The sequence below is a fragment of the Setaria viridis genome, chromosome 3 (genome assembly GCF_005286985.2).
Source record: "Setaria viridis chromosome 3, Setaria_viridis_v4.0, whole genome shotgun sequence".
NCBI classification, from domain to species: domain Eukaryota; kingdom Viridiplantae; phylum Streptophyta; class Magnoliopsida; order Poales; family Poaceae; genus Setaria; species Setaria viridis.
The window spans coordinates 17,518,616-17,573,350 of record NC_048265.2 but is presented as its reverse complement, the minus strand read 5'-3'; the positions used below and the strand labels follow the sequence as shown (position 1 = coordinate 17,573,350).

At 45.1% G+C, this 54,735-nt stretch overlaps 5 protein-coding genes, 1 long non-coding RNA gene and 1 pseudogene across 16 annotated transcripts in view; 4 read left to right on the top strand and 3 right to left on the bottom strand.

Moving 5' to 3' along the window:
• LOC117851043 (transcription factor TGAL5) overlaps positions 1-1,633 on the top strand; it is a 4,878-nt gene extending 3,245 nt beyond the window's left edge. For all 4 annotated transcript variants that reach the window (XM_034732941.2, XM_034732943.2, XM_072292762.1 and 1 more), the window contains 3 exons: positions 12-251; positions 1,189-1,331; positions 1,414-1,633. In XM_034732941.2, the coding sequence (XP_034588832.1) occupies positions 12-251; positions 1,189-1,331; positions 1,414-1,510 (480 nt within the window). In that variant the 3' untranslated portion in view covers positions 1,511-1,633. The remainder of the gene's footprint in view (positions 1-11; positions 252-1,188; positions 1,332-1,413) is intronic.
• A 7,635-nt stretch (positions 1,634-9,268) lies between these two features.
• Positions 9,269-11,874, bottom strand: LOC117847230 (zinc finger protein WIP4). The gene is made up of 2 exons (XM_034728398.2): positions 10,916-11,874; positions 9,269-10,203 (listed from the first exon to the last, which is right to left on the bottom strand). The coding sequence occupies exons 1-2, from the start codon at positions 11,600-11,602 to the stop codon at positions 9,718-9,720; spliced, it is 1,173 nt and encodes a 390-aa protein (XP_034584289.1). The 5' UTR covers positions 11,603-11,874; the 3' UTR covers positions 9,269-9,717.
• Positions 11,875-21,943: 10,069 nt separating this feature from the next.
• On the bottom strand, positions 21,944-24,001 carry LOC117847956 (uncharacterized). Of its 2 annotated transcripts, XR_004638746.2 has the most exons (4): positions 23,616-24,001; positions 23,139-23,422; positions 22,971-23,039; positions 21,944-22,195 (listed from the first exon to the last, which is right to left on the bottom strand). It is a non-coding gene; the product is annotated as an uncharacterized lncRNA (long non-coding RNA). The 2 variants fall into 2 exon arrangements; XR_004638745.2 differs by having other exon boundaries at positions 21,944-23,039.
• A 2,057-nt stretch (positions 24,002-26,058) lies between these two features.
• Positions 26,059-28,174, top strand: LOC140222178 (uncharacterized). Its single transcript, XM_072292380.1, has 5 exons — positions 26,059-26,091; positions 26,185-26,461; positions 26,885-26,894; positions 26,952-27,628; positions 27,699-28,174. Exons 1-5 carry the CDS (start codon positions 26,059-26,061, stop codon positions 28,172-28,174), a joined length of 1,473 nt encoding a protein of 490 aa, XP_072148481.1.
• A 2,379-nt stretch (positions 28,175-30,553) lies between these two features.
• Positions 30,554-33,643, top strand: LOC117849700 (uncharacterized). The gene is made up of 11 exons (XM_034731343.2): positions 30,554-30,892; positions 31,028-31,122; positions 31,205-31,262; positions 31,350-31,544; positions 31,920-31,999; positions 32,122-32,204; positions 32,551-32,602; positions 32,710-32,778; positions 33,006-33,092; positions 33,178-33,242; positions 33,341-33,643. The coding sequence occupies exons 1-11, from the start codon at positions 30,778-30,780 to the stop codon at positions 33,483-33,485; spliced, it is 1,044 nt and encodes a 347-aa protein (XP_034587234.1). The 5' UTR covers positions 30,554-30,777; the 3' UTR covers positions 33,486-33,643.
• Positions 33,644-36,192: 2,549 nt separating this feature from the next.
• LOC117848852 (pentatricopeptide repeat-containing protein At2g27610) lies at positions 36,193-45,234 on the bottom strand. Of its 7 annotated transcripts, XM_072292759.1 has the most exons (4): positions 41,502-45,234; positions 40,862-40,920; positions 37,281-40,619; positions 36,193-37,217 (listed from the first exon to the last, which is right to left on the bottom strand). In XM_072292759.1, exon 1 carries the CDS (start codon positions 44,931-44,933, stop codon positions 42,315-42,317), a length of 2,619 nt encoding a protein of 872 aa, XP_072148860.1. In that variant the 5' UTR covers positions 44,934-45,234; the 3' UTR covers positions 36,193-37,217; positions 37,281-40,619; positions 40,862-40,920; positions 41,502-42,314. The 7 variants fall into 7 exon arrangements, with proteins under 7 accessions (XP_072148860.1, XP_034586302.1, XP_072148859.1 ...); XM_034730411.2 differs by having other exon boundaries at positions 37,281-39,279; positions 40,307-45,234; XM_072292758.1 differs by having other exon boundaries at positions 40,862-45,234.
• On the top strand, positions 36,857-39,991 carry LOC117848853 (uncharacterized; annotated as a pseudogene).
• Positions 45,235-54,735: the final 9,501 nt, after the last annotated feature.

Sequence of the window (54,735 nt, the reverse complement as noted above, 5' to 3'; positions counted from 1 at the left end):
TTTGTGATCAGATGCTGATACCTCAGCTTGATCCACTTACGGAGCAGCAGCTACTAGGGATGTGCAACCTGCAACGGTCATCGGAGCAGACTGAGGAGGCGCTTGTGCAGGGGCTCCAGCAGCTGCACAAGTCGCTGGCGGATGCGGTGGGCGCTAGTCCTCTCAGTGATGGCGCAAATGTTGCCAACTACACTGCTCTCATGGCACTAGCACTTGACAGGCTCGACACCCTTGAGAGCTTTTATCGTCAGGTCAGTATTTACTCTCATGGTCGTGCAACTTTTTTTTTCTTTTTTGGAAACGTGGCCGTGCAACCTTAAATCCATGGAGCCTGACTAACCACGTTCGATAATATATGAATATATATCTAATGTTGTGCAGAAGAAACACAGCTAAACATATTGTTATTTGAAGATAAAATTTGATCATGAGCAACTAATATTTAAATGTGAACATCGATCTGGGCTCTCTCACTGTAAAATGTTGTTTATTGCTGGACAGCAGAAAGCTATATAATTTCCTAAGATGTAACGTGGCCAACTTTGTGTGCTTAACCCTCCAACTTCATATGCGGATAAACATCATTAGCATTTTCCAGCATTCACCATTAATCTGTACATGTGCACCTATCCATTCCTACGTTCGTGGTACCAGCTATTTGATGCTTTCTCGAGGAATTGGTATATGATAGGGTCCAGCAGAAACAGGGCTCTTTTCAATCAGATAAAAACAAATGTATACTCGTAAACATGACCACCTATCACTTTCTATTCAAAGCCAAAGTAGGAATATGATGGCCATCTTAAATTATTTGCTTCTTATAAAACAATGTATCTGCCTTGCTCCTCGTCTCCCTTGTATTTTGCTGGTAGTTCAACACTTCAACAGACGCGCACGAGCATATCATAAGGACTTGAGTTCAGAGGTGTTGGAAAACCATGATAGTGTCCATGATTAGAAGAGGTACTATGATAACACTGACAGTAGACATTTATGGAGTCCATGCAACAGCAGGAAGCTTTCAACCTGTCTATGTCTGTCGCAGCTGCCAATTATTGCGATTCATGAATGTGACGTTCAGAGATTGCTCCCGTCACTTTCCCTCTGAAATTGCCGGTTATCCATGCACGAATAGAAATTGCCGGTTATCCTAACACCTCGTTTTTCATGTGAGCGTCGCGAGTGCAGGCGGACAACCTGAGGCAGCAGACCTTGCACCACATGCGGCGGCTCCTGACCACTCGGCAGACGGCGCGGTGCTTCCTCTCCATCGGCGAGTATCACCGCCGCCTGCGCGCCCTCAGCTCCGTCTGGGCTTCCCGTCCTCTCGAGTAAGACCTGACTTTTCTCACCCATGAACTCAATTCATCACGTCACCCTTCGTTCTTGGCGTTGACTCTTGGCAATCGGCAGGAGCTTCGTCGCGGCAGCAGAGAATGTCAGCCCTACAGGGACGGCCGAGCAAGCCATCCACCATCCGTACCACCAAAGCCAGTTTTCCGGCTTCTGAAGGCTCGATGGTAGGGCACAGATTCTGCCGTCAGTGGTGGCGAGGGGACAGATTGTACTAAATACTAATGCCCTATGATCAACATATTCGTCGAGAATGGAACATCAACCCGTATTCAGTGCATCACTTTGGAAAGGGAGCAGAAAGGTTGTAGGCCAGAGGGGTAAGATCGAGGGAGTTGGGATATGGCTCATGGGCTCTCCATCTTCACTTGCTTTTGTTCTTATCCCCCTGGCTCTTGAACTGAACGAAAGGCTATCGCTTTTGAAAAATTCGGTGCAAAGCGAGAGGGGGAGATTAAGAAAAGCGAGAGCAGGTGTGGGACGTCGACATGCCGTGCTGAGCAGCTAGCGCTGATATGTTTTGCAGGCGGTTCCGTTCAGAGAGAATTAAACAATCCGAGAGCGTGACCAGGCCGCACCAACGAACCATTATCCAATTCGCGTAAGATCGGGGCAGGATTTGCCCAAACAGACGACGTTGTGGCCCTTTTTGATAGGTACAGTGACGATGCCACTAGTTTAGACTTTTTTCCGGTGTACCACGGTGCGCGACGTGTCGAAAGGAGCAGCCTGGTGCGGCCATAGTTTTATGTTGCACGCTTTGCACCTGATGATGGAGAAAGTGTGAGTGTGACCACCAAGAAACTCGCTAGCCTAGAACACAACAGGACGGAATGTGACCCAACGTTACTTTTTTTTTTGTTTACCTTCGGAGGGAAAATGTGACCCAGCCAAGTTTTTCTTTTTGAAAGGTGACCCAGCCAAGGTTGATGAAGGGCATGGAATGGAAGAAACTAAACAGTGTGTTGTGCGTGAATGGCGGTGAAAATATGCCACGGCCCACGTATCCTTCGTTCCGATATCTCTCTCTCTATCGGCTTGCTTCCAAAAAGGCCGAGAGGTCTGAACGGGCTCCGAGCTGGGCTGTCGATCCCAAGACCGCGATAGGCCGGGAGTTCCATCTAAACGAAACATGTAAAATTTACGGGCCTAATTGCAGAAAGTGGCAGCCCGTCCACCTTCTTCTGAGAGAGACAGAGAGACATTATAGGCCGCCAGCTTGTTTTTGTATGTGGCCCGCGTTAGGCCTGCTGGCTTGGTCCCCCATCAGTGGACCTTGTAGTCCATGGGTCAAAGAAAGGCCGAAATTAAATGATCTTTCTACGTCCAGCTTGCGGCCCAGGGCCAACTGTTTCTCAATTCCCCCTCAAAAAAAAAAACTGTTTCTCAATTGGCACAACTTTTCCAGAATCCAGACGATTCAATGCGACTATCAATATCAGAGGAGCATGCATGCATAATATTCCTGCGTCTGAATCTGGAAGTAAAGAGAGTTTCCAGCACGTGACGTTATCACCGGGGCAAACTGCAAGGTGGCTTCAAACATGCCCATCTCAGTAACGCTGCTCGTCCGCGCTGCAGTTCTTACCGACACAAAACAAGTTCCTACCTACCTCGTCTCTCTTTCAGTCTGCAGAATTTAGGCGGAACGGAACGATTGCAGTACACTGCTTTACCCGTTCCATTCCCATTGTAGATTCTACAAGCAGCTTTACAGATTCAGTCATTCAGAGATCGACGTCCATGTCGCTCCGTCAGATCAGGAAGCCCGACGGTCATGCGGCAGGACACGAGAGACTGCTGTCAGAACCCAACAGAGAGCCAGTTTTGTCCCACGCAGACTCGCGAGGCCCGGTTGCAGTCAAGCTGCGGTAGCCAGCCTATCGCACTCACAGTCACAGCAGCAGAGATACATGCACGCACCAACACCGCAAGCAATTCATGTTTCTCGAACTTGGGATACGCGCCTGCAGCAGCAATTCTTCGGTCAAGCCTGACGCGCGCCAAGGCTACACACTAGCCGGTGCGCATCTCATCGCAGCAACCGCCGAGACCCAAGAGCAGATGGCATGTGTTGTTCAATATGTTTTATCGCATACGACATGATGTGCTGAACACTCAACTGCGGCGAAAATGTTGAACGCTGAAAAACGCGGCGAATTGAACATGCATGTCGCGCGTGCACGTCAGCTACTAGCGCCGCTGGTCATTACATAATGCGAGGTCCTTGAACGTACAGGACGGAGCAAGGACATGCGTGTCAGTGCCAAAATAGATGACACGCATACACGGATGCACCTGCTCCCTTTTGTTAAGGTTTCGCACACATCAAGGCCGGATATGTGCGTATCTTGGCGAGACTATAGATGAGAACCGGACGTAGATGCAGTGTCCATTTCTGGACGGTCGTCAATGCACTCCCGGCGGCCCGTGGCATCAGCAGCTATCTCGATCGCTGCGGCGCCGTCCACACTGGATAAGCTCGGAGGTTAGCGGCCTAATCATGCAGTATCATTTGTGATCCGTGACGCGAGGGGGCTTGGACAGAATGATTAATTAGATAAGGGATTAATCATCTAACCCCGAGCGTGCAACGCTAAAATATATGCTACAACAGTAAGCCCGATGGATGTGATCGTCGCGTCTGTATAAGGCGGCGTCGGCGTCAGTCAGAGGGAGCACACCACACGCCTCGACTTCCCAAGAAATTGCTCGTCCCGGGCAGTCGCAATGATGGATCGAGATCGACGCTTATAAAACTCTGAATATATCTCTGCTGATGACGCACAGGGCCATATATATATATATTTTTCAGTTGCTTCTTTTTCCGCCCCGGTCGTGTGCTTACGTTCCCACCCGTGGACGGGACGAACGGCGGGGTTTTTTTTGTTTAATGTCACTGCCGAAATCACGTTTGCGTCCGATGATGGGGACACTGGCAATTTGGGCATTTGGCATGACATGGAGCGCATATGGACAGCAGGCAGTGGGAGAACGGAGGAGGAGAAGCTGATGACGCCCGACGGATCGCGAGAGGCGCGGAAGAGACAGCGAGGCGTGCGTGCCGCTCGCCCGGCGTCGTCCGTTGAATCTGCGGCCGGACCGGGACAAACAACGACCGGCCGCGGCCGCACGTCGTACGTGAGATGTCGTAGGATTTTGCCTTGACGATACTATATAGATAGATGCTTTCCTTTGCATCGGGGAGAAAGTTGTAGAGAAACAGACCGGCGGAATCTAGCTATCCGAGGAGTTTAATTTTTGAGGTCTCTGCTGTTCCGATCCTGTAGTGTGTGATCGATCTCTGGGAAAAGCTGGGCCGTCCATTGCTGGTGGCTTGCTTGCTTCAACCGCCGGTGTGAGCGCAGAATTGGGATTAATTGAAATTGCACGCACGGTGGTGATGGTAGTTGCTCATGACGACTCGGTGACTTGCCTTGTCTCGCTTTCTTTCCTTTGAGAGATTATTGATGATTTCAGTCTCTAGATAGCTTACCTTAAGCTTAATTATCTCATCTCCCTCGTTCCGTGTCCGACCTGGCTCAGTCTCTAGATAGCATTAATAATATACTGACATAACATAAGCACAGTGATTAGTGACGATGTGCATGCATGTGCGTTGATGCAAGTTGCTGCACATGAGGTTCAGGTCGGTCTGCGATCTCGAAATGCCACGACTGACGGGGAGCTGAAAATGGGAAACGGCCGCCGGGCGTGCCGGCCGACAAACGCAGGTGGCGCGCGGCGATGGCAATGACGCGTGCATATTCCCCCGCCCCGCGCCGCGCGCTTACCGCGAACCGCGGGCACATCGATCGCAAGCGTCGCGCTCGCTGGCGGGTGCTGTCTCGACAGGTCCCTCGCGCTCGCGGCGCGTGAATCGCCGGCCCGGCCGCCGCCTTTTTGACATTCCCCTCCGCTTGCATCGTCGCCCGGAGCGTTCAGACCCTCGCCAAAGTCTTCCACTAGCTTTCGATTCATTCCCTCTCGGCCGGCCGGCCGGCCGGCAGCGCGCATCTGCCTATCGCTTGCCTCTGGTTTGCTCTCACGCTGTCACGCACGCAGCCCGGCCGCGCGGATATTCTTGGGGCTCGGCGTACGTGTGCGGCGGCAGCAGCGAACACGTCGCGACACCGCACCACACCATGCGCTGTGCAAGGCCAGGCATGCATGCAAGATGGACGTCGTACCAACGTGCGCACAGATGATGACGTGGTGGCAGCATGCAGGATTTATATACTCCCTGCGTTCTCTTTTGATACACCTATTTCACCTTTTTTGATACACCTATTTCACCTTAGCATAATGATCAAGAAAAATGAATCATACTTATCATCTTATGAATCATGTCATTATGTACTCCTCGTTATCATGCGTATACATGCACCTTGGTATCGATGAAATCATATACATGCACCAATTATTTTTCGAGAGGAGTTACTCTGCACGGGAATCCAACCGTCATCTATGTTAAAATCGAGATGGCAACTCAAATAGAACTATCAAAAAAGAAAAATTTAGTTTTGCTAGCCCTATCAAAAGAGTACCCGCGGTCAAAAGAGTACCCGCGGTGTGTATGTGCAAGAAGCTACTGTAGTTCTTTTGATACACACCGCGGGTACTCTTTTGAAAGTTCACCTGGCCAGGCCAATTCAAGCCCACCAATTTACATTATCTCCGTTCGAGTCTCTCGATCAAACTTTAATTTCTCTCTCCATTTGTATGTGCTTTCTACCACCCCACTTATTAGATGCACACTACGTCAAGGTTTTGGAACAGATCAAGGCGTGTGATCGATCCGTTTCACAGCCGTCCAATCCCAGGAGCCCTAAAGTTGGACTTGGTCGAAAAAGTTCTTAGCATATGGCGTATCCAGCTGCACACGACTTTGAGGGCAAAAAAAAGGCACGCCATCCTGCCCGAGTAACTAATTTCCCTTGCACAAAAACTGCAAGCTCTGTGTTCTATCTGTAGATGATCGATCAAGCGAGCAAAGTCCTTTGTGTGGATTATCCTTTGATTAATATATGCACACCTGTCTAATCCCGAGCGTGCAATGCATTCTGTCGTTTTCTTGACTGGCTTTGCGTCGTCATGCTTGCTTGCGACACATGTGCCTTTGCCAACGTTGAAAAACTTGCAACTAGTTTATTCGTTAATATACAAGCGTGCGCGCCAACGGGAAGGGAGAGGGAAAATAAAGTAGCTGCTAGTAGATACATTCCCTCCTGCACCTAGCCAATTAGCCCAGGGTCCTACTACATGTATAAACTTACTTAAACAAACAAGTTAAGATTCTACACAACCACCCCTGATCTGCAGTTTCCATTCAGATTTTGTGCGTTTTTTTTTATGATGCTATTCTAATAGCGGTTGTGGAGCAGCTAGCAACTAATCAGTTGATTGTGCTTAGTATTAATTAAGCAACAAGCTGTAGGTATGCTAACCCTACTCATGTTAGTACGGTCTCTGTTCACACATGCATGTCATAAAAAAAGCCTAACTGAATGTAGCAACTGCAAATCTTGCATAGTCCGTAGTTATCTTCTTAACCACCGTTCAATCTAGATCAAACAGGCATCGGTGAGTGGGTTTATGAATATAGACGATTCTAATTACATTTACCTACCCCCCCTCCCCAGCCACCCACCCACCCACACGCACACACAAACAACATAGACATCTTTATTGGAAAGTATAAAAATTATAAAGGCAAATGCAACCATATCATCTCCTCCATCGTTCATTGCCTCAACCTCAACCCGCGATAGATTAATGAAGCATATCAGATTATCATCAAAATCGACTATTATAAGACACATGAGACTCGTAACAAACATAGTTCCTTGCCAAAAGAAGTAAATAATCAAATTTGGCATTACCTTCCATAAATGTATTGGATCTAGTATAAACATCAGTGGCAAATGACAATGAAACCATCGGTGACTTCGAACAACAACCCACAAAAGGGGATGATGAAGTTCTCTAACCCTGCATAACCTTCCATGCACTTCATTGGAATCGCCACACCGTGATGAAGCCATTGCCGGGGAAACGGTGGGTGAACAAAATCTGACAGGCCACAGTGGGGAACCCTGGCAAACTATATCTTTATTGGAGGGTAAATGAATTCTACTAGTAGATCTACAAGAAATGTGATCTTGCTCCTCCATATTGTTGGTGAGTCGCCAAGGATAGAAAAAAGAGGGCGAAGGGCTGGTAGTGGCTAAGGCTCATGTATAATCATCCTAGTATATCATGAAATATAGGATAAACTAGCGGGAGGCCTATACAAGTGGTACACAATTCAACCCTAGTACCATAGTACCCCCCCCCCCCCCCCCCCAAACGCGCGCACACACACTCACTTTACTCTTGTTTTCCTTATTACTCTTTAAATTAATGACCCGATTAATGTTCCTTATCGCTAGAGATAGAAGTTCTCCGATGCTAGCAATCTGCAAGCTACGTCTTGCTATACCACCTAGCTAATGCCAAGAACTCAAGCTGTAGGGTTTGATGCTGATGCAACATCCCATATGTATCCTTTGGCACCATTTCGTTCCCATGTCGTCCTACTCTTCAATTCAATGGCTCAATTGCCATTCCTTGTTGCTGTAGGATGATGCAATCCCACCATTAGCATGCACTGCTGGGGAATGCGTCTTTAGTACCGGTTCCAAACCCTCCTTTAATACCGGTTGTGCAACCGTTGCTATATCGGTACTAAATGGGGTCCTTTAGTACCGGGTGAAATAACAGGTACTAAAGGGGAGCCTTTAGTACCGATTGGTCCCCAACCGGTACTAAATTGTCTGCCACATCACGCGTGGCCGAGGCCTTTTTTATTTTCCTTTTCTTTTCTGTTCATTTTCCTTTTCTGCCACGTCACACGCCGTTCCACCGCCGTGCCATGCCCGACCGCCGCGCCTCCAGGCCACCACACCTCCAGGCCTCCGAGCGCCCCGGCTCGATCCCCGGTAGGGGTAGAGACAACGGCCCCTCACGCGAGCAGCCTGGTGGCGACTCCTCGCCAAAGGCGGGGGCGTGCGGGCCTTCGGAGTGGAGGCTGTCGGCGTGCGCCCAGCGTCTTGAAGGCTGGGGGAGCACGGCCAGGGGCATGGAGAGCGACGGCGCGTGGCCAACGACGACCTGGAGGCCGGCGGCACGTGGCTCCAGCACGGCCAGGAGAGGCGCAGTGGCAGCCCTGAGAGGCGGTGGCAGTGAGAGGAGAGGAAGAAGAGAGGTAGGAGAGATAGTGCTGGCCGGGGGGGGGGGGAGATAGTGCGTGGTCGGTAGGGAGAGGGAGGTGGGAGATAAGGATAAGGCGTAGGGTGGGGAGATAAGGGAGAGCGATGAGGAGTCGGAGAGAGCCTTTTAGTACCGGGTGGAGGTTTCACCCAGTACTAAAGGCCCTCAGGCACATTAGTACCACCCGATACTAATGGGTGACCTTTAGAACCAGTTGGAGCCCCCAACCAGTACTAAAGGGGGTCACGGGGGCTCCTGGGAAACTAGCCGTTAGACCCGGTACTAATGCTCACATTAGTACCAGGCCAAAAAGTAACCGGTGCTAAGGGCTAGGACCAATGCTCAGTTTTCCAGTAGTGATGTCTTACTTCGTCCATCTAACATGTTCTGAACAGAGGAGACTGAAAAAATGAATCTGCGATTCTCTTCATGGTCTAATTACATATTTATACATGGTGAAAAGACATGCCCAATGGGCTAGATGTCCCTTCAGGAGGTGGCCCCTTCAATGGGTTAGCCCCTTCACGAAGGGTCACAATTATCTAGCTAATTGATCACTAATTAAAATGTTTCACGACACTTTTCCTGGCCAATTATGTAATATACTTTTATTTTTTGCTATTAAATTGATGATAATTTTAGTTGTCCAAGGTATTGATGATGGTAAGGTAAATTGTGCATGAGAAATTCATGTATAATCAAGTCCAATACAGGATAAGTTTGCCAATGAGTTACACCACTGAATATTCAACCCATGAGATGTTAAACTAATTAATTAACATGTGTGCTAAATTTCATAAAATTAAATCATGCATGCATGATATGTGTTGGTACATGGTTGCCTACATATCGGCATGTGAAGCTGAGAAATTTTCTCCCTTGCAAATTGAGCTAGCTAGAGACATTAACCGTATATACCAGTCTCTGAAGCTCTCGCATCTCCTTCGGAAGAAAATTCATCTACTTCACAGCCTCCAAAGCAACCTCGATCGATCTCCAGAGTAGTCTTATTGTCTATGTACGCCGCCTCTGAGTAGTATGATGCATAACCCTGTTCCAATTGATGTAACTCTACTCCTCTACGTATACGTGCTGTTAAATAACCTGCAGTAGTCATGCATGGGCGGCGTGGGCTCCATTCCATGGCGCCACAACCGCCTGATCGAAGCGTATGATCCGCTCCTTGTGCTTGAGCAGCGGCGGAACGGCCGCCGCCTGGTCGGGCGCGACAGGGAGGTGGCCGCCGCCGAAGGAGCGGACGTGGTCGTTGAGGGAGCGCTTGTGCTTGAAGTCGGAGCCGCAGGCGCAGAACCAGCGCTTGCCGCAGTTCTTCTCGTGCGTGCGCCAGTCGCCCTTGACGGCGAAGGGCTTCCCGCAGCGGCGGCAGCCGAAGTGCTTGTCCCCGTGCTTGCGCTTGTAGTGGGTCTGCAGCGTGCGGAAGTCCTTGAGCGGGCGGGCGCGCGGGTGCGCCACGTTGTTGCGGCACCCGGGCGCGCAGCAGTAGCACGGCAGCTTGAGGAGCGCCAGCGTCGCCGCCTGGGTGCCCTTGAGCGACTCCGGGCCCTTGCGGTACTCGCGGCCGTGGCCCCACATGTGCATCTGCACGTACGTACGCAAAATGAGAGAGAATTAACATGCATGCATGCATGTATCAACCAACATCATCGGCGTTGAGATTCCGTATACAGAAAAGAAATTAACAACGTAAAAGGTGTTAAAAGAATTCGACGTGAAGTGTAAACAAGGAATATGTTCTTGCGCGACATTAGCTAGAACGTGTTTGTCCTTGTCATCATGTTGGAGAAGACGAAGGGGAAATGCGTGTGAACTGAAGCTTAGCATGTCGGCACAGCGTTATTGTGGCCTTGTGGGGTTAAATCAGTTAATTCCATCGTCCCTTTCCATTTGATTCCTTGCGGGTACACATGAAACACTTGGTAGCTAGCAAAGCATGTGCATGCAAGAGGCCGAGTTAGAGGTGCTTGGACATTTGTGTATGCCATGCCTGCTGGACTAATGCGACTTCTGTTCAGTTCACACTTTACAAGGCACCAATCAAATAACAAGCCGTATGTCCACCTCGCATGTTCTAAGTTTTTTAGAGTGCTAACTGACGGAATGATTAATTTAAACGAAGTCAAGTAGTAGCACGCGTACTTGAAAAGCATCCCCAGCAATTTAAAACACAGAAATTGATTCTGAATTCTGATTGCGCGGAAGAGGAAATAGCTAGGGAAGAGAGAAAGCAATGAAAGCCGTGCCTCCAAATTTATACGAGATCGGTCAGATGAGACAAAGATCGATGGGTCACCTGCATGTTGTTGTATCTGTTGAATGTCTTGCTGCAGACGTGGCAGATGAACTGCACCGGGCCGACGAGTATCTGCGCCGGCGTCGGGATCCAGTACCGCCGGCCGCGGCTGCCGACGAAGCCCTTGATGCCCTCCTCCCCGCCCACACGCAGGTAGTCCGACTCCGATCCCTCGACGGACTCCACCGCCATCTCACTGTTCGCTTGCTCTCCCGCTTCCTCCTCCTTGCACTTGTCGTGCGTCCTTGTCTTCTCCCCTTCCTCCTCAAAATCCTCCTCCTCATCATCGTCTTCCTCGTCCATGGGCGCCTCTTCGGAGCTATAGCCACCGATCGCCGGCAGACCGATGTTCAGATCAACACCGGGGGCCCCTCCCCGCGTGCCGGTGGTAGAGATATTGCTCATCAGCTCCTCTTTGATAGGGTTTTGGCCACGATCAGGAGTCGTTGCCCTCCCTTCTAGCCTGCCAAGAAGCGGCAGGCACATCATGGCATCGCGCCCATGGTCATCATCGGCGGCGGACCGATCGACCGATGGCGTTGAGAGCGTCGAGGACGTCGACGAGGAGGACGACGGCGACGGCGGCAGCGGGGGCGACGACGACCGCGGCTTGAGCCACTCGTAGTACGGCACGCTGAAACTACCCGCCGCCGCGCCCTCCATTATCGCGCAAGCGCTCAACACCATAGATCAAGAACGGTATGCCGCCTCTCGGCCAGAAGTGCGCGCTAGCTAGCTGCTTTATATCTTTGCGGGGAGGAGTCTATGTGTGACGGGGTTTGGTGTGGTGTGTGTAGAGAAGAAGAAACGAGAGGGCTCGCTGGAGTCGTCTATGTCAAGGCGTGCATGTCACGGCCGGAATGAGAAGAAACGAGGGAGCTTTTGCCGGGAGAGGGGGAGATGGAGAGGTTTGGTGCGCCGTTGGTGTTGCTCTCCTTATATGATGCCCTTTTCGGGCGTGCGGCGCGCGGCCCTTTGGAGGTTGGAAGGGCTCAGCTTGTCGACGCACGCACGAGGTGAGCAGCAAGCCCCCAGGCCGCCAGGCGGAGCGCGTGGCCGCGTGTGAACGGCGGGAGCAGCAAAATCTGGGCATCCGCTGTTGATGCCTAGAGCACGACAGCACCGGCGGTGGTTGCTCACTACTGCTGCGGGCTGTGGGGCATGGTTGGCTTGCCGCAAGGGGGGAAGTACTAGGTTTTGGGAATGTGGCGATTTTTAGAGTCAAATCGAGTGCGGCTTAGCTGGCTAGCTGCGAGAAAATTTAACGTGTGCCTTGCCAGAAACCGGCCGGTTGGGCGAGAATTTGGTAAAACCTCACTTTTGTACATCACATAAACGCGCACTCTAGGCCCTCAACGTAGATTTCTGGTTACGATCATTGACATTATGGGTCCACAAGCTAAGATCTCTTTACGCGGATGTATCTTACTATTATTAATTGGAGGATCCTTTTGAAATAGAGAAATTCTAAAAATTCTTAAAAAAATAAAACATCAAGCCATCTTTTCAGTAGACTCAAATTATCATAGCCACATGATATATTATATTTTCTATAAAATTACCCACCTCTACCATTATCAAAATAGCTTAAAGTAACCCCCTAAATTGCCAACCTCTACCATTATATAAAATAAACTAAAGTAACCCCCTAATTTTCGTCTAAATTACCCACTTATACCATTATAAAAAATAATTTAAAATAACCCTCCTAAATTTGCTTCCAAATTGCCCACCACTAACATTATAAAAAATAATTTAAAGTAACCCATTAAATTTGCATCTAAATTACTCACACATTTCATTATTAAAAATATACCCCAAGGCACACCAATATATAATTCTAATTATCTATTTCCTACACTCTTGGTATAGAAAATAATAGTTAGGTATATAAGCATGATGCATGTCACCATTTATAAATATATAGAATATAGCTCAAATTTAGGGTCTACTAAACATTAAGAGTATATCTACAATGTAAAGTGAAAAAAGATATTATAAATATGGATGAAAACATTATAGAGTAATTACTAACTAAAATCTATCATAATTGGATGAAGATAATAAGTATATATTTATATAAGTCTTGCGTTAGAATATTTAACAAATAAGAGAGGCAGAGAGAGAGAGAGTTAACAGTTTTGACTGTTAGCTATGTGCCCTTATTTTGTATTCAGTTGGAGACTTGCATTAATTCTCATGAGATGTGCTAGGAAAAAAGATAAATCCTAAAAATTCTCATAAAATTAGAAATATCCGGGCATCAATACTGTAGACTCTAATAATCATAGACATTAGTCTATTATATTTTCTAAAAAAATTATCCACCACCATTATAATAATATTCTAAAGTGATTCGAGAGAACAATTTTCAAAAAGGCGGCGACTGCACTGGCGACTCCCCTTGCCGGTGATCTCCATGGCGCCATTTGCTGATTCGCCGGTTGAACATCATGTCGAGCCTCTCCGATCTAGACTTCCAGCCCGACCAGGCCTTCCATGAAGCGGCCATCTCCCGTTTTGGTCCAGGTACTCTCATTACCTCCCGCCACCCATCTGATGATTTCTTCTTGATTGCGTCCTTCTCTTGTTCGGCTCTCCGAATCAATGCGGATTCTACCGCTCTAGTGTTACAGTTGCTCCTTGGTGGATCAGTTCTTTATTTCCAAGTTGTTCATCAAGATGCTTGGTGTTTCCGTTTTTCTGTGGCCTCTAAATATGTTGGACTCATGATCCACCGTATGGCTAAGTTTGTTTGCAAAGAGTTTGCCATCTTTTTCACTCTCTAGCGAAATGGTGGCCCTTATTACATCAGAGAAGAACTGCTCTGGAATCAGATGCAAGAGGCCGGATGGAATCATGTCCATAGAAAAAAGAAGTCCTATGCTGAAGTTGCTAGGTCTCATCCGACACAATCTCCTCATCTGTCGATGTTTTTAGACTAGCAACCCGCCTAGGGGTACCCTAGGTGGTCTTTTATGCGGTGGGTGTCGTCGAGAATCAAGGAGTCGATGGTGACGCAAGGGACGCGATTTAGACAGGTTCGGGCCGCTAGATCGCGTAATACCCTACGTCCTGTGTGTAGATTGTATTGAGTTGTACCTGTTTCGTTGTGAGCTTAGGTGAGCTACCGATCTAGGTACTCCTACCCTCCTTTATATACTCGAAGGGGTAGGAGAACTAGTCGGATTACAAGGAGGAGTCCTAGTAGGAGTACTCGGTATGAGTCCTAGTAGGAGTCTGACTTCTTCCTTCCTTGCAGGTACTGGGGATCTATCCCCATCAAGCCCCCGAGCGCTTCATAGTCGAATGCAGCAAGTCTTCGAGTAGTCTTAAGATATTCGGCGAGTAGTCTTGGTGCTCTTCGAGTACTTCGTCTAAATCTTCAAAGTTTTTCAAGGCTGTCATGAGGTTATGGTGTGCTCAAAGCCTTTAATCATCTTGATATTATAATCTTCATATATAGAGGGCAGCAAAAGTCGCACTCCATATGGAGTAGCCCCCGAGCCTTAGGTTGAATTGAAGAATCAGGCTGAGGGTCAAAATCTTGAATCTTCTTTTTTCATCTTGAAAGAAATCTTGGGTATAGCTTATCAGCCCCCGAGCCTTGAATTGACTGAGTAATCAACTCAAGGATCTTGAATCTTCACTTGGGTCATCATCTGAGTAGTCTCGCGGCGACCAGCCCCCGAGCTTATGCGCTAGGTGAGCCATAGGAGCCTCGTCGAGTAGTTATTGGCACTTAGCCCCTGAGCTTGGAAGCTAACTGAGCCCTTGGAGATATTCTGAGTAGTGATTTGCGTTTAGCCCTCGAGCCTAGGAACTAGTCTGTGCCTTCGGAGGTACGCTTAGCGTCATCGCCGAAGCTCGATCTGAAAGAAAAGATGCATACATTATATAGTATTTTTTTAGGGTATTGAAACTGCTGAAATTTATTCAGTGATCAATATAAAAGTTGTGTGTCATGCTCTTGTTTCGGTCATATTCTTCCCGAGTAGTTAGCCTGTTACACTTAGGCTCTCAGTCTCCGGGTAGCCGCTGCTACTGCATGTGTGAGATCTTTATCTCGTATACGCGTATGGGCTTAGGCGTGATAGATGCGCCTGAGGCTTTCACAAGTTAAGGCGTATTCTGCTCGAGAAGAGTAGTGGCCTTAAGAGAAGACAAAAGTGAGTAGTCGCTGTTGTCATAAAAAAAGAGTGCGATTGTGCGCAAGAGTTTGCTGCCATCCGGCGAGTAGAGCGCGTGTTGTGCGCGAGAGTTTGGCGAGTAGAGCGCGTGTGGTGCGCAAGAGTTTGCTATCCTCCAGCGAGTAGAGCGAGCGTTGTGCGCGAGAGGAAAGCAAGCTGGAAAATAGTTGGAAAAAAGACTTAGCTTGATTCGTGGACAATTGTTGACGAAACTGTGGCGATCGTTGATGAAGCCAACTAGTCGGAGTTGATTCTGACTAGTTGTCGAGGGTGCGAGACCCTCCCTCAACTAGTTTTCTAGTCGAGATGGGGAGTCAAAGTTGTCGTCGATGAAGCCGCGACAGTTGCTGGTGAACCCGGCTAGTTGGAGTCAATTCCGACTAGTTGTCAATGGTATGAAGTCTGCCCTGACTAGTTTTCTAATCGAGACGAGTAGTCGAAGTAGTCGCCGATGAGTTGCCTGACGAAGTAGTCACCGGCGAGCCGCCTGTCAAAGTAGTCGTCGGCGAGCGTCGCGATGTAGTTGGAGTAGTTGTCTTCGACTAGTAACTAGTCGAGATGATTAATCGAAGTTGTCACCGGATAGTTGTATCCGAGTTGTCAACTGACTCTAGTCCGGATTGGACTTCGAATAGGGATTGCTTGATGGACCGCGGTTGCATTGCGGAGTTCGAATGGAACACGACTTGGAGTTGTAGTCGGTCTGCGCGGTGACTTGATTGTCAGCTCACGCGGACTAATCCGAGCCGTGGTTGAGTCCAAGTTGTAGTCAAACTCGGTGTTTGAACAGATCGAAATTGTTGATTTTCTCGACGAGATCTTCTGCTTCTTGTCGAAGAGAGTTTTCATCAAGATGCTTCTTCTCCTGGTCGTTGATGATGCACTGTTGGAAGGATCCAGCACCATCAGCAATGCAAAGCTAGGAGCTGAAGACGAAGGTTGCGCCCGCTTTGAAAAGCGAACGCCAGCTTGATGATGACTGGTGCCATCGATCTCGTGCGGAGAAACTCGGCGACTTCCCCTACCTGGCGCGCCAGCTGTCGGTGTTTTTAGACCGGCAACCCGCCTAGGGGGTACCCTAGGTGGTCTTTTATGCGGTGGGTGTCGTTGAGAATCAAGGAGTCGATGGTGACGCAAGGGACACGATTTAGACAGTTTCAGGCCACTAGATCGCGTAATACCCTACGTCCTGTGTGTAGATTGTATAGAGTTGTACTTGTTTCGTTGTGAGCTTAGGTGAGCTGCTGATCTAGGTACTCCTGCCCTCCTTTATATACTCCAGGGGGCAGGAGAACTAGCCGGATTACAAGGAGGAGTCCTAGTAGGAGTACTCGGTATGAGTCCTAGTAGGAGTCCGACTTCTTCCTTTCTTGCCGGTACTGGGGATCTATCCCCATCATCATCCTCGCCGGAAAGGTTTGGTGTACTAATATTTATAAATTGTGATAGAAAAAGTTTGGTGTACTAATATTTATTGATATGTATAAATCCATGAATAATAAATATCTGTAAATTGTGATAGGAAAAGTTTGGTATACAAATATTTATTGATATGCATAAATTCATGAATAAAAAATATTTATAAATTGTGATAGGAAAAGTTTGGTGTACTAATATTTATTGATATGTATAAATTCATGAATAATAAATATGTATAAACTGTGATAGGAAATGTTTGGTGTATTAAAATTTATTGATATGTATAAATTCATGAATAATATATATGTTTAAATTGATGATATGGATATGTATAAATACATAAATAATTTTTAATTGCAGGTATTACAATTTTGCATATTAAGAGCGATGGACAATAATGAGAATAATTTTGAATCCTCCGAGGAGGATTCAGATTTTGACGACAATTGTGGATCGTATTCTACTCCACTTGAGTACGAACCAAGCCGACCTAGATCTCACAAGCGTGTAGATGAAGATGACCTTCATAGGTACAAGGATTTCATAGGCATTATAAAATTAAGACATTTCTTGGTAGTACTTAAATGCATGTTGATATTCTATGCACCTAAGTTATATTATTAACTCTTGCTTTTATATCCTCAAAGTGCGTACAAGCTTTACATACTAAAAGGTGGGATCCACAATCCAAAAAGATCAAAGCTATGAAAATAATATATCATAGATTCGTAAGAACATAAAAACTTGGTTTTTTTCTATAATGTAGACTTGTAATTAATAACAACTCATCATTTTTCTATTTGTTTGCAGTGCCACAAGCAACCTTCCGGCTCTGTGCTATGCGGATATTACGTGTGCGAGTTCATCAGAAACAATAGGAGGTACCGGACGAATCCTGAAGATGTAAGTCTCTTGTACACTGCCATGTGCTAAATTTCTAATGGTAATACATCCTAATCTTCATTTATTGTATACATGTAGATGCCTACCATCGACAGTAACTATAGCAAGATCGAAGATAAACAAATCGACACCATTTGTACGGACATGGCGAGGTTCATCCTACGCGAGATTTGTCATGAGGATGGAGCATTCTTTGATAAAGATGGCGTGTTGATGGCGGACGAGTGCACAAATCTTCATAGATGGGCGTAGTAGTTTTAATATTAGTGTGGTAAAGAACAGCTCTATTCCAAATGTTGGATTTTTAATAATGTGAATTATATATTATGTACGATGCAGTTTTTAATAATGTGAATTATTTATTATTCAAGTTTGTTGTTATGTGGTTGGAGATACATATTTCAATTTGACGGCTAAAAACTGGCAGGAAATAAAAATAATAAATAATTCACCGGAAATAATATATTGAATCGGAAAATATATATTCCTGGTGGGTGGCTAACGTCGCCCCCCAGCAGAGAGCGGTTTGAGCACCCGCCAGTATAGACGACATTTATGCTAGCTCAAGCCGCCCGCGCAAAGTTTTTCTGGCTTAGTGCATCTTATTAGCTTGTAGGATTGCGGAGAGCATATTATGGAGCCCTTTGACCACCATGCCACTTATCCAAAGAATAGTTGCAAGTCGTACGTACACGGTACACCAGACCCACTAAAATACTGAATTAATCTGCCATAGCCATAGTCGCCGATCGATCGATCACCTTGCTCGATGGAGCTCGTCCAAAAATCCAAGCTATTTTGAACTTGGACTTCCAATCTTTCATCATGACAAGGCGCGCGATATTCAAGTCGTCGGTCGTCACAGGTGCAACTTTAACCACTTTACTTAGAACAAGCTAGGTAGCCACATTATAAATAGACTTCGTCAAAAAAGCATTTAACCACCATGCCACAAAACAGCATGCAGTCAGCTCGTTTGACATGAACGCCCCCATGTACATACGAGTGCCACTGGGTTTAGCTAGTTTAGCGTGTGCATGTAAAAGGTGGGCAGCTGGGGGGGATCGTCTACCTAGAAGTGGGCTGCTCTAGCCTGATGGCGAGCCTCTTTTCGGAGTGGAGGTCGCAATACCGTGCGCGGCGGTGGCATATGTGTGGCGTGTGGGTGGACGACCCATGGAAATGAGCGCGCGCGCGGTGACGTGAACCAGCGGGCAGCGTCAAACTCGGGAGCCGGCGCCGGTGGTGGTGCGCGGCGCGGTCACCGTTGTTCGACGACTCGTCGGCAGCTTCCGTGTTCAGATAGCTGGATCGGACCGGACCGCGCCCGCCGGGCTGATTTCCGGCCGGTTCCCCTCTCCGACGGATCAAACACGACGGCAGGAGTGGTGGCGGACTACCACGTGCGGCGACGAACGGAAAGGCTGCTTTTGGCTTGAACACCCGCGTCCGCGAGCGGCTTTGGAAGACGCCGGGGCGCGGCGGGGCGCCAGGCGGTGCCGTGGTGGTGCGCCCGAACTCAAGTTGGGTCGGTTGGGCCCCTTCGCTAGCGGGTTTATGTTGGCGTGTGTATCGATCGGGCCGGGCACATTTGTTGTATTGGGTTGCTAACATGGATACAGCCCGGAGGACATGTGGCCCAGGAATGCTGCCTGAAAAAAAAATGTCTTCGACGTCCAGCTAACTTGCTGGCGGCGGCACATTTTGCAGCCTCCCCTACACGTAGTGCTGTGCTGCTCACCAAGTTCGTTTTAGATCTTCCGAACAAGTTCTGCTCTAACTGACCACGTTGCTCTCCCTGTGACGTTACAACTCAGTTAGAGCAGGTGGTCCGCGAGCATCCTCCCTTGTAACTGTGATGATTTTTTCGCTAACTATTTAGCTACTTTTCGTCCTCGCTGGGACAATCTTTAGAGCATGTTTATTTGAGCTTTAGAGCATGTTTATTTGAGCTATAACTTTTGAGCTTTTCTAAGAAGCCGTTGCTGATTTTTGTTTATGAAAAACCAACACTAGCTCGTAGAAGATGTGTTTAACATTTTGAGCTTAAAAATCTACGAAAAACTCATAAAACTGAACTTTTCAACTTTCCATATAAACTCAGCTTTTGAGCTTCCAGCTTTTCGAAAGCTACATGAAAAGATCGCTATTTGTTTGAGCTTTTAGCTTTTCACGCTAAGAAGCTGCCAGGAAGCTCAAATAAACAGGCCTAAAATCTGCCGCTGGATTCGAGTCCTAGATTTATTTGATATATACTCGTATTATTTAAAATTTATTTTTAAATAATTGACATTATTATTTTAATGATAAACAACGTTCTCATCTACAACATGGCATTGTAAGGAGAATCCCACTACCATGTATTGTGTATTGTCATTCATGACATGAACATGAGCTATCGCCAAGAGACTGGTGCCTCCTTGGTGAGTTCAGGCACCATACAGTTATACTGAGCCCATTTCAAATAAACAACTAAACTAAACATTATCTTGTTGCAGTTGTGAAGGCATACCAGTACTCATACATTGCCAGTATAACCTTTCTGGATTGTTTCAATGTTATATGGGTCGTCGTACTCACCCGGTACGCCCTCGGCACAAGGTTGTGGCAGTTTGTGGGTGCAGGGCCGGGGCATGTGTAGCGGAGCTTGCCCTTGCGCTCCTTTCAGATGCAAAATCTCCAGATGAGCAAGGTAAGGAGGTGACAAATTAAAACATCATGACAGTTAAATAAGAACTCCATATGACAGCCAAGTGCAAATATGCTAGAGAGGTGTGGCAACTGATGGCCCAATGGAGTCATTTTCAGTTGCCCACACTATCCAATGTGCAGCGCCTACTCCATTGGTGGGAGCTGATGATCTAGGCAGGCACAACTACAAAGGATGAGCATATGCAACTGACAATCTACACTGCCTGGAACATCTGGAAAGAGCGTTGCCGTCGCGTCTTCCGACAACAAAGCGTTGTCGCCTACTGACCTCTGCTCTGCCATCTGAAGTGACCTGGCTGCATATAAACTGGCGATGTTGCTAGAAGGAGAATAGTATCTCTGTAATTTTTTCCTTCATTTTCCTTTTATTCCCTTCTTTAGATCAGTTGGTCTAACTATGTACATTTGAACTGCTTTCTACTATAATGAATGGGCAGAGCACCTGCCGTTACTTGTTCAAAAAAACAGTTAAATAAGAAAGCCTCAAAAACATACTGAATCATTTTAAGAAGTAATTATATATAATTTGAGTAACATTGAAAAATTCACGTTAGCATGACAGATGAACAATCCAGGATATAACATTGAGTTAGCATTTCCTGAAAAAAAAAAGTTAGTATCTAACATGCCAAGAGCCTATGCAAATGTAAACATGACTTTATGAAAATCATGCACTGAAATCTACATTCCAATTTCCATAGCAAGGTTAGATGATTGTTAACGTGTTTTAAAAGTCTTGATTTTCTTCAGATCCCAGTAAAATACCACTTCTGGGGGGGGTGCCCTTGTTACTGCTGGGGCAGTTATGCATTTAATAATGTCGGACGTGTTAGTTATGCATTGCATATCACCAATATTTTCTCACATTTTTTTTGAACTGGTATTTTCTCTTATTTTTAATAAGCATTCTTATTTCCTTGTATGTGCAGGAATACTGTGTCAAGACCAAAGATCGAATTGAAGTTGTTGCGATGCTTGGACTCTTTGGGTTGCTATTCAGTGTAGTTCAGATGTACCCTCTTCATAATTCATTAATAGTTACAGACTAGTAAAAAAAACTGGCATATGATTCATTGGCAATGCTATTTATGGATTTGGTCTCTCTTTGACATAGTTGAATTATCACCAAAATGTTGTGGAACAAAACTGCTAATTTTGAAAATATATTTATGTTACTTTTAACCATATGAACCTTAGATTTCTATTTGAAAGGAAGAGCCTAGAAGCGGTTACTTGATCATCAACTATGGTAAGAAAGTACTTCTTACAAAGGGAACTCTTTTATCTGTTGCATACCTTCTTTTTTTTGTTTTGACACGAGATCTGCCATACACCTTAATTAATTAACTGGAAATTCACTCCCACCTTTTCTTTTATTTTATTTACAGATAAGTCTGTTTGCAGGATTTGCAGGGGGAAATTTTACATTTTGCTCAGTTACACCTTTTGTTCTTAAAGTTAAGTACCTCCAACATGTTAGGCATGCTCTTAATTAGGTCCTGTCAAGTGGTTGCCATTTATTTGAATAAATAAAGAATAAAGAAAATATGTCTCAATAATACTGGCTACAACAAAGTATCAGCTAAAAAGAAAGGCCCTCTTCTTGTTGTTTCACTGAATCACAGTACAACAATAGCTTGGCCTTTTTTCTGATGTCCTTTTTGCAGATGAGCGGGTCAACATTGTTCAACCTTTCACTCTTGATATCTGACATGTGGGCAGTCGCTATTCAAATTTTATTCTACCATCAGAAGGTGAAAATGTCTGAACCCAGATACTTGTGCCAGATTATGACATTACCCAATAAGCTCATTTACCTTAGGTGCAACCCACAGATATGGCTGTACTATATAACATTCATAGTTGTGGCCATTGGATTAATCGTCTACTCATTGAAGTAAGTTTGTTCAAACCTTCCTAAATCATTTGTAGATGTGTCACTCATGCTTGCAGAAGCCTAACAGAACTAGTAGCATGTAATCTACAAAGTGAGAGTTCTTCAGATGACAAAGGAGCGAGTACAGAAGCAGCAGCACAGTATCAATAACAGTTTTGCCTACACATGAATTGAGCACTGTTATTATCTCAATCAATCAAGGCAATTTGGATGCAGAAGTTAATCAATTTTTTTATATTGTACTCAAACTTTCGTTCTTGTACTGTTTTGTCTCAAGCAAAATATTCCTCAACTAAGAACTTAAGAACCCATCACAGCTTTTGGACCGAAAAACAGTAGAATAGCAATAATTTGGGAAAAGATAGAGAGAAATCCCAGTGCCAAATTACTTTGAAAATTGCCACTCCCATGGTAATTAGAATAGCATTGATCAAGATAATGGTAAGACTTCCAATGAACAAGACAAAATATATTTCCGAGTAATGTAGGGGGTAGTAAGTAATTAAAATCTCTCTCAGAATCCTACGCATACATTGGCTTATTGTAAAATGCTGTGGAAAGTATAACTGTAGAAGCTTTTGGCATGCCCTACGAATTAAGAGGTAAATGGGCATGTGCAAAAAGTTCAGTAGAACGATCAGACCATTATTTGAACAGCTGTCCTGTTCAAAATAAAAGGCTGGCAATTTCAATATTAAAGCATTTAATGGATACAGAGTTTACACTTTAAAAGCAATTAGTTTGTTTCAGTGATTGTGACTGAAACGGAGTTATCAATTACTGGAGCCCATACATATATGTTAAACTGTAAACCTAAAAGGAAAGAGAATCAAATGGTCTCGTAGCAAGAAAATCTACACACAAAGAGTGTATGAGAAAAAAGTAGAAACTGATTGAATTAAAGGGGAAAACGAAATTAAGTTAAAGCGTTAACCTTATGTTCAGTCTGCCGACTACTTCCCCAGAGAAGCGAAGCCTGCACCCAGATGATCAAATGATGCACCTGTATATACATCCATGAAGATAATTACATCAACTCTCTTCAAGAACGCTTGGAATCTGTCTTCAGACATGAGAAATGATAGATGATAGCCCATGCTACCTACTGCAACACCAACTGAAGTAAACACACCAATGTCTTCTCCAGAGTCCAGGCACCACTGCCTGTACACTATTGGAAATGCTGAGGTCTTGAGTGGAAGGTAGCCGATAGCCCAGTTCATGCGACCAGCTACGCAGACAAATAGCGTGCGGCCTTAAGCAGCAGATATCAGAGCTTTTATTTATTGAAATAATTGTCCTTATGTCCTGAAGTATCTGGACTATAAGAAACAGCACAATCTCCAATCAACAACCTTTCTCAGTACAAGCAGTCAAGAGGGAGTTCTGCAAAGAGTTGGCATGGTTATCCACAGGGCCAAGAAGAAATGTTTCCTTAAAATTGTACAATCACAATGGCATCACAACATCTTGTAATTTTTTTTCCTTTGACTTGTAAACTTTTCATACTAATATATAACCAGTAGAGGGTAAAACCCCTCCTTGTTATGTAAAAAAAAAAGAACGTGCGGCCACTCACCACGGCGTCATTCCGTCGAACAGGAGGTGCGCGCGTTGGAGCTTGTGAACTGGAAGCCACAGTCCCACAGAGCCATTTTGGCGGGCCTGTGGTACCGCGGCAGACGTCATGCGAATTCCTTCTGTGCCACCCACCTTGCCGTTATCATGGCTTGTCACTTGTCCTTTGCTATTCATGGCCAACGGCCGCCAAAGGCTTCGTTGCTTGCCCAGTTGCCCGCCTCTTCTGTTGGACTTTCTTGCCTCCCATCTAGCCCTGGACATGCTCTGGTTCTAAACCGGCCAAATCGGCCTTGTATGCTTGTATGAGACCAAAGGCTAGGTACGGGTTGGTTCTGATTTCTGAACCGCCTAAATTGGATATATTTTGCTAGTGTTTCCACATGATTTCTTTTAACCTCTGTAATACGTTGCGGAATCGCATGTATTGTGCTATTCTCTCTTGCGTTCTCTCTCCTTGATGCATGTATTGTTTTTGCTAATCAGGGGGAATTTTTATCCATACCACCGCTTTCTCCGTTAAGGGTATGCCTCTGATTTCATTACTTAGAAAGCAACTAAATTACAAATCCGTATATTCAAAAAAAAATTACAAATCCGTAAAAGTTTGACACCAGGAACACAAACTAAGGCCCTATTTGATATGGCTCCACTCCACAACTCTAGCCACTCCAGCAAAAAATCTAGCCAAACACCCTAACTCCAAAACTCCATGGAGCTACCAATTCCATGGAGCTGTAGTGCAAATAGGGGTGGAGTTTTGGAGCACATATTTTGCTGCTCCAAAACCCCCTCTTTTGAACCTCCTCGTGGAGTTGGTGGGTAATTACCCACCAATGCCACTCGTTACACAAAAATAACGCTTCGTTTTGTTTCTCCGAGACTCCCCGCACCTCTGCTTTCTCCGTCCTCTTTTCCTCTGTCCCGACTCCTCCATCCCGACCCTACCGCAGGCCAACTAGCCCTGCCGCCGCCGCTAGGGTTTCGGCCGGCCAACCCCCGCCGCCGCCCTACCCCTACCGCCGGCGGCTCGAGGCCCGCAGGCCGGCCGCCTTTCCCCGCCGTCCGTCGCTTCCTCCAGTACTCCAGTCGTCCGCCGCTTCCTCCAGTACTCCGGCCATCCGCCGCGCGCCTCAATGCCCCGCCACCCACCTCCGCAGTAGCCCCGCCGCCGACCAAAGATCCCCGCCGACGGCCGCATTAGCCCCCCCGCCAGCCGTCTTCCTCCGCTCGGCCGTCTTTCCCCGCCCGGCCGCCGCTTCCTCCAGTACTCCAGCCGTCCGCCGCGCGCCTCAATGCCCCGCCACCCACTTCCGTAGTAGCCCCGCCGCCGACCAAAGATCCCCGCCGACGGCCGCACTAGCCCCGCTGCCAGCCGCCTTCCTCCGCTCGGCCGTCTTTCCCCACCCGGCCGCCGCTTGCTCCAATACTCCCGCCGTTCGCCGCGCGCCTCAATGCCCCGCCGCTCACCTCCGCAGTAGGCCCACCGCTAGCCAAAGATCGACGCCGTCGGCCACACTGGCCCCGCCCCTGGCCGCCTTCCTCCGTTTAGACGCCTTCCTCCGCTCGGGAGCCATCCAACAACATCAGCAGGAAGTCCCCCGCCGGTCAGATTCACAAGGTATGGATACATAACAAATGGAAGTCATTAGTTTTTCGTTCTTACAGTCTTTTGTTACTTCTGAAGTTCTAGATTAGTGAGAGTGTGAATGTGATGCAATCTCCTGTTACAATCAGTGAGAATGAGGATGTGATGCGGGTAACTGAAATTAGTAACTTTGTTTGATTGCTAACTGAAATGAGAATGAGAATGTGAATGTGAAATGAGAATGAGAATGTAAAATTAGTTACTTGGTTTGACTGGTAGCCCCAAAGGTTTAAGGTCATGCAAATAAGGTGTACCTTGTCTGCTCAGCATACAATGGTAGAACTGCAATAGTTTGTCTTTCCAAATTTCGGCAATGATACTACTTGTTTTTAGAAGATCAGATAGGAAGAATATTTGAAACTACTTATCAAATAGTATCTGAAAAACATAACTAATAAATTGGTAATTGAAATGAGAATGAGAATGTCAATGTCACTCAAATTAGGCTGTTGTAGTTAGGTAACTTGGACAGTACCACTGTTGTAGATTAATGGTTTCTAATATGATATTTGTGAGTTGGATAGATGCCTGAAATTGATTGGAACTCGGAGAACACTCGAGTGTTGTGTATGTTATTTGCCGAACAAGTTGGAAAAGGAAATCGGCCAAACACACACTTAAATGCACTTGGGTATGCTGAGGTTGAGAAAGGGTTCAAAGAAAGGGCTGGAATAGCGGTTACGAAGGCTCAGATCAAGAACAAATGGACAAGTTAAAGGAAGATTTCAAGGCATGGAAGAAACTAATGCTGAGGCAAACAGGGACTGGTTGGGATCCTATAAAGAAGACTATAGCTATGGATGACGAATGGTGGAAAAAAGCTAGAGCTGTAAGTTGGTTCAATTTGGATGATATATTTGTTTTGCATATGTCGATTATGTTGGTAATGCTTATAATAATACTATTATTTTTCTTATTTCAGGAAATTCCGGGTTGTGGAAAGTTCAAAAAGAAGGGTCTTGAGAATGAAGATGAATTAGCCAAGTGTTTTTCTGACATCACTACTATTGGTATTGATCATTGGTCTCCTCATGTTGTGAATGTTGAAGCACCAGAAAATGTTGACGAGACACAAGATGAGGAAATCAATTGTGAGCCGCAGGATGATGAATTCATTCCGGATACACAAGAGGAGGATATTGGTATTACTCCTCCACCTGCGAGTGGCAAAAGATTGGCAAGGTCTATTGATAGAAGTGGTAAGAAGGCGAAGTCTGGAAATGCACTCCTAATTCAAGAAGCAGTAACAAGTATGGCAAGTTCAGCCAATGAATATGTTTCTAAGAGACATGGAAAATATTATATTGATGAAGTGATGGAGGTTGTGATTGCTTGTGGGGCCGGCTATGATAGCAATGAACATTACATGGCGTCTGAACTGTTTGTGAAGAAGGAGCAAAGGGAGATGTTCATGACCTTGCCTACTAATGAGATTAGGTTCAATTGGCTTAGGAGGAAGTACAAGGATAAATATGAAAAGTAGAAATTGGCTTAGTGAGAGTGATGTCATTTGTGTATGCTACTATTTTATTTTTGTCGCATGTGTGGTACATTTTATTTTATTGCATTTTATTTATGTATGACAGTTGTATCTTACATTTCGTTTATGTCAATGTTCACAGATGTCTTGAAGTGAGTCTGATGAATCTAGTGAGTCTGATGGTGAATTTTTTTTAACATGGTTGAGAGCTGTGGTAAGCTAGCACAAAGTTATCATGACTCATATATGGATAAGGCACCGCCGAGGTTTGTGTTTTCACAACAAAGTGGAATGGGATGGCTGATGGAGACAGTAAACACTCCAGGGGAGTGCCACCGAATGCTTCGGATGAATGAGGTTATTTTTCAAGATCTTCATGATGTGTTGGTTGAGAGGTATGGATTAAAACTATCGAAGCACATGAATACTTATGAAATGTTGGCCATTTTCCTATTCACATGTGGTGGGTGTGAGTCAAATAGAAGAGTACAAAATAAGTTCAAACACTCAGGTGAAACCATTAGTAGAAAATTTCATGAAGTTCTAGATTGTGTGGTTGCCATGGCAAAAGATTTCTTGAGACCAACAGATCCTAATTTTCGCAATGTGCACAAAAGGATTAGGAATGATAAGAGAGCATATCCACACTTTAAGGATTGCATTGGTGCACTTGATGGAACCCATATTCGTGTGTACTTATCACCTGAAGAACAAGTGAGATATATTGGTAAGACTGGAATTGCAACTCAAAATGTGCTTGCCGTTTGTGATTTTGATATGCGCTTCACCTATGTGGCTGCGGGTCAACTGGGTTCTTTGCATGACACTAGTGTATTGTACCATGCATTGGAAGCAAATGTAAATGTCTTCCCACATCCTCCTCAAGGTAAAGATTTTTTCTTATGTTCCTTTTCGTATTTGTATGCACAAACTTATTTTATTTTACATATGTGTAGGCAAGTACTATGTTGTAGACGCGGGCTATCCTAATTGTCCGGGGTACCTCGCTCCATATAAGGGTGAAAGGTACCACTTACCCGAGTGGCATCGAGGTATGGAACCAAATACTCCAAAAGAGAAGTTCAACCGTATACACTCATCTGTTCGTAATGTTATTGAGCGCTCATTTGGAGTATTAAAAATGAAGTGGCAAATCCTTTACAAGATGCCCGATTATTCTATGGTCACACAAAAGAAGATTGTTGCTGCTACTATGGTTCTACACAATTTCATACGTGAATATTCTAGCGTTGATGTGGACTTTGCTAATTTTGATAGAGATCCTACCTACATGGCTACTGTTCCGAAAAGATACAACAAGTATGCCGTGTCTCAACATGCCTCCGATGGATCAACTTCGGAATCAAGCTTTGTGACTATGGATACCTTTCGTGATAGTATGGCTACATCAATTGCCCTAGCATGGAATTAGTGCAATGATTATTGTAACGACCTTATTTTGGAACTATGAATTTATTTCAAAATTTTAAATTTTTGGAACATGTAATTTATTTTGAACTTCAATGTATGCACTTTCATTTTATATTTGTGATAAGTAGTTCAAATCGAGCCAGGGGCAAGAAAGTCAATCTACCCTCAAACTCCTCTATTCTGGAGCTAGGGACACCCTCCCAGCCAAACACCCTCACCAGACAGCTCCAACTCTATCCAGAGCTGGCTCCACCTGGAGTTCTGGAGTGGAGCAGCTCCACCCAGAGTTGGAGTCATGCCAAACAGAACCTAAAGCGCTACTGCTCCAGCAACTCAGAGCAAACTCCAACGGATTGAACCTCCCCTTTCTCTTCATTGCCTTACAGGGGAATTCCCTTTTCACAATTTCAGCATGCTGCAGCAGTTTCCCCTCTTCTGTCACATTTCCTAACTTTATGAAATGACTTGACGGATTTGCTCGCATTTCCCTCAGCAAATTCACAAAGACACCATACGTTGGTGTGTTCTAGCTTTTGATGCGGCAAGCGATGCCCATTCCAAGAAACAAGAATTTTCCCCTTTTCTATTTACCTAAAATGTGGGACCCACTTGGCAGTGACAAAATCAATCTTCTCCTCTTCCCTTTATGGCTGAAAAGTGGAATGCGAAAGGGAGAAAGGATCCGTTGGAGTTGAGGGTCGGGAACTAACTGACCGAAAGGGAAATCGTCCGAACTGAAACTAAATTATCGTCCGAACTGAAACTAAACTAAGGGAATTTCAGAATTTAAGAAACAGCCACCTCTTTTTTTTTAAACGAGCTAGTAGGAGAGCTGCTGCTATATTAAAATAGAGGAAAGACTCCGATGGCAAGAAAACAGTCACCTCGACCGCCTGTTACAGAGATTCAAGATAGCAAAAGAAAGTAAATTAAACTCCAGGTACTCTGTCCACCTGAGTTTCTGCCATTTTCCGTAGAGCTTCGTAATCTGGCACCACTTGACTGGCACTTTTCATCTAAACCATTAAGATAGTCAAGAATCTTCATAATCTGGAGCAAGAGTAAGATGCTTCATCCGCTTGATGAAAATTTTTGGGAAATGGAAATAAGCCATTTTCTTGAGAAAACTATGCCTATGAGCCAGTAGAAAGTACATCCAGCCAGATAAGCACGAGAGATGAGAATACGGATGAAAGGGACACCAAATCTTTTTGAGTTTTTCGGTATTATCGTTCCTTCATTTCTTTATAAAAAATAAGGTCCTAAATTGTCCTGACGTGATTGCATAATTTCTTCTTACAAATAGCACTATATTTCGTTAAATGCAAAGCATCGAACTCGTCACTATTCTGACAGAAAAGCAGGTTGGATAAAAAGGATAGTGCAGAAATGGTATTGAAAAAATGACAACCACAGCACCAGTTGCATCATGAGCATATTCCATTCTGCTGTGCGAGTATGAACTATGAAGGTCCTTTTCAGTGCTCCATTATGTCCATCCATCGTATCAATGTTACCCACCACAAGCATCAATTTGGCTCCTGGATTTGGTACCCACCACAAGATAGGGGTGCTGGTGTATTAGAAAAGATGAGTGCCATGATATAAGACGATGAAGAAATTACCTCGTGAAAAGGAGCTAGTGTTTCACTTTTTGAAGATTTGGATCTATCGACCGTATATTTTCCATGTTTTGAGTACTTCCCTTCCCGTTCCAAATTACTATTTTTTTAACTTTTTCAGGTACATACCTTTTGCTACGTATCTAGACATAACATATATCCAGGTGCATAGCAAAAATTATGAATCTAGAAAAACCAAAATGAATAGTAATTTGGGACGGAGGGAGTACTATTAACATTTAGTAGGGATTATTAGTGAAACAAAACTTTCCGAACACCACTCTACTGAAAAACGTGCTCAGGCAATTTCGTGAAAAAGAACAACTCTCCGAAGTCCGAACAGAATTTCCAAACGATGAATATTTGGACTACAGTAACACAATGGGGGAAAGGTATTGGGTGCTCATATCGAAACTGACTCCGTATATGGTTACCTGTTGCTATACATGTCCACATGCAGTTGAAATCTGGTCTACCGTTTTCTCCATGCTTGGACGCAGCAGCAACTGTATCTGCATCAGATCCACTGTTTTCTCCATCCAGACCGGCGGCTGCTGCATCAGAAAGATCCTCTTCTTTCTCATCCTGCTCTGATATTCAGGCCAGCGTTTCCTTTTCAGAAGCTGTAACAGTCATCAGCTGTACCGAGCACATGACCAACGATGACGACTTGCAAGTTGCAAACTTGCAATGAGTATTCCAGGCCGTGGAGCACGAGGCGTGTATGGTATCCCGATGGGACAAGCACGCTGAGCTAACGACAAGATCCAGACGACCCCGTACCGTTTGCAGAAATCAATTGAGCGGGCACATGGTGCCCCCCTAACTACCCGCTGGCTAGTTTATTGCACAAGGTCCATCTGCCAGTCCTGCACTCCACCTTCCAGTCTTCCACTCTTCTGCTCCGTCTTCCTCTTTGTTGGCCGGCATATAAATCTTGCTTCAGCAACTGATCTGATCCGAGGCTTCTGAGCTCGGGCTCATGGAGTTCAAGGGGAAGGACGTATGGGGCCTGCTGCTGGTGCTGCTCCTCGGCCAGCTCGTCGCCTTCTCCATGGCTGCCTCAAGCTTCACCTCGTCCCTCATTGCTAATCTTGGTACTCGATCTTTCATCTTTCTCACTGGGCTGATGTATAAACATATAAAATATTAGTGTATTTGATGAAATACTTTAATAACTATTATCTGTATAGTGATAATATGTGTTCATTACCATGAAAATGTCCTTGTAGGAGTTGATGCACCACTCACACAGTCTTTCTTCGCATATCTGTTGTTGACCTTAGTTTATGTACCAATCGTCCTGCGTCGACGGCAGAAACTGCAAGTAAGCATGGCTGCCTAAGAGTCAACCCTGGAAACTGTTGCAATTCATAGCTCTCACTGTTTCGATTACTCTTGTTCTGCAGATAGCTTGGTACTGGTACCTAGCCCTGGCGTTCATTGATGTACAGGGGAACTATCTTGGTGAGTACAGGCACCACTCAGTTACACTGAGTCCAGAGATATTCTTCTTGCTACAGCTGATAACCATCTAAAAACAATATGCTGTAGTTGTGAAGGCATACCAATACTCGTACATCACCAGTGTAACTTTGTTGGATTGTTGGACTGTTGTATGGGTCATCGTACTCACCTGGTACGCTCTGGGCACAAGGTATTCTATCTGGCAGTTTTTAGGGGCAGGGACATGTGTGGCAGGGCTTGCCCTTGTGCTCCTTTCAGATGCACAATCAGCAAAGGAGCAAGGTAAGCTACTTCAAGCATCTTAACAGGCAAATTAAAAATTCAACTACAACATCAACATAATCATTTCATGAGACAGGAAATTAGAATTTCAATTATATAGGAACGTTCATGGTATTAGTAGAACAAATCCAGCATAGCAATTTTAGTGGTGGCTAAGAATAAGATGGCAATAAAACAGGTGTTAGTGTAGACATGAATTTATGAATTAATCTACATGGTAACTTTTTTAGCGAAAAGCAGGATCACTGCTCAATCATGTAAGAAGAGAAGCAAGTGGAGTTTTACATCTCTTATAAATGATGAAATCTACTTTCTAGTTTCCATAGCAGAGCTACATGAATATTTACACCATATGGAAACTTCAATTTTCTGCAGACCCAAGTAAAATACCACTTCTGGGGGATGCCCTTGTTATTGCTGGGACAGTTTGCTTTGCGTTTAGCAATGTTGGGGAGGTTAGTTAGCCTTACATGAACCTGCTGTTATTTTTTTTCTCGAACTACACAGGAGAGAATCTGCTGTTATCAGCAATAGTTTCACATTTCTAATAGGCATTTCATTTTCCTTGTATGTGTAGGAATACTGTGTCAAGAAGAAAGATCGAGTTGAAGTTGTCGCAATGCTTGGACTCTTTGGGTTGCTTATCAGTATTGTTCAGATGTATCCTCCAAAATTCATTATAGGTTATAGACCAATATAGCAAAACTGGCACGGTTCATTGGCAATACCATCTATAAATAGCTCTCTTTTAAATGGTTAGCTATATCCTCGCGAAAAAGGTTAAACTATCACCACAATTTTCCTGGAAGAAAAAAATGTTGACTATATTTTCTATATTCATGTTACAGACCATTAGAACAAACTGGCATGATCCAATGATCCATTGAATGCGATTATAAATTTTCTATTTTTTGCAAAGTTAACTTAGCACCAGTATTTTCCTGGAACAAAAACTGCTAGCTATATGATCTATATCCATGTTAATTTTTAACCTAATAAACTACAGACTTATATTTGAAAGGAAGAGCCTAGAAACAGTTGCATGGTCTCCAACAATGGTAAGAAAACTACATTTTACCATGAAACTATTTTATCTGCCATACACCTTATCGAATTATTAATTGGAAACTTACTCCTGCTTTTGTATTTTTTTATATTTTTCCAGATAAGTCTCTTTGCAGGATTTGCAGTGGCAATTTTCATGTTCTACACAATTACTCCTTTCGTTCTTAAGGTTAAGATCTCCTGCATGTTAGGGATGACATAAACTGCACAAGTATGAAGCAAGAGAAACTTAGGCCCTGTCAAGTGGTCATGAGTTATTTAAATAACTAAGGATAAAGAAAAGCTGTTTTTAACAAAATTGGCTAACTACATAGTACCAGCCAGAAGAAAGGCCCTCTTATTGTTACTTCAAAGTCCAATAGTTTTGCCTTTTCTTTTCTTATGCCCTTTTTGCAGATGAGTGGAGCAACATTGTTCAACCTTTCACTGCTAACATCTGACATGTGGGCAGTCGCCATTCGAGTTCTATTCTACCATCAGCAGGTGAACTTTTTTTTAACCCAGAATACTTCTCCCAGATTATAAGATATTATCAAATATGCTCACATACTTCAGATACAATGCACAGATAAACTGGTTGTACTATCTAGCATTCACAATTGTGGCCATTGGATTAATCATCTACTCGTTGAAGTAAGTTTGTTTGAACCTTCGTTAGATCATTTTGCAAATATGTCACTCCTGGTTGCAGAAGCCTAGCTAACAAGTTTATTTGCTTGTAATCTATGAAGTGAAAGTTCTTCAGATGATAAAACAGCTGCAAGTACAGAAGCAGCAGCACAATATCAACAGCTTCAAAGTGAGGATAATTCAACAGGATGGGAGTCTAATGAAGGCGGCCAAGAAAGGACACGTAATGAAGTTCACATTTGTTAGTGGTCAATGTACAAAGAGTCCTTCCTGTTAATAGACAGATTTGTCCCAAGTCAAAAATATGGTAACATAGATATCCGGAGTAAAATGCTGCTCCCTTCATCTGTAGGCCAACATGTTATTATCTCAATTAAAAAAGGGACTACATATTGTTCGGCTAATTTTCCCATACGTATAACTCATATCTTGTATCCAATAGGGTTCTGCTATGTAATGAAGCCTAGAAGAGAAAATCTGGATGAGGGAACACAAAATTTCAGCCAGATTTCAAAGACACATAAACAATAACAAGACGGCTGCAAAAAAAGGGGCACTTTCAGTTGGATATGGGCAGAACCAACCAGAGCGTGTAAAAGATATCCAACTAAAACCCCATTAATAGGAACCAAATAACAATAACAATCAACTTGCGAGTCAAAGAAACCAACAAGCTTCCATTAACATCGCAAGAAACTGAAACTTCAAATCTGTTCAAAAATTAAGCCCCAACAAGAACATGACATGTATTCTTGTGAGCTTCAAAAAGAAAAAAAGCAAGGTGAAACAAAACCCATTTAAGTTAAAAGTAAATACAAAGGACCACAGCTAAATCCTCTAAAAACAAAACTATCAGCTGATTTGTCCACTAGGATGCAATTCAGAACCATCAGCCTCGAGACTATTGCACTCATTGAACTACAATCAACTACCTAAACACTCTCGGAGACAATTAACCACACTAAATTACCGCCTCGACCACAATAGAAAACCTGTTCTATCATTAGAGGACAATATAGCCGGTGCATAACGTAAATTTGCAACTATTCCCCTTTTTTTAGGTATATACAGTAGGGGAGGCCCCTACTGTGGTAAATATATTAAAAAGGGTTAAAAAAAACTGTACAGAAAGTTGTAAAGGATCTACAAGAAGGCAACTATTCCCCATAGTTATGAAGAATTTAAGCATGTTCACTACATTCATCAGATGCCATTTTCTACCAGATCCATGAACACAACCAAACACATTGTTTGCGGTAATGCAATCTGTAATCTAAAGAACCCGCTCACTCCCCTCGAAACACAACAAAATGGCATGATTTCGCTGGGTTAACCTCTGCTAAATGCCACAACCACATTTCACCTCCCATTTAATGGATCCTTTTTATTCTTTTTTTTTTGAAAGGTAAGGGATTGTTTCCGGGGTCGTTTCATTGCTGCATTACCAAACGAATCCCACCAAAACAAAACACAGGAACTATAAATAAACATGGGCTGAAACTGACACAAATGAACAAAACAGAAGAACTTCCGGCCCCCTAATACAAAATGAAGAAGAAAAACAAAAACAACTACATCATTGAACCGATAACATCTTGGCCTTCGGAAATGATCATGGAAACATCCTGACCACTCAGAAATCGACTGAGACAGCAACATTTTTAGTCGAGTAACAAGTAGAAGTACCTAAAAAAAGCACCATCCAAAACCTACAAAAAAAAGCAGGCCATGGAAAGGAATCAAAGATATTTTTTGTCTACACGCCAGTGCAGCAAACAATTCGTACTATATATAAAGAGATACATGGGATTGAAACGTGCTTTTGGACTAAGACCCATCACAGCTGGTTTGTTTGTGTACCAGAACAGCAAAATACGTGCAAATATAAAGAGAGGTACCAGTATAACCTATCACTCACCACAACTCTTCCGAGAACTGCTAGCTCATGGCAATTAGAGAAGTATTAATCATTAAGGAAGAAGTGTAATTGCGTGCCCCTTGTCCCCTTTCAACAATGCTCGTGTTCAAACTTCAGAAACAACTAGCCTCTTCTGCCAGCGGATGCAACAGTCACTGAGCCTGACACACCACTGTATCTTCCAGGTAATTGCGGTCTGCGCTCGTTTGAAGTGTCAAGTAGCCGATGCCCATTTGCCAGCTCAGGCTATTGTGCCCAGGCAGACACACGCCCACTCACCACGGAGTCATTCCGTCGAACAGGTCGTGCGCGCGCCAGCCTGAGTAAATAGGGAACCGCCCCACCGAGGCTCCATTAGCCTGCGGCGTCGCGCTCTAGCAGATGAACAACCCCGTCGGCCGTCGCCATGATGCATCCTCTCATCTCATCCACCGAGGCACCATCAGACCGCTGAGTGTGAGAGTGTATGGGACGCAACACGGGCTACACGACCCACATGTAACCGAACTTGGAGGTTTGGCGTGGAAAATCTCCGCCAGAAAGACAGCCAGCCATTTTACCAAAAGGTCCAGAAAAACATTTTTTTTGTTATCAGGGTGCCTCAAAAACCTTTTTGTAATCGGACTAAAGCTTCTTCTAGCATTTTCAGCAAGAAATTGAAGGAATTGTGGAAATGGAAAGAGATTCTATGCTTATGACAAAAAAAGAGCAAACGAAGAAAAGGATACACCCGTTTCAAAAAAAAAGATAAGAAAAGAAAGGGATTACCTACCTGCACTCTCCCCAGTTTTTTCAATGGAATAAAAAAATATCTCAAATTATCCTTTCGAAACGAAAAAGGAGAGCTACCGATACAAAAGAAAAATAAATGGAAACAAAACAAACTCGTTCGGTTCGATTGGGACATCAACATAGGTAGACACTCAACTCAACACTACCAGACCGACCGATTGAATTGGGACATTAATGCGGCCTCGTCGCTCCATTTTCCATGGCAGCACCCACCAACCTCCATGCTTATAATACGCGGCAACAGAAACCGATAGAAACACTCAAATTATCCTTTCGGGTGATTACATAATGTTGACTTACAAGTAGCATCACGCTTTAAAAATTTGGAGAACATAGAACTCGAAGAGATTGAGGACAGCATAGTATGCTGCAATCGAAGGTTTTCTATCATTCATTGTATCAGTATACGTTCTGCTGCCAAGTCTTTGTCCGCACTCTTTTCAGTCCCATCATTCATTATATCAGCCCCACCACAAACAAAGCATCAAACTTCTCACCATACAGCGATAGATGCATTTTTCCTGAATTCCTGATGGCTGCTGCATCACGTCCCCTCCTTTTTCTGTCCTGCGACCTGCCTTTCACGTCAGCATTTAGTTCTCTGAAGGTGTAACGATCATGACTCTGCAGCATGCGTAACAGTTGCCGAGCAACACCAGAACAAAGTTCAGGGCCTGCTGCAGTCTTGCGAGCTGCACAAGATTTTCCATAGTCGTGCGGCACAACCGAACAGATATTGCGATAGTACGAGGCTTGTATAACGATAGATCCAGACCTGACCAGGGTTAGTTTATTGAATGCGACACGTGCATCTGCCAGTCCTGCACTCCACCTCCCATTCTTCAGCTCCGTCTTCGTCGTTCTACACAGTGTGTGTACCTCTTGCTTCTGCATCTGAATCCCCAGCGGCCAGCGCTGCTCAGGTTCATGGAGGTCAAGAGGAAGGATGTATGGGGACTGCTGCTCGTGCTACTCCTCGGCCAGCTTGTCGCCTTCACCTTGGCTGCGTCAAGCTTCAGCTCCTCCCTAATTGCTAATCTTGGTACCCGATTTCCTCAATTTTCTCATCGGGCTGACCCCGTATACGCTGAATTACTGGTTCTGTTTGATGGAATCCTTCATAACCAATATTATGTCGATAGAGAGCATCAATTCGTTCCCATAAACATATCTATGCAGGATTTGATGCACCACTCACGCAATCTTTCTTCACGTACCTTTTGCTGATCTCAGTTTATGTGCCAATTGTCCTGTATCGACGGCGGAAGCTGCAAGTAAGCATAATTGCATAAGAATCAACCTTGGAAGCTGCTTAAATTCATAGCTCTCACCGTTATAAGTGCTCTCGTCCTGCAGGTTGCTTGGTATTGGTATCTGGCCCTGGCCTTCATCGATGTACAGGGGAACTATCTTTGTGAGTACTGAGTACAAGGATCACAGCATTTACAAAGAATCCATGCCACCGATAACTTTCAGTGAGATGCTTTTCTATGCAGAAGATGAGCATCTAAACATATTGTCATCCTGAAAATTATGATGCTGTTGTCAAGGCCTACCAATACTCGTACATCACCAGCGTAACTTTGCTGGACTGTTGGACTATTGTACTCATCATACTCACCTGGTACGCTCTGGGCACAAGATATTCTTTCTGGCAGTTTGTGGGGGCAGGGACATGTGTGGCAGGACTTGTGCTCCTTTCAGATGCAAAAGCTACAGATGAGCAAGGTAATTAGGTAACTACTTAAAACATAATGGCAGTACCAAGAACAAATCTCCTACGGTAATGCTAAGCTCCTAACGTCCGACGCCAGCAAAATATCGGACGCGACATGGCTCTTTACCGTCCACGTGAATCTTATCCCTTCACATATTTATCCCCATGATCTCATTCACCGAACAAGATAGTCCTCCAACAGCTCTCTCTCTCTCTCCACACACAGCAAGTTCCCGGTGGCCTCGTCCCCCACCCCAACGGCAGCGCGCTCCCCCACCACGGCGTCCTCCTCGTCCACCCCGGCGGCGGCGCGCTCCTCCACTCCGGGAACCTCGTCCCCCACCCTGGCAGCGCCCCTCCCCCAACTCCGACGTCCTCAACCAACCGGGAGCACCCAATGCCCCGGATCTGTTTTGCAACAGTCTGACTTGCCAGCAATCGGATGTTGCACCAACTTGTTCATGATGTTGCATATAGTTGTTTTCTTTGTTTCGTCTCTTCTTCTTTCGTTGTTGTAATGTTGTAAGAGATGTTTTTTTTTTGTTGCAATGTGTCTGTTTTGAATGTTGCACGAAGCAATTCGGGATGTTTCATGCACATAAAGGTGTTGCAATCCTCGGTGTTGCAAGCGTTGATTTTTGATGTTTCGATAGTTATTTTTCAATGTTGCGACGGAGCGTCCGATAAAATAAAATTATCGGACCTCCGGGCGCTAGCACTTCCGAATCTCCTATACCGGAATCATTTCAAGAGCATGGAAATTTGAATGTTGGTTACACAGGAAATTTTATGGTAGTTGTACTACTGTTCTTAGTGTCTCCAATTCTCCATTGCCATATGAACAATCCAGGATACCAATTTAGTGGTAGCTATGATGGCAATTGAACCAATATTGAATGCAACTTGACTTTTTGAGCATCATGCATTGAAATCTACTTAGTTTCCACAAAAGTAGATGAATTTTAATATCGCATGAAAAAAAAATCAACTTTATGCAGATCCAAGAAAAAATACCACTTCTGGGGGATGCTCTTGTTATTGCTGGGACAGTTTGTTATGCATTTAGCAATGTTGGAGAGGTTAGTTATGGATTATATGTCTGCTGCTATCAGCAATATTTAACCATATTTCTAAGAAGCACTTGTATTCCTTGTATGCACAGGAATACTGCATCAAAAAGAAAGACCAGCAAGTTGAAGTTGTAGCGATGCTTGGATTCTTTGGGTTGCTAGTTAGTACAGTTCAGGTGTATCCCCTCCGGTGATTACTTGTTACAGCCAGTGGAGCAAACTGGCATGATCCATTGGCAAAGCCATCTGCAGATTTGCTCTCATTCTTACATAGTTAAATTCTCGGCACAAATGTTTCTGGAATAAAATATGGTAAATTTATTATTCTAGAAAAAAATCATGTCACCTTTAACCTGATAAATCTTAGATATATATTTGAAAAGAAGAGCCTAGAAGTCATTACCTGATCTCCAACAATGGTAAGAAAAATACATTTTACCATGAAACTCTTGTATCTGTCAGTCTGCCACACACCTGACTGAATTGATTAACTAGAAGCTCACTCCAGCTTTGGTCTTCTTTGTTCTCCATTTCCAGATAGGTCTGTTTGCAGTATACGCATTGGCATTTTCAGTGTTCTACACAGTTACTCCCTATGTTCTTAAGGTGTTTTCCATATGTTAGAAATGTCGAATGTTTTTTCATTTGAGATATTTGAATAAACAATAATAAAGCAAAGCTGTTTCAATATTATCAATTTTTAGTATCAGCCAGAAGATGGCCCTCTAATTGTTATGTCACAGTTCAACAATACTTTAGCCTTGATTCTGACGGCCATTTTGCAGAATAGTGGATCAACATTATTCAACCTTTCACTCCTGACATCTGACATGTGGGCAGTTGCCATTCGAGTTGTATTCTATCGTCAACAGGTGAAAAATTCTTACCCAGAATACTTGTGCGAAATTATTAAGATATTGCCAATAATTTCACATATTTTAGGCATGATCCACAGATAAACTGGCTGTACTATCTAGCATTTGGAGTTGTGGCCATTGGCTTGATCATCTACTCATTGAAGTAAGTCTGTACAAATCTTCGTAGATCATTTTGCAGATATACAGAACCTATCAAAATTAACCTGCTGTTAACTATAAAGTGAAAGTTCTTTGGACGATGAAAGAGCTGCAAGCACAGAAGCAGCAGCCCAATATCAGCAACTTCAGCGCGAGGATAATTCAGAAGGAAGTGGTTCAAATTCCGGCATCCAAGAAAGGGCACTTAAGGAAGAAGTTCACATCTGCTAGGGGGCCCAATGTACAACTACAAACTACAAAGTCGCCTCCCCAAATCACATATGACAACAGGGGATCCGCTATGCATAATGTCCCTTGATTCATGTAAAGGAAAACTGTCATAATCTTAATCAGGAAAGACAATTTGGATGTGCAGAGTACTTTTTTGCACACCAGTTCAGCAAATATTTTCACATTAAATTGAAAAATAGATAGTACCAGAAGTAGCTTCCTGACTTTGGCCTTCAAAACCCATCACAACTAGTTTTTCTAAGTACTATTGAAACAGTGACATATGTTGGAAGATATAAAGAGAGGTTACAGTGTTCACTTACTAGTTACTAAAACTCCTCTAGGAATGCTTGTGATATATATTATGTGCTCAGAGTTTCAGACTTGAGAGACAGCTCAAACCACTTTTGCCTTTAGATGAAGCAGCAATTGAAACTAACAACGCCAATGTCTTCCAAGAATGCTGCCAGTGCACAGCTGGATACATTAAGGTCTGCAGTGGCAGCCGCTAATTCCCAGCTCAGCTCAGGCGACCGTGCACAGACAAAGGCATACACCTGTGTGTCTAGGGTAGCGATCTTCTTTTCTCTGCCCTTTGTACTTTTATTCTTCTTAATGAAATGATATGCAGCTCTCCTGCATGTTCGAGAAAAAAAGATACTGTATTGGAATAGATATGGAGGGTATGCAAACTAGAAGGTTCTGGTGTTCACTTGGTTCTAATTTTAGAATTGTTGTATTACTAAAATGTGAGCATGATGAAGGTTTCAGTTTTTTCCTTTTTTATATCTGAACATTTTTAAAATATAACGGTTTGAAACTAGAAAGTGGAAATAGTGACACAGAAACAGTTAAAAACAGAGTAAATAAACACTGACTAGATTTTGCCATTTGCACCTACTTTCCCTGATTGACCATCTAAGCTATCAAATTAAACCTGCATAAGAAGCAACCATCTTCAATTGTCTATAAGGTCACTGAAATATATCTATAAAGTGTTCAGTTAATGAATTTAAATCCACCTGCATATAGGCACTGTTATGGAAATGGTCAAGATAAACCAATGCATTAAATTATTCTAAATATGCCCTTCCTGTAAAACAGCACATCTTTGCGCGAAATTAAGTGCAGAACACTAAGACAGCATTTCTGTTCAAGATGCTGGTATGCACCTGTGAAAGTCTGAAGATGAAGCTAAGATGGGAATGGGAAACAATACTACATATCAGTCTCTAGTTCTCTATATAATGCCGAAAGACTGTTGTTAGTTCAGCTCAGTACAAAAACAGAGTCAATCTAATTTTATGGTATATATCTTTAACCTATGGAAGCTATAAAGTTTGATTTGTACAAGAGGATAAAGGGTACTATGTTGAGAATCGCATATTATGAGGCACTGGTTTAATTTGACTACCCATAAAAGAATGGCAGCATATCAATGCTATAATTGATGATCAATGAAAATAATCTCCAAGGAAAGAAAAGCTCAATACTAAAAAGTGTATAGCAATGTCTTACAAGCTGGAGAAATGTCCTGGAAGTACCATATACGTAAGTATGTTGTATCAACACGATGTACCAGCACAAATATTCATGGTGAATATACTCAATTATTTCCGAGAGGGCCTTAAATACATATGTTTGGGTAATGGGTACAATGCTAAACCTGAAGTGCACTCAGCACCTGCAATTGGAAGAACAAACAAAACCTATTACCAGACAACTGAAATGGTGAAAGTAGATAGTATAGGCAGACCACATGGATCCAAATGCTTGCAAATGAACAGGTGTTTTTTCAAGAGATTACCAATCTCTTGTTTGCCAAACATGTTTCCTGAGACCGTGCAGCAATTTTCATGGAAAAGCACTGTCCCTATTGAGTAGGCTCCATCAGTCTCTGCTATATTGCCATCAAGGCACCACTCAAGTGGCTCCAAATTCAAGTCTCAAAATATTGTTGTTCCCTGTTCAAGTACAGCAGATTGCAGAGTCACTCGAGTACCCATTCAGATCTAACAACAAAAAAAGTTGCAAGAAAGCTTATATCTCCATCTCTGGTGGTGTTTCAGTGAGATCAAGTAGAATGCTTGTTGCAACTTGCAGTCCCTGAGGAACGAGATTGCAACTCTAATCACCTGTTGAACCATGTCTACATGCAGTAGCAATTCCAACAAACCCGTATTCTTGCCCTGTGCCTCTACAAGCCTCAAGATGTCATTTCTAGGCTTGTAGCAATCTGACAACCCATTTCTCAAGAGTCAACTTACCAGTGATGTCCAAAGGGCAATTCGCTGGAGTATTGCATCCACAGCCATTTTGTTCTGACTCTGTTCACCAGAAATCACCACAGGAGCAGATCCCTGAACTGAAGTGGTGGAATCTGCTGCAATCTCGCATTATAATCTTCCTATCCTCAATTGCAGAGACCATTTTCATTACTGTGTGGCAGTCCCCACACACCCGCAGGTTTTTGACAATTTGAAGGGGTGTCCCTGGTGGGGTAGCTATCAAGCCAAAGGCGAGGGCTAGCCGCTCACTGTGCATAGCCAGCATGGCTTCTTTCTGCTCTTCTGCCGTTTCATGAAGCACAAAACTTGTGTCAGGACAATAACCTTCCTTCTTCAACCTAGCTGTCATTGCCTTGAGCTTTGCGTATATCTGTTCTGATAAAGGATGTGACTTGTCTGAAGCTATAAAGGAATGAACTTTGTTCTTGATCTGAATCCAGCTGCATCCAGCTTCTTTCTTCACTTTTCTAGTGTCCATGAGCTTCCTCACTTCATCCTTCTCTTTCCACTTCCCGGCAGCCGAATAAATGTTGGAGAGAAGTACGTATGTAGCTGAGTCAAGAGGCTCGAGTGATAGCAGCTTCTCTGCAGCCAACTTTCCAAGCTCAACATTCTTGTGAACTCTACAAGCACCTAGCAATGTCCGCCATACCATTGGACCTGCTGGGAATGGCATGTCTCTTATAAGGCTCATTGTTTCATCCAGCTTGCCTGCACGGCTATAGAGATCCACCATGCATGCATAATGCTCCATGGTTGGAGTAATCCCATAGTCTCTGACCATCGAATTAAAGTATTGCCAGCCTTCTTCAACAAGACCAGCATGAGTGCATCCAATGATCACTGCAAGGAATGTGACACCATCCATCTCAATGCCCTCAGCTTCCATCTGCCGAAATATATCAAGGGCCTTTTGGCTATAACCATGCTGTGCATACCCTGACATCATTGAGTTCCATGACACCAAATCTCTATTCGTTTGCCTCTCAAAGACACTCTGAGCACTCTCAATGCTCCCTTTCCTCGCATACATGCTGATAAGTGCACTGCTGACACAGATTGCATCCTGGCATCTGTGTTTGATTGAAATAGCATGGAACTGCCTACCCAGGTCAACACCAGCTGTAGGACTAGCACAAGCGTCAATGACGCTAGAGATTGTGAACTCATTTGGCTTCACGCCATGCATGGACATCTTGATGAATACATTTGTGGCACCATCGCAATCACCAGCTTGGGCATAGCAAGTCAACATTGCAGACCACGCAACAACATCCTTCTGGTCGATCATTTCGAATATAGAAAGGGCTTCTTGAGTGCTGCAAAGCTTCGAGTAAGAGTGCAGAAGTGCAGTTCCAACAGTTGGCAAACACTGATAATTTGTCTTGATCACCTGGGCATGGATTTGGGGAGGCAAGCTGGCCACTGATGCTATCAGCATTGTCGAGTAGGTGAACTCATTTGGAGCAACGCCATCTTCTCTCATTTTGCTAAAAAGAGCAGCTGCAAGAGGTATATCATCGTTCTTAATGCAACCATTAATCATAGCAGTCCATGACACAACATTCTGAGATCCTGGCATCAACAAGAATATGTTTAAAGAATTATCCAATTCACCGCATTTGCTGTAGACATCCATGAGGGCTGTCATTACATTGCCATCTGAATGAAATCCACGTTTCAGAATACTGCCGTGGAGTTGCCGTGCCAAGCCAAGCTGTTTGAGATGTGCACATAATTTCATCAATGTTGAGTACGTCGACTGTCTAAGCTTGGCGATACTGGGTCGTGAATCAAGGAACAGCTGGAGGGCTTCCAGTTCGCGTCTGTTCAACAAAAGGCCTGCCATCAATGTGTTCCACGACACCACGTCCCTGGTCTCCATCCCACAAAACACAGCCTTGGCTTCTTCAACCAGTCCACACTTTGCATACATGTTCATCAGAGAATTGCAGACAAACACAGTCGAGCGGCATCCAAACTTCACTGATTGAGCATGCACACGCCGCCCAAGATCAACTGTTCCCTGGCTGGCCACCGCAGAGAGAACGCCCGCGAATGTGAACGGGTTGGGCCAGACCCCCTCGGCGCGCATCTTGAAGAAGAGCGCCATGACATCCGAATGCGCTCCGGCTTGGATGTACCCAGTGAGCAACGACGTCCACGTGACGACGTTCCTCTCAGGCATCCCCTCGAACGCCTTCCTCCCGTCCTCGACGCCGCGGCACTTCATGTACATGTCGACGAGCGACGTGCCCACGCTGACGTCGCCCCGATCATGCCCGCACCTGACGCACAGGCCGTGCAGCTGTTCCCCGAGAGCTCTATCTGGCACCGAACCGCAGGCCTTGAGGACGCACGACAGCGCGGCGGCTCCGACGCGCCCACCGCGGCGGCGGTGCACATCGACGAAGTGGTCCAGCGCCTGGTGGACCAGCCCCCGCCGGGCGTAGTCGAAGAGGGCAAGGTCGGAGCCGGCCGCAGCGTTCCGGCTGGAAATTTCGTCGAACGCCTTGCGGGAGCCGGGAGCGTCGCGGAGATTGACGCCGTCATCCGGCGGGGCAGAGCAGGCGAACGTGGATAGCGACTTCGTGGACTGTGTCGGTGCGAAGGTCGCTGCGTTCGTGCGGCGGAGAAATGGGAGCGGAGCTCGTGGCTTCATGCTTCTCTGCTCTGCTTCACTAATGACGGATCATGGATGTGTGGGCAGATGGCTCGGAGATGAAGAGTTTGGTTGGTTTCGGTTCAGGCGTTCAGCTGGTATACTGTGTGCGGCGGCACGACGTGACTGGACACAATGGAGGCTCCGTGCACCCAGATGACGAGGTCACGGCAGGAGGCAGATGCGGCGGCGGCCGGCCGGCGGCGAATGTCAGGGTGGAGCCCATGGAGGCTCGGGAAGTGTTTTCTTAAGTGGCCTCGCATAATGGACTGGGCGGGGCCTGTTTGGTTTGAGTTGCTATAAGCAACTGTTGCTTAAAGTTGCTTAGTTGATTATTTTTAATCTAGTTGTTTAGAAACCCTTACTTATGAGATGGACAATGTCATATTTGCCCCTTGTGTTGCTACCCCTCCAATTTACCTCTCCACCCTTCTTCTTCCTGCACACGTCCGATCCCGGGAGCCGGCGGCGGCCGGGAGCGGCGGCAGGTCTCCGCGGGGGCAGGCGGCGGTCGGGAGCGGCGGCGGGTCTGCGCGGGGGCGAGCGGCGGCCGGGAGCGGCGGCGGGTGGCGCGGAGGCCGCCGGCGGCGGGTGGCGTGGAGGAAGGGAACTGGTGAGTGGTAACGGGGGAGGGGGGAGAGAAAGTTAGGGTGCATTGAATGAGGACCAGAGGTGTAAAATGCACCTTTTAATCCCGTAAGCAACCATAAGCAACCTAAAAGTTGCTTATGTGCTAAAAATAAGCAACTCTATAAGTAAGAGTGATTAGTTTCATAAGCAACTTATTTGCTTATTTTAAGCTGCTTATACATAATCATATGAACCAAACAGGTCCTTATTTACTTAAAAAAAATCCATCTTACGCGCACGATGTCCTGCAAGTCCTGGCCTCCTGGGCCGCGCCAGTCCAGTCATTTTAGAGGGTGTTTGTATTTCTTCTTTTGCTAAAAAAAAGTTGTATTTCTTCTGGTAGGTTTCTTATCATGGAATTTCACTCGAGTTTGATTTTCTGACTAAGGGTGCTTCTTTAGTGGTAACGATATGTCGATTAACAGCAAAGTACTTATGGTGACTTTGCCGATCTTAAAAAATCTTATAACACCACCTCTTAAAGGCGCTCACTGGGGGTATATGCGTGAAATCTATATGGCTTCCGGTAGGTTTTTTTTAGTTATTTGACTTCCAATATTTGAGATCCGTGCAACCTTTCTCAACCGCACATCAATTGGGATTTGAGCAGACCCGCATGCATGCATAGCGCAGGTTGACCGACAAGCACGGTTGCTAAGTTGGTGGTGGTGGGTGTTTCCTTTGGATTTCAAACTTTAACTTAATTTTTCTCCCGTAAGTTCATTTTTGAATCCGTTTGATTGCTGAGAATTAATGTAACATAAAGAGATCCAATATAAATATGTTTTATTATTTTTTAAAAAACAACATTTTGGATGATTTATCTCAACATTTTAAGTATGCTACTTCAATATTTTTCATATTAAATGTTGAACTAGCTTATTCAAAATGTTGAGTTTAGTTTGAAAGAATGTTGAATCTAATATTTAAAATGTTTAGTATATTAGTTTGATATTTTGAATATATGAAGTCACTAAATCTTTTGCAAAAGTAACAAATAACATCGCACGTTGCCTACCCTGTAAGCATGTACCCTCTTGCGTGCTACTGACTGGCCTCCTGCTGCTGCTGTCTTACAGGCTGCAGGTCATGGTTGATACGGTGATGCACTCTTCTCCTGCTGCTGTCATGCAGGTCACGGCGTGCACAAATTGGATCATGGTGTGACTGTTAGGCCGTGGTGGGCTGTACGATGGTTTTTGATGGGCTTCTAAGTCATAGCTCCTATCTGGCTTGTGGAAGTTAGATAGGAACCCCCTGGTATATGTGCGCATGCTGTTACGTGGAAGTTGCTGTTACAGAGATCAAAATTCGTATGAGAACTTCATCCATATATATCCAAAAGTGGCTCTAACCCCTTTGCATATTTCATTTTCTACTCCCTCCTTTCATTTTCTAAGTCATATAAAAAGAGAAGTGGTTGTATTATGTTAAGTAATAGGGGTATATATGATCATGTTTTATTTTTCTCTTTAAACTCATACTACATCTAAAATCATGTCCATAACTAAACCATTGTTTTTTATTTGCAAAGGGAGAAAGTATAGGGTCCAGTTTATTTGATTATATAGACATGTTAGTACATTACTCCTTCCGTACCGAAATGTAGGTTTTTTTAGTTTAATCATAAGCCAAATTTCTCTAACTCTAACCAAAATTATAGAAAAATACAATAATATCTACAACATCAAGTTAGTTCTATTTCGAACTGAGCTTGCATCTACAACATCTCCTTGTGGTACGGTGGAACCGGCCCAACAGGGTTCGAGTTCTCGACTCAACTTTAGTGTTCGCATTTTCCAGGATTTAACCGACGCTATTTTTTCAGTGGTAGGCGACGTGCCCGTCGACAGCGAGATGCTAATGGTAACTTCGTCAATTTCGAGGATTTGCCAACTCAGTCTTTCGGAGATGCTTACAGGGTAGGGTTACATGCGTATGTTCGTAGGGACGAGTGTGGGTGTGTGTATGTGAGCGTCTGCGTCTGTACTGTGTGATTCGAAAAAAAAGTTAGTTCTATTAAATCCATCTTAAAAATTTTCTTCACAATGTATTTATTTGGGATTGTGATGTTACATTTTTTTTATTAATTTGGTTGAAGTAGGAGAAATTTGACTTAAGAAAAAAACTTAAACGACCTAAGGAGCATTGCATTAAGGCTTCAAAAAATAAGTTTACCGCACGAAGTGTAAAAGGTTTCCAACATGTCATATGCGAGTCAGCAGACTGATGGCACTTTGGATGGCATCTTCTTTTCTAACAGTGGCTTCCCCTGGTGGCAAACAACCAATCATGCAAAAAATACGTAATATGCTCCGGAACCGCAAGGCACATAGACACGCCGGCCCGGGAGCAATTGGTGCCTCAGCTAAAATCCCTGCACGGTAACCGGACCAGCAGCCCCTCAGGAGCCAGGACCCCGCGGCCCGGCTCCGTACGGCGCGACGGCGACACCCTCGTCCGATCCCGGCAGCTGCTGCGGTTGGCGGCGTACCACGTCCTACGTCCGGAATCGCGCGGCCGGTGCGCGCGCGCATGCCTCCGGCCGGCCCGGCGGGCGAGCCCACCTGCACTGTTCCGCGGTCAACTGCGGGTGTCGTCGCCGCCCCCAGCGGGGCAGCTAGCGGACAGCGCCCCCCTCGTACCGTACCATCACCGCTCACCAGACGCTGTCCCGCTGGTAGACGACGACGCCGAGCAGCAGCGCAGCTGCAAGGCGAAGGCGAGGCGTCACCCGTCACAGTCTTCGGACCCGGCGAGAGGCATGCGGTTCCGGTCGCGATCCCGAGACCGGGAGCGCGAAAACGTCGAGGATGTCGTCGGTTTTCCGGTTCCCGTCGCGGCCGCTGTTCCCGTGCCTGTTCTTGGACGGCTAGCAGCTCGAAGCAAGCGAGACCGCCCCAGATGGGCGTCATGTCCGCACGTACGGGCGCTGTCGTCCGCTCGTGGAAAACGAAGTCGTCCCGGGATCATTTCGCTCTCTCTGCAAGGCGCACGGGCCACGGGCCGATGTGTGTCGTGATCCGCCTGCTCTGAATTATGCCAAGATGAAGCCATTTGCTTCATTGTCCAGCTGCTGCATTCGTCGTTCTTGTCGACGGGGCCGGCCGGCGGGCGGTTGCACGAGGTCTGTCGCTTGGCTGTGGCAGATGGCAATGCGCTTGGCCGCTTGCCATCTGATCGATTCAGCCATTCAGGGCTCTCAGTCATTCCATGCCCATCAGCCCCCGTGCACGAATGGACACAGCTGCAAGGGGTGTTTGGATACGAGGTGCTAAACTTTAACAGTGTCACATCGGATGTTCGGATGCTAATTAGGAGGACTAAACATGAACTAATTATAAAACTAATTGCAGAACCCTATCCTAATTCGCGAGACGAATCTATTAAGCCTAATTAATCCATCATTAGCAAATGGTTACTGTAGCACCACATTGTCAAATCATGGACTAATTAGGCTTAATAGATTCGTCTCGCGAATTATACTCCATCTGTGCAATTAGTTTTGTAATTAGCCTATATTTAATACTCCTAATTAGTATCCAAACATCCGATGTGACAGGTGTTAAACTTTAACAGGGGTGTTCCAAACACCCCCTAACTAGTAACAGTTCGTCCATATATACGAGTTGCGTGCACCGTGGAATTGCCTGTATCTGAAAGTGGTGTCAACAGACAACAGCGTTGCCTGCTTTCGGATGACAGCGAGTCTGCGACATGCCACTACTCCTTGGAGCAGATTTTTCCGTCCGAGGCTCCGTAGCCGCAAGCCTATCTGTGACAGTTCGTGGGCTGGATTGGATCGCATTTGTTGCACATGGTTACTGGTTTTGCTGCTGCAGCGTGTCGCTTACAGATGTTTGCTGACGAAAGCTTCATCGCGTCCGGAAACAGATCTGACAAGCATCGGCTGCCTGCCTAGTCACCAAGAAGTAAACGTCTCGTGCTTATCAGATGGTTGCAGCCGATGCTTGTCTGATCATGCGTATTAAACAAGATGTATAGCAGTGACGTCAAATTAAACAAGATGTATTTTTGCAAACATGAAGCAGTAACCAAAACCATCCCAATATCCCATGGTCAATGACAAACTGCCTACAAGTTATTACAAAGACACACAGGAGGATATATACCTGACAGGCTGATAGTTTTAGGCATCGATCTGATAGATGACAAGAAAATTCGGGCCCACACCATGTGGGAGAGCATGTATAGCAACATGAGACGCTGCTTCACCATTCAGGTACTGTGTCTGTCTTGAGCGACGACCACCAGATACCAAATACAGCTGAACAGATTGACTGTTCGCTTCAACTTATTCAGCCAGCTTATCAGCCACCAGTTCGCTTTAGCTTATTCAGCCAGCTTATCAACCACCAAACAGTATTTTCCTCTCACAACAAATTAACCGTTTTAACTTTTCAGCCGGCTTATAAGCTGAAGCGAACAGTCCAGAAAGCTCTCCCCTCTAATTTCTCGTAGTGCCAGCAGCCCTTGATCGGAGCATGCATGTGCAATGCACAAGAGACCAACTGCTGAGCTTCAGAACCCGCGTTGGCGTATCCATGGCTCCATGACATTACTGCTGTCTACTCTAGACTCGATCTTGGCACTGCAAGATTTGTACCAACGCTGCAGCAAACCTTTACTGTTTGACGATGCCTCTTCTGCGCCGAGGGTATCTAGTACGCACCTAGGAGAGGCTAGGCTCCTAGGCATGAGCTCATCCCTGGTTGGCGTTTTTTTTGGCAACAAGGTACCGGTGGGTCGTTAGCCGTAGGGGGCAGGGGAAAAAACGCATCTCCGTGCGCTCCGGCCAGCAGACAGGGACGAATTGCGCCAGCACATCGCTGTGCGCGCGCAGTCCAGTCGGATGGATGCGTCAACGAGCCGGGTCGCGTCAGGATAGCAGCGTCTGATGGCAAGATGATCATGACCGGTTGCGATTGGGTGGCACGAGCTCGTCCGCCTCACCTGCTGCTATCCATCACCAATTATTTCTCTCCCTCCCGGGAGCGAGAGCTGAGAACGAAGTGTGTGTGTGTGTGTGTGTGTGTGTGTGTGTGTGTGTGTGTGTGTGTGTGTGTGTGATGCGTGCATCTGTCATGATGTTTTCTCCTCCTTTGGGCGCTACTCGGCGTTGCGTGCAGTTTGTGTCATGCTCTCGCTGGGTGCTGGATTCAGATGACGCGGATGGAATGGATCATACTCATGCATATACTGATGCCATAGCTTGTGTCATATGGTTGTGGGATTGCATCTACATGATTGTGTTATTGCATTGCTATTGCCCTTTTAGCCTAACATCGCAAAGGGTACCGACGTAGGTTTTTCGCTTCCTTTTTCTCATGTACTGTGCAGTTTTTATACACTGCGTTAAAAAAAATACTCATAGCTGGACTCAATCGCTCTCACTTATTTCGACGTGGACTTTGATTTTCATTGCTCGTGGTACTGCTACTGCACTGCAAACAGAGACTGAAGGAATAAGCCACTAGATATTATCCACAGAGGAAGCATTTCGGTGGAACATTCACCCGTCAACTTCCCCTGCTTACCAATCATACATGCACTACCGGAAACAGAAAGTTCGCCGAGTGCCTGGGGCACTCGACGAAGGCCCAAAAACACTCGGCGAAACGCTTGCCGAGTGTAACACTCGGCAACGGCACACGGCAAATTTTAAGTCGGCAAAGTTAACTTTGTCGAGTGTTTTATGTCGTGCACTCAGCGAAACTTTCGCCGAGCGACAAAAAACACTCGGCAAACATATTTTTCGAAAAAAATAAAAAAAAACCAAAAACGCCAGCCGCCACCACCACCGGCACCACTGCCAGCCACCACCACCGGCCTCCACCACCGCCGCCTTGCCACAGCCGCCGCCCACCGGCCTCCACCACCGCCACAACTGCCACCCGCCACCACGCCGCCTCGCCACGGCCGCCGCCCGCCACGCCGCCTCGCCACGGAGGGGCGGGCCACCCGGAGCTCGGGCTCATGTCTGCCTTCACCTTCGCCAGCATGATCCCGCCGACGGCCGTCTGGGTGACGAGCATCTGCGCGCACGCCTCGAGGAGGAGCCTGCGGCGGCCGACCTTGTCGACGAGGATGATGGAGACGACGGTGGCGGGCCGCGCGTCGCCGGGGAGGGGATCCGGCCGGGGAAGGGAGGGCCGCCTCCCATCCTCACCCGGATCCGGCTGCGAGGGGAGGGGATCCGGCCGGGGGAGGGAGGGCCGCCTCCCATCCTCACCTGAATCTAGCCCCCGCCGCCCGGATCTGGCCCGTCCGCCGGGGGAGGAAGGGCCGCCCTCCCATCCTCGCCCAGATCTGGCCCCCGCCGGGGGAGAAGGGGAGAGCTGGATCTGGGGGGAGAAGGGGAGAGGGGAGGCGGCATCCGGCGGGAGGGGAGGAGGAGGGGGGCGGCGTGAGGGGAGGAGGAGGGGGGCAGCGGCGTGAGGGGAGGAGGAGAGGGGCGGCGTGAGGGGAGGGGCGGGGCGGCGTGAGTGGAGGCGCGGGTGGCGAGGGGCGGGGGCGGCGGCGTGAAGAGGGGAGGCGCAGGGGGGGTGTTTTGAGGGGGGGCGTCTGGTAAAAAAAGTCGCCGAGTGTCCTATGTGGACACTCGGTAAAGGGTTTCTTTGCCGAGTGTCTAACACTCGGCAAAGTTTTTTTGAAAAAAAATTGAAAAATATCCAACAGTTTCAAAAAAATACCAAATTTTCACACGAACCAATATATGTTCTCTATTGACTATAAAAAAAGTTTTGTAGTCAAACCAAACTCGATCGTCACTTCGACTCTAAATCTTATCGAATCCTCTCAAAGTTACTATTCTTCTTTTGAGATGCTTCGGTTTGTAATCATCGTACATGATGAAATGTGCAAAACCTTCTCAATTTTTTTCCACAGCCTCCATGTATTATATCATCATATCATGACAAATCTCATGATTTTCGGACTTTGCTTGTTTTTTTTACAATTTAAAAATACTACTCCCACACGTTCATGGTCGTGTTTCCTGAACAAGATGTTCAAAATTTCTTTTCATTTCATGGATCAGGTCTCAAATTGGGCCAAATAACATGAATATCATTTTTCTACTCATTTTGTTCCATAATTTGAATCACTTGCGGTTCAAATTTGACTTATACCAAAAATTTCCTTGAAATGCAATTAATTAAATAAATATAGCAAATAAATCCAAAAATATACCAAATTTTAACATGGAGTACCACATGTTGTATGTGGGGAGTAGAAAAAATTTCATGGTGAAAAGAAAAAAAATTATTTTTTTGCCGAGTGTCAAAAAAAACACTCGGCAAACCCCCTCTTTGCCGAGTGGTCGGCAAAGAGGGTGGTTTGCCGAGTGTTTTTTATTTGACACTCGGTAAAGCCCTGATTTGCCGAGTGTTTTTTATTTGCGGAGTGTTTTTAGCTTGGCACTCGGCGAAGAGCTTGTTGCCGAGTGCTCGAAAAAAAACACTCGGCAAAAAAAATACACTCGGCAATTTTTAGCTTTCCCGTAGTGATGAATATTGGAATGGCTGCACATGTGCATTTCATAGTATTGTGTTACCATCCATTGATACCTTTTGGCCTCTCAAAGACTGAAAGGACGTGATCGAATGATGACATACTGTTTCATAATGGCTCAAGATGGTACGCAATGTACTCCAAATTACAAGGATTAAGGCTCTACTTGCGGAGACATAATAAGTCCTCAATCTAATCGGAACCAGGAAAAAGCACCTGGAGGCCTGAACCTGATCGAGCAGATATTTCACTCGTAGTGAGCAGATCAGGAATGGTCTGGGTGCACGGTTGCTGCATCAGCGTCGCCCAGGGATGATAGCACTCTCCCTGACCATGAGAGGACTCGTGTTTGCGAAGGAGAAAGCATACGAGATAGTAGGAGGAATCAAAACTAAAGAGGAGGACTGTCGATCATCTCCCTGTAATTTTCAGTGGTACGAACCTAGCGGCAAGTGTCTCAGGAAAATTATGGAAAGTGGTAAGAACGAGTGATCTAGATCCTACTCCAAATCAGACACGCAATCATAGTGTCGGTAGGCCCCTGCTAGGGACGTGTCTGTGCTTATCAGCAGAAGAAAATAATTGCAGTCATATGATTATTAAGACGGCAAGAAAAGTCGCAAGACGATGTATGTACGTGATTTTTTCCAGATGCAACCCCGACATAATCCACAGTAGTAACCATCAGTCCCTGTGCAAACTCCTCACAACAAAACTGAAATAGCTAAAGCCTGGCCAATCTACTCTCTCTTGTCTCATGAATTTGGCAATGGTGTTGCTGTACGAATACTAATGTATGCCCTATAAACAAGACCTGCCTTTCGTAGTTTTGTTGGGTGACGACTGACGAGACATGATGACACCAGTCTCTGTCTACCAAGGTTAAAATTTTAACACACACACACATGAGGTACACTCACATGCGTGCGAATATGTGTAGGGTCATGTGGAATGTGACCTTGTGTCATCCAAGCAAATAACTGAGAAAACAGAAAGAAAACCTGCAAACAGACTTTCTAAAGTTTTGAACGAACTAAACTTTCTGAAGTTTGACTATTGACATCTGAAGTCGATACTTCTATGCTTCCTTTTATATATTAGGACTTGTTTAGTTCCTCAAAATCCTAATTTTGGCACTATGCAAAAAGAAGATTCCTCATCACATCAAACTTGCGGTACATGCATGGAGTACTAAATGTAGATGAAATCAAAAACTAATTGCACAGTTTTGTTGTACTTTGCGAGACGAATCTTTTGAGCCTAATTAGTTAATGTTTGGACAATAATTTATAAATACAAACGAAATGCTACAGTTGTGCATTTATGGCAAAATGCCAATTTTGCACTCCCAAATTGGGAACTAAACAAGGTCTAAGATACTTTTAGGATTTAGAACAGTCAGATCTGTAATCACTAGCGACATGGCAGGAAGTGCAACACATATACATACCAAAAGTCCAGGCACTGTAGGCTAGAAAACGAATTTATATCAATTTTTCTTGTTTTCTCCTCCTCGGTAATGCTTAGTATGTCTACGTGATCAATGTTTATTTTCCTAAAATTGGGCAAATTATGGATGTCAACTGAACATCCTTGAACTAGAACTAGATCTACAGTACTGATAAATGTAATTTGACCT

Bases quoted from the DNA above. Each gene is read 5' to 3' on its own strand.
- LOC117849700 (XM_034731343.2), top strand. From the start codon at position 30,778: ATGGAGTTCAAGGGGAAGGACGTATGGGGCCTGCTGCTGGTGCTGCTC. The intron at 32,205-32,550 runs GTATCCTCCAAA...AATAAACTACAG, and splicing joins CTTATCAGTATTGTTCAGAT to ACTTATATTTGAAAGGAAGA. The intron at 32,603-32,709 runs GTAAGAAAACTA...ATATTTTTCCAG, and splicing joins TTGCATGGTCTCCAACAATG to ATAAGTCTCTTTGCAGGATT.
- LOC140222178 (XM_072292380.1), top strand. From the start codon at position 26,059: ATGGATGACGAATGGTGGAAAAAAGCTAGAGCT. The intron at 26,092-26,184 runs GTAAGTTGGTTC...TTCTTATTTCAG, and splicing joins GGTGGAAAAAAGCTAGAGCT to GAAATTCCGGGTTGTGGAAA. The intron at 27,629-27,698 runs GTAAAGATTTTT...ACATATGTGTAG, and splicing joins CTTCCCACATCCTCCTCAAG to GCAAGTACTATGTTGTAGAC.
- LOC117848852 (XM_072292753.1), bottom strand. From the start codon at position 44,933: ATGAAGCCACGAGCTCCGCTCCCATTTCTCCGCCGCACGAACGCAGCG.
- LOC117847230 (XM_034728398.2), bottom strand. From the start codon at position 11,602: ATGGTGTTGAGCGCTTGCGCGATAATGGAGGGCGCGGCGGCGGGTAGT. The intron at 10,204-10,915 runs GTGACCCATCGA...ACGTACGTGCAG, and splicing joins ACAGATACAACAACATGCAG to ATGCACATGTGGGGCCACGG.